General features: G+C 33.1%; 7 protein-coding genes across 7 annotated transcripts; 4 read left to right on the top strand and 3 right to left on the bottom strand.

Moving 5' to 3' along the window:
- The first annotated feature begins 824 nt into the window (after positions 1 to 824).
- On the top strand, positions 825 to 3736 carry LOC133316051 (bifunctional UDP-glucose 4-epimerase and UDP-xylose 4-epimerase 1). Its single transcript, XM_061517748.1, has 9 exons — positions 825 to 1130; positions 1209 to 1258; positions 1356 to 1491; positions 1975 to 2076; positions 2222 to 2449; positions 2670 to 2751; positions 2938 to 3020; positions 3131 to 3222; positions 3491 to 3736. The coding sequence occupies exons 1-9, from the start codon at positions 936 to 938 to the stop codon at positions 3573 to 3575; spliced, it is 1053 nt and encodes a 350-aa protein (XP_061373732.1). The 5' UTR covers positions 825 to 935; the 3' UTR covers positions 3576 to 3736.
- Positions 3737 to 15430: 11694 nt separating this feature from the next.
- On the bottom strand, positions 15431 to 21465 carry LOC133316082 (CBS domain-containing protein CBSCBSPB1-like). The gene is made up of 14 exons (XM_061517781.1): positions 21347 to 21465; positions 20318 to 20477; positions 20032 to 20164; positions 19780 to 19950; positions 19557 to 19638; positions 19332 to 19445; positions 19107 to 19173; positions 18864 to 18969; positions 18730 to 18788; positions 17383 to 17492; positions 17170 to 17303; positions 16326 to 16411; positions 16150 to 16239; positions 15431 to 15618 (listed from the first exon to the last, which is right to left on the bottom strand). Exons 1-14 carry the CDS (start codon positions 21463 to 21465, stop codon positions 15442 to 15444), a joined length of 1608 nt encoding a protein of 535 aa, XP_061373765.1. The 3' UTR covers positions 15431 to 15441.
- Positions 21466 to 28604: 7139 nt separating this feature from the next.
- On the top strand, positions 28605 to 29323 carry LOC133316076 (uncharacterized). Its single transcript, XM_061517775.1, has one exon. It carries the CDS (start codon positions 28802 to 28804, stop codon positions 29009 to 29011), a length of 210 nt encoding a protein of 69 aa, XP_061373759.1. The 5' UTR covers positions 28605 to 28801; the 3' UTR covers positions 29012 to 29323.
- Positions 29324 to 33493: 4170 nt separating this feature from the next.
- LOC133316062 (gamma carbonic anhydrase-like 2, mitochondrial) lies at positions 33494 to 36506 on the top strand. Its single transcript, XM_061517761.1, has 2 exons — positions 33494 to 33952; positions 35906 to 36506. The coding sequence occupies exons 1-2, from the start codon at positions 33568 to 33570 to the stop codon at positions 36283 to 36285; spliced, it is 765 nt and encodes a 254-aa protein (XP_061373745.1). The 5' UTR covers positions 33494 to 33567; the 3' UTR covers positions 36286 to 36506.
- A 5681-nt stretch (positions 36507 to 42187) lies between these two features.
- Positions 42188 to 44700, bottom strand: LOC133316090 (squamosa promoter-binding-like protein 13A). The gene is made up of 3 exons (XM_061517788.1): positions 44282 to 44700; positions 43582 to 43715; positions 42188 to 42798 (listed from the first exon to the last, which is right to left on the bottom strand). The coding sequence occupies exons 1-3, from the start codon at positions 44698 to 44700 to the stop codon at positions 42188 to 42190; spliced, it is 1164 nt and encodes a 387-aa protein (XP_061373772.1).
- Positions 44701 to 61897: 17197 nt separating this feature from the next.
- LOC133316063 (SUMO-activating enzyme subunit 1A-like) lies at positions 61898 to 65653 on the top strand. The gene is made up of 11 exons (XM_061517762.1): positions 61898 to 61973; positions 62067 to 62168; positions 62363 to 62414; positions 62567 to 62762; positions 62876 to 62955; positions 63042 to 63158; positions 63664 to 63714; positions 64389 to 64455; positions 64742 to 64845; positions 64925 to 65029; positions 65109 to 65653. Exons 2-11 carry the CDS (start codon positions 62080 to 62082, stop codon positions 65208 to 65210), a joined length of 963 nt encoding a protein of 320 aa, XP_061373746.1. The 5' UTR covers positions 61898 to 61973; positions 62067 to 62079; the 3' UTR covers positions 65211 to 65653.
- Positions 65654 to 67154: 1501 nt separating this feature from the next.
- On the bottom strand, positions 67155 to 68044 carry LOC133316081 (probable WRKY transcription factor 75). The gene is made up of 2 exons (XM_061517780.1): positions 67773 to 68044; positions 67155 to 67356 (listed from the first exon to the last, which is right to left on the bottom strand). The coding sequence occupies exons 1-2, from the start codon at positions 68042 to 68044 to the stop codon at positions 67155 to 67157; spliced, it is 474 nt and encodes a 157-aa protein (XP_061373764.1).
- Positions 68045 to 71383: the final 3339 nt, after the last annotated feature.

Here is a 71383-nt window from a genome sequence, read left to right as displayed (position 1 = left end):
AACGTTTATTTTAAAAAATAAATATGTATTAATCGAGCTAATAAAGTACTAAATATCAAGATATTTACTGATGTAATGTATCCATTTTTCGGAGAAATTAAATGAAAAAGACTAACCACGTAAGGTTATTATCATGGTGACCGGTGGCCACAACCCATTCCAAATGGAGAGTGCTTGGATACAATAATTGAACATGCTGGTAAATGTAATTTTCCGTAAATTGTTATCATAGTTAGCTCTTTATCATAATTGAACATATTTATTTATTCGTACCGAAAGTGAATGTACTTTTCCTTAATTTGGAATATATTCTTTTCACATTTCATGCTTCTCCGTTAACTATTGTTTAAATGCATTTAGTAAAAAAAAAACCTAGTGTATAACTCATTTATATCTTTCTTCATTCAGGCGACTGTTACAAAACTTCAAAAATTTTGGTAAGTTTATTTTTAAAAGTATTTTCTTCTTTTGAATTAATTATGTAATTACAATAACCATTTTTTTAATGGTTTATTAATTTTGTGCCATTGTAGAGTTGCTGAAAAGAGCACATGCCAAGTTGTGCCTGCCGATGACGCGCACTTTATGTGAGCCCTTACGTGGCAAATCAATCCAGAAACCCATTGTGGGACCCGCACGCAAAACAGAATTAAAAAAAAATAAAAATAAAAAGTAAAAAAATTAACGCAGACGAAAGGGATATGGGCGCGCCAAAGAAACAAACATATCAAACGGATTAGAAAGAGAAAGAAACTAAAACGAGTAAACATTTCCGAATTCCAATACCAATGCTTATCCCAAACAAAATTCCATTTCCCTAAAAATAGAATAAAATTAAATATAAAATCCCACATTCCTCGTTCCCATCCTCTCTCACTCCAACGCTTTCCTCAAACTCTCGTATCTCGTTTTCTTCTCCTCTGCGAGTCTCGAAAATGGTGTCGTCATCCCAAACGATTCTGGTGACTGGTGGTGCTGGCTTCATCGGCACTCACACGGTGGTTCAGCTTCTCAGAGGTGGGTTTCGTGTTTCTATCATTGACAATTTCGACAATTCCGTCATGGAAGCGGTGAACCGGGTTCGGGAGGTGGTAGGTCCTCAGCTTTCTCAGAAACTCGAATTCACCGAGGTATGTTCGTGCTTCATTTTATCTTCTTTGGGGTTGTTTCCATGGAGCCCTCGTTTCAACCTCTTTTGCTTTTTGCAGGGCGATCTAAGGAATAAGGATGACTTGGAGAAACTCTTCTCAAAAACAAAGTACGTTCAATCAATGTTAATTAATTTTGCGGATTTTGTTTTTTCTTTTCTTTTCTTAATTTTGCGGATTTTTTAATTTTTTTTTTTTGTGAAACAGATTTGAAGCTGTGATCCACTTTGCTGGCCTAAAAGCAGTAGGAGAGAGTGTTGCAAATCCCCGCCGCTATTTTGATAATAATTTAGTCGGCACCATCAATCTCTATGAAGTTATGGCAAAATATAATTGTAAAAAGGTTCGCCCCTATGCCCTAATTTTAACTTTTTATTTTTTTACAGTATCTTCAATATTTGAAGAGGGGTAAATAAAATAACGAAAATTACATGTCCAAAGTTTATTTATCTTTCACATTCGTACCAAATTTTTATGAGAATATCTTAATACTTTTAAATTGTGGTCCAAACAAGGAAATATTTAGATTCTTAACTTGTCTTATTATTATATTTCATAGTCGTTTCCACCAAATACATCCTTATCCATGATTTTTGACCTCATATAGGCAACAGGGATCATGTGTGACGCACTGTTTGCCATGTAACTAAGACAAGGAATAATGTCCCACGACATGCGTTATTTTTTATTTATTTATTTTTTTCTTCCCTGTTTCTGCAGATAATACCTTAAAAATTATATACATATATCACTAAAACGATATGCGTTTCTTTACTTATTTCTGTTCTGACACTATAAAATATTACTTAACATATGTGCTCCTCAGATGGTTTTCTCATCATCTGCAACCGTTTATGGTCAACCTGAAAAAATACCCTGTGTGGAGGATTTTAAGTTACAGGCCATGAATCCCTATGGACGGACCAAGGTAACCATCTGTTTGTTCTGTGTTACTTTTTCTCTCTCTCTCTCTCTTTTTCTTTGCATTGTTTGGGGACTTGGAGTTGCAATTCCTGTTTTTGGGATGTAATGGTTTGGCTCTGTTTGCTCTCTGACACTTCAATTCATTGCAGCTTTTCCTAGAAGAAATTGCCCGAGATATTCAGAAAGCTGAGCCAGAATGGAGGATCATTTTACTGAGATACTTCAACCCAGTTGGGGCCCATGAAAGTGGTAAACTCGGTGAAGATCCCAGGGGCATCCCAAATAACCTCATGCCTTACATACAGCAAGTAGCTGTTGGAAGATTACCTGAACTCAATGTATACGGTCATGATTATCCTACAAAGGATGGCTCTGCGGTTCGTAAAATTTACATATATACTGGAGTTTATTTTTGACATCATATGATAATGATAGTAGTTTCTTTTTTAACAAAGTATACTCCCGCCGGACCAGCCATTTGTGAAAAATGTGACAGTAGGACAAATTATTGGGTGATAAAGCAAATAACAGCAGAGATATATTTCTTACCCCTGCAAAAATGCTAACCCTCGTTTCTTTTTTCTTATACAAAATAAGGTCCGGGACTATATCCATGTGATGGATTTAGCAGATGGTCACATTGCTGCCCTGCGAAAGCTTTTCACAACGGAGAACATTGGTAAATTCTTCTTTTTCTCCCCATATATATCTACATGGATAAACTTGTTTTTCTCTAAAAGACTGTTTGGCATTTACTAGAATTGCAACAAGATTGTGGACAAATGTACAGACTGTTTTGGTATTTATAGATTGATTGTCTTGCATTTATGTATGCTAAAGTCAAATGGGACAAATTGGAATTCAGGTTGTACTGCTTATAACCTGGGAACTGGTCGTGGTACATCTGTGCTTGAAATGGTCGCAGCATTTAAAAAAGCTTCTGGCAAGGTAATTATGCATCTTCCTGATATACACATGTATGCATACACACAACAACAAATGAATGAAATAATAACATCTGAAGGGTTATCTTTTTCCATTGGATATTCAATCTTCAGGAAATTCCCGTGAAAATGTGTCCAAGAAGGCCTGGAGATGCTACGGAGGTTTATGCATCTACAGAGAAAGCTGAGAAAGAACTTGGTTGGAAGTAAGTACTTGATTCTAATCTTTTGTACGTAACAAGCATGGTTGAATTGGTAATCAATCAGGAACAAAGCTTTTGTTGACCGAAAGATCAGGACTCTCAAATGTGAAAGACGAACATACCAGGCTTGATTGTACTTGCATATCTGATGAACAAGGGGTCTTTCATTTTACCTTGTATTTTACGTTATTGTTTTGTCATTATATATATATATATATATATATATATATATATATATATATATATATATTAATTTGGGTCTTTTCTTCAGGGCAAAATATGGTGTAGAGGAGATGTGCAGGGACCAATGGAATTGGGCAAAGAACAATCCGTGGGGATACACGGGGAAGCCTTGAATGAGCTTCAGAAATATACTGCTCATATACGAATATTTTCCACACAGAAGGCCTCCCTTTGCAGAAGACATTATGCCGTCTAATTTGTTTTGGTGCTTCCCTGTATGATCTTGAGAATAAAGTTTGGCTGCTTATTTGTAAGTAAAAGCCAGATAATTGATTGTACCAAAAAATAAATAATAAAAAATATTACTTTCAATATATAAATACAACGAAATTTTAGTGTATTTGAACAACATTTTTATAATTAAATGGATAAATTACATAAAACCACCGTTAGTGGGTTTTTAAAAAAAATACCCAGCACTTTTGATTAAGACAATTAACGTCCTTCAACTATCACTTTATAACAATTAAGGTAGTCATTAACGAGAAAAGCTGCCCGATTCAGTGTATTTTAAAATTAAATTGGTTGTTTACCAAAAATAAATAAATAAATTGGTTAGATATGACAGTACCTCGCTTCATCGCATGTGATGGCAGTGATGGCTAAGCTAGTCATCTCCTTGTCAAGTGTCAACACCCACCCATCTCTTATTGACAGAAAATTTTATAGCTTTTGGTTCGGCCAATAGTTGGCTACGAACCAATTTTATTATCTCCTCCCCTTCAAGCCAAAAAATCTCATCGACATCACAATGTGTTTTATAACTCTTCTTGTTTTTTGCTTCTTATGTTGGAAGATCAATTATAGGTGCTTCTTGATTGTATTTCCCTCTTACTAGTGGGATATCCTCAGTATTGCCGTTTTCTATGATCTTCTGAACTACCATTATGTTTTCTATGACTTTATAACTACCATTGTTGATCATGTGGAACTTTCTACCAGGAAGAAGTACATCTTGAATTAAATGCTTAAATTGTTAAATAATTAAAATGATGAGATGAGCTTTTAAAAAAAAAAAAATAGATATAATTTAAAACAACGTCGTTTTGGGCTCAATGTAGATAAGTTATCTATGACTATAATCACCGTAGAAAAAACGAACCCATATGTTTTTTGGATAATATTTTCTTTATTTGAAAGACATGTAATTATTAATATTTTGGTGTTTATGTTGAGTGATACAAGGAACTCAAATAACAAACTGATATCACATGTAACTTAAAATCTTAAAATCTTAAAATTGTAGGTCTACGTATCTTTTATGGATCCCCAACTTCTCCTTTTAAAGAAGAAAAGATTTTTTATAGCAATCAAAAATAATTATCTTTTACTAATAAGATATAATTGTAATATTAAAATTGTTTTTTTTTGCCTTTTGAAGAGAGAGAAAAAAGAATAACTTTTAAATTTATATCATGTATTACCAGTAAGATATAGTTACTAGTGGATGCCGTAAAAAATATTTTCTCCTTTGAAAGGAGAAGTACATTTCCCATCTTTCATACTTAATATATAATTTTCACTTAACTTATTATCATGTGGACTTCGCATTTACAATTGAATTTCTTTTGTAACGGTGTGTTTTTCGAATAGTTTCTTTTCGTTCGAAAAATACACATCTTGGCTTTTTTTTTGGTGTCAGTTGTAACTCGTCCGATGCCAATGGGCCTCTTAATCGTTGTAAATTGGAAAATGATGAATGGCACGAAAGTATTCTTAAAAAAAAAAAAAAAAAAAACTAGGAATTACTTTAGGGGGTGTTTGGTTGGGGAGAATTTTTTTGAATACTAGGGAAATGTAATTGATAGGGAAATGGTTGGAAAATGAGTTTGGTAGAAAAATGTAAAAAAAGTTGTTTGGTTGAAAAAAAAATTACTGGGCAAATTAGGTAAGATTTATAAAGTCTATGTTTGGTATGAAGTAAAATATAGATGGAAAAATAAGTGACAATTACGAAAATATCCCTGTTTTTAAAAATTTTTGAATCAACGTTTACCTTTTGTTTATTTTTTTTACCAACCCCTCTAATATAAAAATTAAGGAAGTTGCTAGAGAAATATAATATAAATATCCTTTACCTAAAAGTTTAATCTTAACAATGTTCCACATTTTCCAAACTTAGAAAGACGCATAATCAGTATCTTGTAAGCATCCATTGACATCAAACTTAGAAAGTTGCAGTGCGAGCGAATGAAGACTTACCATAGGGTATATTTGGGATGATATGTTGTGGGCCCATGTGACATAGATGGGTTTCTTCAAAAAACCACCCCCTCCTTTGCTTTTCAAACAGTACCGATGCATAGCTAAATGGGGGAAATCGGTGGAATGATATGCATTGTGTTTCCCTGGGCATTGAGCAAAATCTCCTTCAACCAAACGCATGCTTCCCATAATCCTTGATTCATTTGCATGGGATAATCCAAAAATCCCCCAACCAAACACTTAAGTTTTTGTTTTTTAATTTATTATTCATAATTTCAGATAAGAAATAGCTTTTCCTCCCACGTGTTTTGGCAGTCGTTTCATGAGGAACTTTTCGTTGTACTTGCCATTACGTACCTTTAAGTGGTAATTATATTTTTGGGTATGATATGGTCAAAAATATAATCAACTCAGTTAATAATAACTTTTACATAATATTTTTTATTATATAACTAGATTAAATATGCTTTACATCAAATTACTTTAAAATATGATCATTTCCTATAGGTATAGTAGAATCTTCTATAATTTAAATTTTAGATTGCATTTTATTTATTTGACTTTTTTGTTTTTTGGTCTTTTCTTTTTAATTTCTCAGGTAAAAATTTTCTTTATGCTCTTAGGAATTTCTGATGTTGACTGTAGAAAACATAACAGCGCTCTGAGATCAATGGGCTTCGACTTTTGAGCCTAGTAACAAAAAAAGAAAAAGAAAAAGAGAGTTATTTCAACGTTAATATCAACTTCCTTCAGTTTGTGTATGATATCATTGGAAAGAAGCACTCTCGATTTTTCATGCATGTGGTCATTTTCGTCTAGGCCCACTTAAATGCAAATTCGCTTGCATGGTAGTACACAAAAGGTCCATTACATAATCTTTTGGGTTGAAGCAGGCCAATAGAATCTGGATAACTATCTAACTCTTGATCCAAAAGTATTTCCTCTCTCAATCAACTTTGTTGGTGTCATGTAGGAATTTCCATGTCGATTTGCAGTTAAGACAAAGAAACTGTCGATTTATGGTACGGACAAAAGTTGTGTGCAACAAAATTTGAATTATTTATCAGTGCAAGGCAGAGATTTTACACATACTAGAAAAATAAGTTACCAGTTATAAAGAGAGAGGAAAACACTTCTGCTGTTGCAGAAGTGTTCTTCTTTTGCCGGTGTCATTTTGTTTTCCCCAACAAAATTTGTTTCATTTTTTATTTTTTTAATTATTGATGGGGCCCACCATTTTTGTGTCACTGGCCGAAGAGAAACTCATGTTGTCACTGCAGAAGTTTAAAGCCCATAAAGAGAACCCCTTATATAGGGTGTTTGACCAAGTTGAGACTTTTTTGGGTAAAATTTACGAAATTGGCATGCAGACGAGAGTAATTACGGTTTGGGGTCTTTAAGTGTAACGTATCTAAATGACGCATGCATGTCCCCACGGCACTCTTGTAATTTGATTTTTTTTTTATCTACTAACCGAGTGCCGCCCCCACCCCCCATCGGCATTCAATGAATGATATTTTGACTTAAATGAGTGCCGCACATAACCCCATCGACACTAATTCTCATTTTGTTTTTTTACTAAAAGTTCCGCTCAGCTCCCCCAACGACATTCATATGTTTAAAATGTTGAAAAGCAGAAATGCTACATTTGTGCGTGGCTGAAAGGGAACCTAAGGAAATTGAATGTCTCGTTGTCCAACAATTGATTTTAAAAAATGTCACATGTGTGCGCTGGAAAACATTGAAGCTATTGTTTATTAAATGACCACCACCGGTCATAAACAAATGGTTACTACGCTAAGCTTCAAAACCATTTAAACCTGAAACCAGCATGCCATTAGTCACGAGGAAAATACGATAGGGGTCATTGCCACTCTTAAAAAAATAATTTGAAATCGACATTATTTTAAATAATTTCTAATTTCAGTTATGATTTTGACCACAAATGAATGTTCAGAATATTATGAAAAACATCAGTATACCCAGTGGTTCCTGGATATTCCAACTTGTGAATTGAATCAGAATTGAATGATATAAGTTTGTAGCTCAGCTATAAAGTATACATTAAAGGAAGCAAAAAAATATATAGATTTTGTATGGAGCATTATCACCAGAAAACAAGTACTTAATTAGTTGTTGTGACTTAAACACAATAGACATAAGAATAAAAAATTATCGGTTTAAACATACCCAACGCATAAAATATTCATTCTACAACTTTCTTGAATGGCTTAATAAAATATTACTTGAAGCCATATTGACTGTCTTCCTTAAGAAAAACTTGATATAAGATTGTAAAACTTGTGTAGTAGTCAACTGCAGAAGGGATTCCATCTGCCAGGAACTGTGGACCATCCCCCTAAAACTTTTCTTCTCTTGCAAGATGATTGATTTAAAAATTCTCCATAAAGAGGAAAGTCCATAAATAACTTCCATGAGTTGCATATCAAATGAATGATCCTACCAACATGCCACATGAAAAAGAGAAAAACGTAAATGCCAACTTTCAATTCTACAGAAGTAAATACTCTACAGTTCTAGATCCCTTAACTTTATCCAAAGTACACAGACCACCAGCATACTATGATATGATATTTGATTCCCTTCCTGAGAATAAACTAATGCTAACACAACAACTTTATATTGGTTGAATTTCATGATAATTAATTGGCATGACATGGTTGGGTGCAGGGTTGAATTTTATAACTGATATGCTAACAGCTTTGTAGCATTTTTTAGCCTCATTGATCACTGTTTTCTTTTATATCTGGTATAGGAGGAACCTCATCCTCCCCCCAGTTGTACACATACACAGACACACATAGTAAAGCTTCTTCCAAGCAATCTATTTTTTGGTGACAGTTCTTGCTGCAAACTTCAGCTCATCATAACGATGATATTTATTTAAAGGAAGAAAAAAGGCTAAATTATTGACAAGTAAATTCGCTCTCTATTCCTTTCCTTGTTTTTTCTCAATGTTCCCTAAACTCAGCTTCGCTTTCCAGTCTCCTTCCACTACTAGATCTTTGCAATCACCCTATCTCCAGCTCGACGACATATGCAAAAGTTCAAAACACGTTCTCTTGGGGGTTAAAAAAAAAACATTTTAATTAGTGCCGTAGGGGGAGCGGTGCGACACTTGTTTGAATAAAAAAAAATTGTTGAGTCTCGTGGGGGATATAGACGGAACTGTGTGTCAGGAAATTTTTTTTACCAAAAGTGCCGCGGGTACTGGTCTGCGTCATTTAGATACGCTTGGATGCATCCCCGGCACTTAACAACCCCACACAGTAATTTCTCCTACTCACATACCAAATTCGTATATTTAAACGCAAAAAATACTAATCTGGTCAAAGAGCCCCCTTATATATCAATCAAGTTAAAGGATGGTAGTTTTTAAAAACGGGAAAAAATATTTGTCTTTTGTAAATGATGATGCCTTTAATTAAAAGTAATACTTTTTATTTGAAATTTAAATTAAAAAAAACCTCTCACTCTCTCATAATTTCATTGTTTATTTTTTTATCTTACTTAAAATTGTTGGATATGGCTCATACTTCGCATGCTGATGAGTGCTGTTGTTGTCGGGGTCAGCAGAAAGACAACTGCACCCCGACAGGGGTCCAGGAGCAGCGCCCCCAAGCCCGTAGAGGCTAGGTACTGTTGTGGGTCTCTGATCTATTGTAATTTTTTTTTCTTTTCTTAGTAGTTTGGACTTGGGTTTTTGAACAGCTGTAGTGACTTGTAACAAGTGACGGTGAGGTGAATATAGTATAGACAAGACAAGCTAGACGTAACCTATATAGGATGATCTAGGATAAATCATCGTATCAATCTCTTTTCTCTTTTCTGTTTTGTCGATTTTGTGTGATTGTCGATTTCTAATAAAAATAACATAACTTTATATTCTTTAAAAGGACAAATACTTTCACACAAAAAAAGGACAAATATTAATTCCTTAAAAAACATAAAAGGAATTAAACGATAGCTTAAATAGTTTATATCTTAACAAATCCTTTTACAAGAAAAAAAAAATTGATCTTCAATTTTTTCTTTGGAAAACTAATTACTTCAGTTATTAGATTGTTTCGCGATCCAAACAAATTTACAGTAATCTTTTACGGGGATTTAAGTGCAAATACCAGTATCCCGATTCTCATGCGTGGCTTTTACTTTTCTTGTTGATTTGGAATTTATTGGGCGTTTGGTACGCGGTATTTTTGGGAAATTAAATTTTTTTAAATTTTTAATTTTCAGATATTATTATAAACTGAATGTAAAAATCATATTTCTGAAAATCGAAATTCTCGTATAAACAAGAATTTCTCCTCTACCAAACGACTGACGAGGATTTTGTATCATATCAGAAGATAACTAGTTTGGTACTTGACGTTAACAATGAAGGAAGCTGGTTATAAGTTAGGAACAGGGACCATTGTGCCACTGTTTCCACACAAATTTACCTAAATGACACGCTCCTGAACTAATTTTCCAAACTGTCACGCAGACAAGGTCGCTTGCAGCATTAGTGAACTATGCATGATGATGTGTCAGGAAGCTGGTGGTGTCAGAGTTCGCTTCTGACACAGGCGACCTCTGTTTTTAAATAAGTTCGCCTATCATGTCGGCGACCTTCATTTTTTTTTTTTTTTTTAAATTTGATACTTGTTATCTACTAAAAATGTGACACGTCAGCAAACCGAGTTCGCCTGTGTCAGAAGCGAACTTGCCCCGTGACAGATTGTGAAATAACACTGTTCGCATGACATTTAGGTAAAAAAATTGGTGACCAGTGACATTTTAGTCAGTTATCCTATAAGTTATAACAATCAACTATCAACAGCACTTTCATTGGAAAATTTTGTGATACTCACCAAGTTGGCGGCTACCGGATATATACGACTCCAGTTATTCCATTTGGCGACAGAGACTGTGAAGCTCTGTTGTTTCTTACATTTTCATTTTTTTATAAACTGATAAATAGTATGTACATTAATATGGACTTTCTAATTCAAATAAAAATTAAAAAATATACATATAATATTTTTTAAAAAAATATATAAGGAATATACATAACATTTTAAAAATATATTTGAAGAAAATAGAAATTAAGAATAACAATAAAGGAAAGTAGACTAAATGATGAAGTTATTCTCAAAATTATGTATAGTAATTTAATATATAAAATTAAAGTAGTTGAGATTTAGAAAGCAAATAATTTGATAATATAAGCAGTTGAGATTTTTAAAAAAATTAACATAAAAAAGTAAAAAACAATTTGAAAGTAACTGTTTTGAGTGTATGTAGTTAAGATTTGAGAAGAAAAAATACATTTTAATATCAAAAAGAAATTTAAAAGGAATAATAATTAAGAGTTTAAAAGCTTAAAAAAATAATATTAAACAATGATGAACTCACGTATTTTAAATAGAAAGATAATATAATAAAACATCAATTCACCATCAAGAGCGAAAATTCGATTTTATTATATAAAGGTATATTTTTAAGTATTGGATTTCTATAACATAAATAAGCACAATAATTGACTTTGTTTATTATATAGCTTAACATAAAATTAGGTTTTTGTGTTAAAATAGTAATATATTCTAGGGATTATTGTTTGTTCTTTTAAAAGAATATATAATTATGTCATTTTAATTAAATTTACTGTATTTTGTGGTAAGAGAAGCAGAAATCATGATAAAATGAAGTATGAAATTTTTATAAAAAATACTTTTAATTAAATTGATTGCATTTTAAAATAATAAATATTTTTTTCGATATTCTAAAAATAAAAAACTTGATTCTTACTATTAATCGATACTATTTTTCTTAACCGAAGACGAGTGAATTAAGAAATTCCTAGGTGTATAGAGACGATTTTTTTTTTCTTAAAACTATTTTGTAGAATAGTTATGGAAATAAATAGTTTTTATGCTTTTTTTGTTTGAAAATTGAAAATCAAAACAAAAAACAAAAATAATCCAGATATATCTTCTAAATTTGATTCAAAAATTAAAAAAATAGGTACAGTTTTTAGTTTTTTTATTATAAAACAGGCCTTACTTTATTTTTTTTCTGAAAATCAAAATTTTATTTTTAAAAACTAATCTCAAACAAGCCCTAAATTTGTGCGAAAGACTTCCACAAGTGCCGTATGGGACTGATTTTGTGTTGAAAAATACACAAGCATTAATAATGGCTACCAACATGAATCACGATCCTAGGGCTGTTTACTTAACCAGCATTCCACCCTTTTGTTATATATTCGTTGATTTTTTTTTTTTTTGGAAAATACTTTTTGTTATATATTCTAAAAGAATAAAAAAAATACTGGGTTGATTTTACGTTTTATACTGACTCTTACTTTTTTTCCTTTTTTCTTTTTTTGGTAAATGACTCTTACTTCTAAGTAAAGAGTACATTTTTTCTATAAAAAAAAAAGAAAGTTGATTTAAAATTTTAATCCAGTTACAAAAGGAAATAATAAAAAGAAGAAAAAGGAAAAAAGAAAAGGAGACTACCCTAATTCATAGATAACGTTGATTTGACCCAAAGTTCGGTTTGTGGCAATAGAGTAACGAGGGGCGATATCCCAAAGTTAAATCATGCGGAACGTAAGTGATTTGACCACAATCAAAAACGTGGTTCGATGAGAAAAAGGCGTATTGTTTTCTAATTTTAAATTTTTTCACATGTAAAAAAAGAATAAATCAATCAATCAAATTTCAGGAAGCTTTATAAAGTGCTTTCTTCCGAGTTAAATTTTCATTTGTCCATATTTCGAGAATCTCGAATCTATAATTAAATTGAACCCGAAATAATAATAAAGAGATATTACGTAAATCTCGTTAGGTTTTAGACTGAGCCAGCGATACAGTACAAAAGTAAGTAGAATTTAGAAATACTTCAAAATATCGCCCGCTTTTCACATAAACCAAGAAGGAGAAAGTAAACAAACATCCTTTAGCATCCATTTAAGAATCTCCATATTATCTAAGTAAACACTGCTGCCCAACAAATTTGTCCAGACTTTTCACTGCTATCAATAATTGAAGGGGGTTGTTTACTTTACAATTAAACTACCGGTAAATTATAATAAGTGAAAAAAAAAAAAAAAACACGATATAAAAGAACAGTGATACTTTAAATTTCATCTTTGTACTAATTAGATGCCGACAGATATTGATCACATTTGTCCAGGGATTAGTTAGAAGCAGGAACATAAGCACGATAAAAAATAAATAAAAAAAACAATCAGGATAAATTGCAAATGCTGTTTATGGGACAGTTACAGTTGACTTTTCAAGCCGAAAATTAAAGTTTCCACAAGCCTTATTTATTATGATTAGGCAAGCACGTTTAAATTCCAGCATCGTCAGGAAAATGCACTGTGACTAGAGAGCAATTAATCCACCCACAACCACTTTCAACTTTCCACCTTTAATTAGGGCATAAGCTAACACAACACAACCCTCTTTTTTCTCTTTACTTTTCTCTCTTATTATTTCTCCATTTCTCTGCCTCTGTTTCTTGATTTCTAACTACCTAAGATAACAAGTACACCACTGACTCTATTATTATGCCCATGGCCATGCCACCACCTTCCTCCACCACCACGGTGGTAGAGATCACCGTGATATCTATAGAAGGCCTCAATAACTACACCTCCTATTTCAACCCCACCATCAGACCCTTCATCACACTCACACCCACATCCATGTCAACGGTGCACGATACCCCAACTGCAACTGCAACTTCAACTGCAACTGCAACTCCAAGGTGGGATCACAAGTTCCGCGTCCCAGTGGATCCTAGCTTCTTTTCGGATAGATATTCGTGTCTACAACTTGAGCTCTTCACCAAGAGAAGAATCGTGGGCCCGGCCCAACTCGGGGGTTGTCTAATCCCGGCCTCAGACATTGGGCTCCTTCCCCCAGGTTCGGTGCGGTACCTGAGTTATCGGCTCCGAGGCAGAGACGGTTCCAGGGGACACGCCATCATCAACATCTCCATCACATTGGAGGATACAATTGTCGATGTTCCATGGATATCAACGAACATGGATACGTGTCACACTGTCATTGGGATACCGGTGACAGCCATTCGGGGAACTGGCAAGCATTTCCAGCAGTACACGACAATGTTGAGATAAGTTATAATAAATAAATTAAAAAAAAAATTCAAGGACCAAGCGAAACCATTGGTTTTGCAAGTTGGCATAGTGGACAGGAAGTGGTTTAGTGGGGGCGGTGTCATTCCGACCCTGATGAGCCCACTTTTTATTTCTGTAGTTTGTGCTCATGTATTCTATTGTTTTCTTTCCCCTTTTTAGCCGGATGAATCTCACGTGATCTATATCTTAAAAGAAAATCTTCATTTGGATTTAATTGATAATAAAAAAATATACGTGTTATATTTATAAATTTTTTATTTACAAACTCAACGATCGAAAAATACACTGCACAGTGAGATGTTTGTATTGCTTAGAATACATGGTTGAGTTTAAACATAATATTTTTTTTAAAAATTACTTTTAAAATATAATTATAAACATTTTTAAAGTTACATAAATCCCACATCTAAAATTAATGCTTTCCAATGATAATCTTAATTTTAAAAAAAATAATTCTACAACTCAAAATTAATTTTCCACGTAAAAATTTTCAAGTAAATACATTATTACTGTATAAATCAACTTCATCCGCAGCAGCAAACGAAATTTTAGGCCTTCCCAAATCTAAAACACAAATACCCTTGACCTTGTGGCAGTTTAATTATTTTTCTACTTTCAAATTAATCAATAACATTATTTTAACATTTTGTGTGGTTTGGTTGAGATCTTGCATGGTGCGATTGGGCATCTTCTATTTGAATTGTGTTTCTCAATCACATACCTGATGAGGGAGAGAGGGAGGGGAAAAGGTGCAAACCAGATGAAGGAGACAGGGGAAGAGAGCAAATTAAATAAGTGAAGTTGAGAATCATATGGAAGTGAGAGCATATGAGAGAAAACTAAGAAATAAATGGAAAAGAGTTGAATAACTGATATCAAGTGCAGAGACATAGCGAGGTCGTAATAAAATTAGTTAGAAGGTTTTTTCTTTATTTTAACGAGGAAAGTTATACTTACAACGTCTTACAACTATATCTTAACACCGTTGATTGGCATATCATTTATTGTGAATTAATAATTAATTAATGAATTTAATTTGTAAAAATCATAACCGTTGATTGTCAGAAATCAACGGTATTAAAATATGGTTGTAAGAGATTGTAAAAAAAAAATGTAATTAATAACAATTACGTAAAAAGCAAAAAAAAAAAAAAAAAAAAGCAAACTAACAAACAATTAACATTTAATTGATAAACTGCAAAAGCGATTATCAGATAAAAATCATTGTTCCTTATCAACTCGATCCCGATCGACTGATTTATTAATAACATGTCATGAACAAAGGATAGATACATGTGGTTACGTCGTTTATTCTTTGTGTTGACGAGGCTGCGAAACCTTGAATTACAAATATACAAGCAGCAAAGGATGATGCATCCCTATTATAGACGATGCAATAAAAATGCTTTTACTTTTTTCCTTCTCGTATGAACACATGTAGTTGTATCCAAAAAAAAATGAAAAAAAAAAAGAACACATTTCGTTATACAAAATTGCCGGAACTTGAAGATTGGCAAGCGCAAAAAGTGTGCCCCTCCAAAGTTCCAACCGACTTCAGCATTGACCTCTACCCCCAACAAAAAATTCGCTTCTTCAACTCATGAACTTCGCCTCAAGAACACTAACAGGCCTAAACCAGCAACAATTGCCGCTCCAGCAGCAACGGCACTAAATGCCGAGGCCCATGCTTCTGAATTAGCATATTCAAAACTTCCCAAACTTGAATCACTTCCATAACCACGTGTTCCTGAGTAGTCTAAGTGCAATCTCAATCCCTACAAAATTCATCAACCCAAAGTCAAACTTCTTTGAGACAGACAGATAATACGTACAAATCCCATTATCCTAGGTGTCAGGTCCAATTCCCAATTAAATGACATCAAGCTTTAGATGATTGATCATTCAGACGATATAAAGCCTTCTTTTTCTACTCGAAGGTGTCAAAGCTTCTTTTATACTAAGTGGCTAAACTTCAATCTTTGACCTTTATTTCTTCTAATAAAATCGAGTTTCAGCACAAGCTGTGACCTGTGAGAGACATGCATTTTATCTTCTATCCACACTTCAAGTTCTTTAACCTTCTAAGACAATTGACCTTTGACACTCTCCACAAACATTTTAGGTTCTGCTATTCCAGTTTGATAATTGTGATCCCATGTCAATTTTATTTTTATTTTTATTTTAAAAGTAAAATCTCATGAACCTATCTTACTATAAATCCAAATTTTCTTCAAAATTACAAATCCATAGCCCCCCGAAAAAAAAATTCCATTCAGGACACAGGACCAGCAAACAGATCCGCGTACCTTCAAACCAGCCGTCTTTGCGTGTTCCACAGCTGCAGCAAGATCACTGTCTGAAGCAAGTACAACTTTATCATGTTCTTCGTCTTCATACTGCAAAAAAATATAGCAGCTTGCATTGGGGAAAGCAGGAAACATTGACTTAACCTTATGAATGAATATAACATCTTGAAACATACCAGAATTTGGGGCAGGTTCTTGGGATCAATATCATTACCAACTCTCTGAATGATGGAAGTTATAACCTCTGTCAAACTCCGAGTATCTGAAGTTGCATGTAAACACAGAGCACTCAACTGATATTGCTTTACTTACAAAGTTACACAGAATTAACTTGAAATAAGGCTACTTCAGGGTATAAAAAAGTTACCCGTATAGATTACAGAAAACCCCATTATTTCCATATTTCTTTCTTTTCTTTTACTTTTCTGGATAAAAAGAATTTAACAGAAGGAAAGAAGAATTGCAGGAAAAAAAAGGAAACCTTCTCACTAAGAAAACCAGCAACCAAAAAGGAATAAAGAAGAAACCACTAACGTGAACCCCAGGCACAAAATACACTATTTCATTGAAACGAAAACCCAAGCAGACGTGTTTGCTTATCTACTACTACTGTCCTGTCCTAGCAATGTAGAAAAGCAGTAAAATATATAACTAAACAATAATGTCACACAAAATAAAAGTTTATCACATAACTCGCCGCACCATAAGTTCTCTTTCTTTCTCCTTCTATTCATCAATATTAACGGAGTACGCGTCCCTATGTAAATTATGAGCTTCACATTATGTGGAGTAAACATTACCCAAAATTATAATAAAGAATGCAGGTTTACGTATCAATTGACTGAAGACATGCAACACAGTTACATTAAAGTGAGACTCGTGATCAAAGGACCGGAATGAACGAACATATATATTGAAACCATCATTAGCATTTTATCGGAGATAGATAGATGGGAGGGAAAGCACACTTCTATGCAAAAATCTGGTTGTTGACATCATGACATGTGATAATATACATACCGCATGTGAATCTATGCAATCTTCCCTTCTTATCTTGTATTTTGAAGGAAAACGTATTCGGCATGGCTGACGCAAGATAAGGAAGGGATCTCCCTGTTTCTCCTCCCTCAGATATCAATTTGAAGGAACTGTCGCTGGCATGTATTAATTATGTGTAAGTACATTAAAAAATTGGAAATAATTTTTCCTAGCAACATTAATCATATTTATAACCTTTGTGTATCGTCATCATCATCATTTGGAGTTAAGGCCATGGCCGAATCCCAAAATTTTTGTATCATGGAGTTGGCAGCTTCAGTGTTCAAATTGGCATTATTTCCAATCTAATTAATGGAGAAAAGTGATACTATCAGTGCACATGTTTTCCAAAAAAAAAAAAAATCATAGGAAGCAGGAAAAAAAAAGGAATTTTGGCATCATAATATGTGCCTATTCAACATTAACATCAGCGATGCTCTAAACCCGGTTAGTGAAAAAAACAATTATCCATTGGGGAAAAACAGTTGAATATTTTCTTTATGTGTTAAGGAGCTGCACATTCCAAGCAGGAAAGGGAAAAATTGAAACTCAGTTACTTCTCGCCATTGATTGGACTCAGGCTACTGTTGAGCCTAAATTACCAAATTATAAGTGTAAAAGAAATCCTAGATGCGTCAATGCGATAAACCAACAAAATCAAAAGTAACAAAGAACAAATTCTTTTTTTCCTGTATCCACTAACATAACAGTCTAAACGTGTAATTAAAAGAATTAACATTTCCATAATGCTTGAGTCTTGATGAATGAAATAAATATGCAGTATGCTCAACAGATTTTTCCAAAGACTCCAAACATTTACGACATGAAGACGAGAAGAACATAACAAATATCTCAATGTCAGTAAGGGATTCATATCACACCAAATTATTCTAATTAAAGGCACCAGTTTCTGTGTTGATGTGTTTAGGTCGTGATTATTAAGGTAGGAATGGAACTAGAAACGGTAAAGCATGTGGATTGTGGAGGCTGAAGCTGAGAAAAATAAAGGAAAGAAGTGCCTTCTGCCTTCGTTTTGCTTTCAGTTCATAGGCCATTATTTCGTTGAAGTTTTTAGTATGATATATTATCTCCGTTTCTCTTCGTAACCCCCAATTGTATACTTTCCGAAAATTTAATAAATGAAAATTTGTTCGCATAGACTAATTGCCAGTGAATAATCAAGCTTTCAGATTCTTATATTCCCAAAAAGCTCAAGAAATGGTGACTATAGTTTTACAGAAGAGAATCCATCAAGATTCCATGTCAGCTAACCATGTATTTCATAATGTAAATAGTTTCACGTGTATTTAGCTCTCACAGCTGCATACCAGAATAACCGCATGCAGTTAGAGCTCAGCTCCTTCTTCTTCGGTATAAATATATGAGTACCACTGTGTAATGTGTTAAGTTGCATTTCATTCAATACATCAGAAAATTCAAGATATAGAGCCACATATCCCATTTCAACAAGGATTCAATAGGTGCTCCATGAAATAAACAGTATCGGGTATTACACAGTCCAAAAAAGCATACCTGACTAGCTGTCGCAACAGCAGCATGAGTGATATGAATCACATCAACAATAGCAACAACAACGCCATCTGTTTTCAACCACCCAAATCAGAAATTTTTTTGATGCAAGAACTTGTTCCCCATCTCATGTACTATTAAATTACCTCTATCAACCACAGGAAGATGCAAAAATTTTCCATCATGCATAAGGTGAAGTGCATCAACAATTGGTGTATCAATTATTGCACGTTCTGGATTTGGAGTCATGACCTGTAGATTGTGTTGAATATACATCAAATGAGACGGAAAAGAAAAAGATAATTGGATAAACACGCAGAAGGACAACTTTTTCTTCTAATTCATGGCAGGAAAATCGTGGTCATAAACATTACTAGATCTGGATGTACCTTCTCAACAGGAGTTGACGATGGAGGAAGATGTTGTGCTATTACCCGCATCAAGATATCCTTTGACCTGAAATGTATATGCAGGCATAGTCCATCATAATAATTTCAAAGATACAAAATGACAATAAAAATTAAAATTTTCAATGTGGGAGAGCGGCAAAAGTAGAAGAAGTGTAGCTTTTCAGAAAAGAGGTCAGGAGACAATGTCCATGGCTACACGCTTACGTAAGGATACCACAAGGTTTGTCATCAACCGTGACAATAGCTGAACTTGCACGAAGTTCAAGCATCTTCTTTGTTGTTGCCAAAACAGAGTCTGTAGGTGAAACTGTTACAACCCTGGAAAGCGACATTATCTGCTGAATTAACTTTGGATGATAACAGCAAACATGCAAAGAAGTTAAAACAGGTAATTTTTCTTCATTTTAAACAAAAGAAGGTATTACCTACTTTGAATTCTCAGGAATGATTGTAGACAATGATGGCTTAAATATCTGCTCGCGAAGAGTCTCAATGAAAGATGAATTGGAGCCTGCACAAAGACCAAATTATTATGACACAAAACATGCCCGGCAGAAACTGGGAACCAAACAACAAATATTGTCCAATGATGTCCAAATTAGAAATAAAAAAAAAAAAAATGAGGCATGCAAAAAGAAAATACTCTACAAACCAGAAGCAGGTGTTCCCCAGTGTTTTTCGATACCTTCAACAGCTGCTGCAATTGCCTTTCCTTTCTCAGCTGCCCTTTCCATACGGGCAATAGCATCATACAAACACTTTGCTATGTCAAGTAAGGCAATAACTTCTCCATTCTCCACCACCGGTAAATGTCTGAATTTCCCTGTATATCAGCCTTGTAGTCAAAGCGCAAGATAGAGAAATAACAATCAAATTCGTGTGCTTCTCTCCATAGAATACCAACCTTGCACCATCTTTTGGAGGGCTTCCACAGCAAGAGTGTCAGAAAGGACAAATACTGGATTCCTCGTCATAACCTTGGAAACAGGTGTGTCTTCAAGATTAATCTCACAGGCAATAACTCTCGTTGCTATATCCTTTAACCACAAAGATAGGATGGCAAGTTATGTATGTTAAAACTGCAGAAATCCAGGAAAAAGTCCCAATATTTTCCTTCTTTTTTTCTTTTTTGTTTTTTCCTTTTCCTTCATTTCTTGTTAAAGGGTCATAAAAAGAAGTCCAAACCATACCTTGTCAGTGAGGATTCCACAGAGCAAAGCATTAGAATCAGTTAGTAATAGAGCATCTACTTTGCGGGCAGCCATCCTACGGCAAGCTTCATAAATAGTTGTTGATTCAGGAACTGTCAAGGCCTTTGAAAGTCGCAATGATTTCACAGTTCGCTCTCCCCTGATCCAATTCCAAGCACAAAACGTATCCATCAATATCACCCCATGATTTTTAATTAACACAACCTTTTTACTGACTCGTCTTCTCTTCTTAGATACTCAAGCATGAAGCTACCACAAATTTGTTTAAAATGAATCTAACTTAGTGCGTTATATCAACTAGTGTGAATGTTTCATGAATCATTAACATCATCGTAATGAATCAATCAGATAAAGCCACATTTGTTTGGCGATGACATTGTTAGACATATATAAAACCATTAAATTAACATTTTAAATTTTTTGTTGAATTGGTTCTTTACATGATATCAGAGTCTAGGTGTTCACCACCCAACGGACTCACTCTCGTGAGAGTGTGAGAGAGAACGTACTAGAAATATATAAAATCATTAAATAGTCCTTAACTTAATAGGTCTTCATTTAACAATTTAAACTTCCTGTTTGAATTGGTTCTTTAGATACATTTTGAAGATAACTAAGTCTAAACCTAAATATGAGAATATCTGTTTCTAAAAATAGAAAATCACAATTCGCAGGAACGCAATGGGCATAGCTATTTGTTATAAAATTTCAATTTCACTTTGTAATGAAACATTTCAACCCAAAACTTTAAGGTCACAGGCCCAATTTTTTGTTTACCTTTTGTGCTTTTATTTTAATTCCACCAGAAAGTGGGGGGCGTGAGGATCGATCTCGTGACCTTATGGTCACTTAAGCTCATGTAAAGAACCATTTCAACCCAAAACTTTAAGGTGATAGGTGAGGGCCTTTTTAATGGTTTATATTATTCTCTAACACACTTTTGTTATTGGAATTAAATTAATTATTCAATTCAACGTGAAACATTTAAAGGTGGAGAAGTGAACGTACGTGGGGCGCGTAAGCGGAATTGATTTACGAGCAGTAGAGTCAGGGCTGTTCTTCTTTTGCCGCGAGGGGCTGTTCGTCAACGACACGCACCTTCGTGAAGAAGCACCATGACTCGCCATCCTCCCTTGTTAAATTTATTTACCTGACCCAATCCCTTCCTTCAAACATAGATTCACAATTAAGATCACATCGTTAACTGAACCAAAATTCAAAATGTAGAAGAAACTCACCAAAAGAAGAAAAGTAATAACGTGAAACACTCGAATCGGGATTGGAGGGGTGGGGGTAGCGGCGGTCTGGAGTGTGATCGGAAAATGGGGATTCCGGCCAATCAGGTGAGAAATAGAGACAAAGAGGGAACCTCTCGTATCGTAGCTGCCTGAAGAAAAAGGGCGGGGTGAAGGGAGAAGAGAAGTCGAAGGCGATTCGAATGGGACCAATACCAGTGCTCCACGTCAGCAACTGTTTTAGTAAATTCATTTTATTATTATTTGTTTATTTATTTTCTTCAAATTCACACAACAGCAAGTGCGCTGAATTCGACACGTGTCACTGTGAAATCTGAGGCCTTCGAATCCCTTACCTTATGATGCTACTTGCGCTACGTTACAACAAGGGGCGTTTGGTTGAGGAGAAATTTGTTGAATACTAGGAAAATAGAATTGATAGGGAAATGGTAAGAAAGTGACATAGATAGGAAAATGTAAAAAAAAGTTGTTTGGTGGGAAAAAATTTTACTAGGAAAATTAAGTAACTTTTATAAAATGTATGTTTAGTTGGAGGTAAGATATAGATGGAAAAATAATATGAAATGACAAAAATAACCATAGAAAACCATTCTTTTTGTGCGCTTAGTTAAAAAGTATGCTGGTCTTTTGATTAGTATCAAGTTAAAGCAAATAGGTTGCTTTCTACGAATACCACACTGGCTGTGGGATAGTTTAGCCGGCTATATGCACAGAGATAGATAGATAACTTGGTTTGATAGGTTTCTGATTTAGATAGATAAGTAAGAAACCAAACACAACCAAACATGGATACCTTATATTCCCACTACCCATTTCCCCATCTATCTCAACAGATGCCAGCAACCAAACACCTTCTAAGGAAAGAAAGAATAGCCCATGTCCATTACCTTCCATGATTCGGTTATTCCGCTTATGGTAATAATTTAAGTTTTGAAGGAGCTGCATGCCTACATTAACCATTCAGTTACGTTCATGATGGATGGTAAATTTATAGCTTTAACAGGTTAAAAATATTTTAATTGTTTTGACAAATAATTTATCCGATTTTAATTTCAGTAAAGTGTTTATTAAAGATTGTAAGATGTGGTAAATAATTTCTAGTAATTCTTGTTGAAATTTATGTTGACAATCTATTGGTTATGAATAAGAAGTGGGTTAAGTATGAAAAGAGAAAAAGTGAAGTTGAAGGGGTAAGTGGGTTTAAGAAGTCTCACATTGGACAACAAGTAGGAAGTGAGAGAGTTTATAAGCTCCCACCTCACTCTTCTAAATTGGCCCTTGGGTCACTACACATTTTGTGGAAGGAGCTAGGTGGGCTTAAGTCTACCACACGCGCGCGCCATCGCCGTCCGGCCGGCTCGATTCATGTGTGTGTAATTAAAATAATTTTTAATTTTTTGTCCAAAAATATATCCGTTGCTTCCCTCCAATTTTCAAACCCAAACGTTTCTACCCACCGGTTTTTTTGAGCAATTTTGAGCCGAACCGGTTCTTTCCTTTCACGAACCGATCACCGGTTGTGTCTACTCACCGAACTGGTCACCGGTTGCACCCGTTTGCGGCCGTCAGACACGGCGATTCCCCGCCGGCGACAGTTCATCGTGATCTGTCCGAGTCTATAAATTGACACTAACACCTTCAAAATATGGCAGGAAGGAAAGATAAAAAAATATTTGTTTGCAACTACACAACTTCACGTTTAGCCACGTAATATTATAAGTATTATAATCAAATTGAAGACGTTTTGATTGAACCTCACACATAGTATGTGTAATAACACGTCATATGCCACCTATTGCACATTTTACTTTAGCTACGCTGACTTTACATTAACAAGTGTTTTTTTTTTTTACATTAACAAGTGTTAATATACCCTAATGCAGTGAATATTGAAAAAGTTGAAGCTGACGTGGCTATAGATGATAGTTGTGGGTAAGAATAAAAAAAATGCTGTTGCAAAATTGGCAAGTTTACCATTCGTTTTAAGTAATAAAATGATAAGTAAAGATCATTCCCACAAGGATTAGTACACCGGGTATTAATTTAACTATTCCCCTTAAGTTGAAAAAGAAAATTTATTTGAATTGTGAAAGTAATTGATTATTGGAAAAATAGAATAATATTTAAAAACATAAAATTAGGAACAATTAAATTCAAACGCATGCAAGAGTATCAAGAACGTTAAGAAAATATGAGATTTATTGAAAATTGTAAAAAGACTATAGCTACAATGCACTTCACCTCCGATCCTCCCTTATATTGTATTTTATAATTAACTAATTGGTTTGCTCAGACAATTCATTATTTCCGTATAAAATAGTTGAACTCTAATGTCTTAGTGATTTCAACCCTTTAACCCAATTAGAATCCTAGTGTCCTAGTAATCCCTCTTGAATTAAGCATTAAGCAAATGAATTAAAAGTCTGCAATCTATGTAAGACTATGTCTAGGTCATGCACAAATTGTTATTCTACACTTGTCCAGACTAAAACTCCAATATGTCTATTGTGAGTCCAAACCCTCAAAGCCCTATAATTAGATTGGTCAATTCTAACCAGGATATAGAAAAATTAACACCGGTGGAATAAAACAAACAAACAAATTAAATTATAAAAACAATGCAGGAAACATAAAGGATTTACATTGGGTCCGTGATCCCAACTACAAAAAAAAACTAGCCAGATATATTCATGTCTGACTTAAACAAATTTAAAAAATAGAAATTGTTCATGAACAAAAAAGAAAAGAAGAAGAAGAAAAAGATGGAAGATCAATGGTCTTCGGTCTTCAACTTTGTCAGAATCCTGCTCTCCAGCGTGAATCTCCACGAACTCTCTTAATTCTCTGGTCTCACAATTCTCTCCAGCCAAAGATTCCTTGTCTCTGAGGTATGAGTCTCTATTTAAAGAGTTTGTGCCTTGCTTAGAAATCTTGATCAAATCTTCATTGTGTATCTTGGATTCAATCTTCCTCTGATACATGGTCCAATTCATTCTAATACAGCCTGACATATTTTTAAGTATTGTCACGCACCTCACGCACTACTAGCGCCAGTTTCGCGCTAATAGCGTGGGAGTTCTGTTTAGCATATCGGAGGTTCACGCTACTAGCGTGGGTGTTATAAATGGTTGGCGCTGCTAGCGCGGCTTCCACGCTAGTAGCGTGGTGACTCTGGATGGAAAGCTGCTTCTGGCACTACTAGCGCGGGTTCTGCGCTAATAGCGTGGGGCTTCAGCCTGGTAGCTTCCAGTTGGACTTCTTTCTAGTCCCTTTTCCTACAAAATTAGTAGAAAATCAGTGACAAGAGATCTGATTGAGATTTATCCATTTAACAACAATTACAGCCCTTTGTATCCAAGATTGAGCAATATTCTTTATCTTTCTGCCTTAAAATCATATATATGCTGGAGGAATATCATATGCACACGTGGATAAAGTGAAAGTGAACGAACACGTAGACAAAGTAGCTTAGCCTCTCTTTCTAACCATTTTCTGCTTTGAGTCAGTTTTGCAGTTTATCAAATAGTTATTCTGTAGCTTCTTTTCACTTTGGTATTGTATCGGTTTTCTAACTTGTCACCTTGATATAAATGGTGGAAGCTTCAATGTACATTTCGAGATTTCATAATGACGAATTCCAAGATTTCTAAGATGGTATCAGAGCTTTGAAAGCTACGGGCCATCTACCATTTTTTCGCAAATGTTCTTTCTTCCTCTTTGATTCAATCAATCTTTTTCTTTGTTTTCTTGATAGTCATGGCATAGCAGAATCAGCTCTCGGATCCTTATTATCTCCACCTTAATGAGCCCAAACTAGTTCTTGTTTCTCCATCGATGAATGGAAAGAATTATCATGCATGGTCACAGGCAATGAAAAGAGCCTTGATCTCGAAGAACAAATTGATGTTTGTCAATGGCACCATCACTGCCCCTCTAGAAGATGAAGCAAGATATGCTACTTGGGAGATATATAACACAATGTTACTCTCTTGGCTTCACAAATACATTATTGAATCCATTACTTGGATCGACAAGGCTTATGATGTATGGAGTGACTTACAAGATCGATTGTCTCAATCTGATACATTTTGTATTTCAGATTTGTAAGAAGATATATATAAGACAAATCAGTATCTGATTACTTTACAAATTTGAAGGCACTTTGGGACGATCTAAACAATCTCAGGCCACTTTCACCTTGCACCTATGGAAGCCTGGTTCGAATGCACGAACACAGAGATACATATCAGGTTATAAGGTTTCTAAGAGGCCTTAATGAGCATTTTGCTCAAGTTCGTTCCCAGATATTGCTCATGTCTCCTCTTCCGAACATAAAGAGAACTTTCTAATTGGTCCTGCAACAAGAAAGACAATTACAAGTAGATGTACATAGTGGAAAGGTGAACAAAACAAATGTTTTTGCAAGTTCCTCAGAGAATTCATGTGGCCATAGTTTTTCATACAAAGGGAGAGGAAGATCCAATGGTGGACGAGGACAAAGTGCAGGTAACAAATACTGCACTCACTGTAAGAAAATGAACCATATTGTTGACACTTGTTATTTTAAGCATGGTTTTTCTCAAGGCTACCGATCCAAAAACTATCAAAATATTAGCAATGCAGTTCAAATTGAATACACTAATGTTGTCTGTGCAGAATGTGATGATACACTAAGCTCATAGGTATCTGTTCCGAAGGAGAAATATAAGGAGTTTATGGCCCATATGCAGTAATCCAAATCTACACATACCACTAATATAGCACATACTATGTTTTGATGAAACTCTCATGAAAACTCTCTTATTACCGGTAAAAATTCAATCCAACTATTCTTAGATACAGGAGCCACAAACAACATCACTCACATTCGATCTACATTTGAATCTATTCACAAGATTACACCAATCTGCTGCATTTCGGGTCCTTCGCTACATCAAAAGTTCTCTGGCACTAGACTATTCTTTTCTTCCAATAATAATATAAAACTATCGAGGTTCTCTGATTCAGATTGGGCTTATTGCCCGGACACACGCCACTCCATCACTGGACATTGTGTCTTCCTTGGATCAGCTCTCATATAATGGAAATCTAAAAAGCAAACAACAGTTTCTCGGTCGTCTTGTGAAGCTAAATATTGAGCTTTGGCCAATCTTTAATGTGAGCTTCAATGGCTCTCTTATCTTCTCAATGATCTCTATTTTCCTTTGCCAAACCATATCCATGTATTGGGATAATGCCTCAATGATATATCTTGCGCATAATCCAACATTCCATGAACGAAGTTGGACTGCCATGTTGTTCGTGAGAAAACGGTTTAGAAGTTGATTAACTTATTGCCAATTCTTTCCCCAGTGCAAATTGCAGACCTGTTTACTAAACCTTTGTTCGCACTGCATTTTAAAATGTTGTCTCCAAGTTGGGACTCTTGAACATACATAGTCCCAATTGTGGGTGTTAATATACCCTAATGCAATGAATATATTGAAGAAGCTGAAGCTGACGTGGCTATAGCCGATAACTATGGTAAGAATAAAGTGTATGCACATGTGGATAAAGTGAAAGTGAACGAACACGTGGATAAATGAGCTTAGACTCTCTTTCTAACCATTTTTTGTTTTGACTCGATTTTGTAGTTGATGAATTAGTTATTCTTTCTATTATTTTATAGCTTCTTTCAATTTGGTATTGTATCAATTTTCCAACTTGTCACCTTGAAAAAATGGTGGAAGCTTCAATGTACATTTTGAGATTTCATAATGATGAATTCCAATATTTATAAGAACTAATCGGTGCCCGAAGTTCAATTAAAATATGCTTTGGTCATTAAGGGACTTGTAGGCTACATATTTAAATTTAAATTTGGAGTAAAATGACATAATTCTATATATTTTTAAAAAAGATAAATATAAATACTAATCTCATATATATATATATATATATATATATATGCTTCTATCAAATTTTATATTATTGAGGGTATTTTTTGTATGGGTTTGTTTTTTCTGATGTTACTTTAGATAACTTTATCTAATGTTCATCAAAACGACGTCGTTTTGGGACGGAAATCATGGTATTTTTGTAATTTTAATTTATTTCAGGGTTATAATAGTCTTTATCACTCCAATTTTTTAATTTTTCAACCTCAAAACGACGTCGATTCGATGAACATTAGATAAAGTTATCTAAAGTAACATCGGAAACTTTTTTCCCTTTTTTTATACATTAAATTAATTTTTTTGACGTGGCTTAATTTTTCAAAAAAAGAAAAAAGGATGGTACCGGCATATTTCTGAAATACATAGTCTATTTACCAAAAAAGAAAGAAATACATATAGTCTAGTAAATGTAAAAGTATCCACTTATAAAAAGAAAAAAAAAAGTATGGAAAGAGAGTAAGAGAATGTAAGATCTGAATCAATAATTTTTGTTTAATTATTTTGGGTTCAAGTTTTTTATTATTCCGGAAATTATGTAAAATATCATAAGAATTGAGAAATTTCTCCGCGTATTCCTATGACTATAATCTCTTTGCCTTTATTTGCAAACCCCGGCCCAAAAAATTTGGTTGTAACTTGGAATGCCAATCGATTGCCCAAAAAACAAAAACGAAGAAACTGCCAAACCGACCTCAGGGACTGTTTTCGATAAGGAAAAAATAAAATAAAAAAGTTGCCAATTTCAAAAAAGGACTTTACTTCTCTTACTTAATACGAGTTATAAGAAAAATTATTTTATATCGTGAGATAATTAAAATAAGATCCATCAATTTTAAAAAAAGAAAAAAGAAAAAAGAAAAAGACACTCTTTGTGAATGTAAGAGAAAAGAAGAGATAAATCTCGTATAACATAAGAGTGTAATTTTACTTCAAAAAAAATCTACGAAAATTTGGTAATCAATTTATAATACCCCATCCCAACGGTGAAAGAGGAGAGCTATCAGAGCCGTTGAAATCACATTAAAAAAATAAGCTGACACGTTTAGCGGATCTCACTAACTCGAAGCGTCCGTTTGCATCCAACCGGGTTGTTTTGTCTATTTGTGTCCCCACCCAACCTCAAAACAAACGTGGAGTCTCTCTCTCTCTTCTACTCCTAAAGTCCTAGATCTTTCTCAAAACCGCTCCATTTCTGATCTTAGGATCTCCTTTACCCTTTGTGTTCCTGTGTCGTGCCTCTAAAAAAAAGAAAAAAAGCTTGGAAAGAAGAGATGGCGGATTGGGGTCCGGTGGTGGTAGCGGTGGTACTGTTTGTGCTGTTGAGTCCAGGGTTGTTGTTTCAGATACCAGGAAGGGGAAGGGTGGCTGAGTTTGGGAATATGCAAACTAGTGGAGCTTCCATTCTTGTTCATGCCATCATCTACTTTGGCCTCATCACTATCTTCCTCGTTGCCATTGGCGTTCACATCTACACTGGGTAACTTTCTACTCTCTTTTTTTCTCAATCTCAAATGGGAGGTGGATCTCAATAGATTTTCTTTTGCTTATGTTTTTATCTCCCTTTTAGTTTTTACATTACCTTGTAAGTGTGTATTGTATTGTATCTATATGTGGGCTGGGCTAGCTAGAGCTCTGGAATATTCCTCATTTTGGTACTGTGCTTGATGCTTCCCCAATCCTCACCCCCCAAAAAAATTTAAAATTAAATTTAAAAAGGATAAGGAAGATATTGTTTTCGTGCTATATGAATCATTGTCTTGTTGCTTTGTGACGGTGGGTTTGTGAACATTATTTGCAATGTTGGCGTTATTAAATTCATCACTTTGCCAATCTTTTTCCAGTATTGGGCACGTGGTTGTTAAAAAGAAAAAGCAAGCAAGTAAACCTCAAGCACCTGTAGTAATGTGGTCCACTAAAAACAAACTTAAATTAGTGCTGTTAGGCTATAGTCTGTTGCAATATTTCACTCTCTTCCGCGGTTTTACATATTTTTTTTGGGTATGTTTTCACTTTTCTACAGACACAAAAAAAAGTTGAGTTTTCCCACTATTTTTTCTTTCTCCTCGGTCCACTTATAATTTTATTTATAATTTTATTTCTACAAAGTAATTTTATTCTTATAACGTAAGAAAAATATATCTCTTTTTTTCTTACATTAACAAAAAGATGGGAGCTCACGAGTTAAAGAAAAAAAAAAAAATTACAGGCGACGTGAGATCATTATCTCCTACGTTGAAGAAAACAATTTCTCGAGAACAAATCTTACACACAAAAAATTAAAATTTAAAAATATTTGTCTTAACCAGGCTAGTTAAAATCGGTATTTTATCTAAAATTGAAAGAGAATAAAAAATTATAAAATATAAAAAAATTGTAAAAATGTAAAAGTGCTTAATATTTTGATGAAATTATTTTGATTAAAAAAAATTATATAATTATAAAAACACAGATTTAAATTGAAATTTTATCTCCCATTTCTTAACGATCTTCAATGGATTAAGTATGGTTTTCGAATGCCTAAGTTTTTTATATTGCTCTAAATATCACGAGAGGCAGCGATGTCACAATTGAACGGATGTTTGCTCAAACTTCAATTAAGGTGCAAGAAGTCCAAATTTACATTGATCACATAAAGTTTACTTATTTTTTCTGCCAATTCAATTACAATTAGTGTCGATTTATAATAGAAAAGGAAAATAAAATCTCTAAAATTAATGTTTTTAAAATGAGTAAATAAGGGTATGTTGGTTAAAATGATGATGTAATTTAAATTAAGGGAAAAAGTATATCGCAGTCGGCTAGAAGCCTAATGCCGTAATGCCTATACGAATTCCTCCCCACATATATATATATATATATATATATATATATATATATATATATATATATATATATATATTCTTACACCGGTGTAAGAGTTAAAAGTCTTATATTCAATCTTGATCATTGATCTACTTGTATCTAATAGCTCATATTACTAAAAAATTAGAGCCCTTAGATATAAGTGGGATCAACGGACAAGATTAAGAGTGTAACTTACACTGGTGTAAAATGATCCTGACCCATATATATATATGAGATAGATTATTCTACCTACTCTTATTTTGTCTACTTTTGTTTACCCATTTTAATATCATTCAATTACAATCTCATATCGATATTTGTGATATAAAAACAATTTTTTTTTCCATACTTTTTCCTCATTTTCTCCGCACTTTTTCTCTCTCCTCCCCTTTTATCTCTCCCTCGCAACCAAGACCAAAAGTTCCAGTGACAAAGATTAGTTCCTTCGAAACGAAAAACATATACTCAATAAAAACAAAAAACACATTATTATATATTAGGTATAAGGGTAGTTTAGGATTTCAATGATACCCTTGTACCTAATATCTAATACATACCATCATAAGTATCAATTAAAAAATCTCATTTTCTCCAAAACCTCAAAATCCTCATTGTCCACAACTCGATTTCCCAAAAATCAAAGCATGTTTGGAACGAAAAAAATTATGGGAATTTCACATGAATATATGGGCTCAAGAATTAATTGCTAATAAAATTGTTAAAGATAAGATATTAACGCCTTATTTACAAGGCTGTTCTTAGCGCATTCTTCATCATCCATGTCAGGTGAACGACACAGAGCTATAAGAAATAAGGTTTGAAATATTATTTCGTGTATCTGAGAGAGACATAAAATTAATTTGTATATGATTTTTTTAATTGTGTGTTTCAGCTAGATTCGAATTTGAAAATTTCGGTAAAAAGAAATTTTCTGTCTTTGTAGTCCTCCTCCAAATTAATTGACGAACATAAAATGATGGATGAGAAGCCACACATCCTTAAACTTTATTGCGTATATGGATTATTAACGCTTTAATTGAATTAGTTGAAAAACTCTAAAATAATTGAATCGATTTTCGTGAGTTTTCTAAGGAGCCAAACAGAAACGAAAATTGCGAGAAAAAAGAAGAGCAAGTGCACCTTAAGACTACAACATCTCAATAAATGGGATCTGTGATTTTTATTTTTAGTTAGGTTTTTTATTTTTATTTTTTGTACAGGGGATTTGTGATTTTCAATGACATAAAATTGTCATTCTAATGAGTGATTGGGCTGAGAAGATTAAGGATACTTGGAAAAGTGAGGTAGAGACATCATCATATGCTGAGCAAAAATCTAAGTTTATGCTGGTCGCAAAGGAAGAGAGAAAGGTGAGGAGAGAGAAAGAGTGCGGAAAAAAATGAGGAGAAAGAATGAGAAAAAAAAAAGTTTTTATGTCACAAATATCGACCGTTGGATGAGATTGTAATCGAACGGTATTAAAAGAAGTAGACAAAGGTAGATAAAATAAGAGTAGGTAGAATAACTTATCATATATATATATATATATATATATATATATATATATATATATATATATATATATATAACGTTTATTATTGTGTTTCAAATATTTAAAAAAGGTTATTCACTGAATAGGACAATTCCCAACTTGTGCAAGTAAGGACCCGTAGTATAATCCTTTAATTAAATTAAAAATAAATATGTTCTCGTTTTTTCCTCCTAAAAAGTTGTTATCATATAAGTTGTTAAATATTTATTGTATTAGTTTTATAATATTTAGAAGTTTATTATATATTTTCAACAGAAAATATTTTATTAACTAAAAGTAATATGTTCCGATGTAATTCTCATGGAATGATATGAATCTGAGCTTAGTTCCAATGTGTTCAGTGCGGTTGCTGTGGTGATGTTAGTACTTGCAAAGGTCAAGTAAATTCGGATTATGGGGGAGAGTGCAATTAGATTATATAGTTACCGGAAAATATTATTCTAATGTCACATGAGATAATAATTTTTTTTACACATTTAAAAAGATATAGGTCCTATTTTAATATATTTTTCTTTTTTTCCGTGCAATGGAACTCACACAAAATCGTGAGTGCAACATGAAATAACATATTACATATCTCCTGTTACGTAAGAAAATATAATCCCATAATTATAATAGAATCAAGGGCTATCTTGAAGTGTACATGGATATGTGTTGAGAAATTAAAGTGAAACCCAGTGTATTTAAAGATTTTTTAACATTAACAGAAAAAAGAAGAAGAGCCATTTTAAAAATAAATCAAATTCACAAATTGTTAAGTAAAGCAAACCAATAAAAATTTGACGTAATGTCCTTTAATATAAGATTTTATCTTATATAAAAATAGTAATCAACTAACCATTTATTAACGGGATGCGAGTTATGGAGTACATATACATCATTACTAGTATGTAGCTTCGTCTTGGTGTACCAAAACAAGTGGTAAGCTTCAATGGCTATTTTAAAATTGGGTTTGCTTTTTCTGCAGTTATTGTAGATAAGTTATCTGCAGCAAGTCAATATGACGTCGTTTTGAAATGAAAATCATGATATTTTTGTAATTTTAATTTATTTTAGAGTTATAATAGTCTTTATATTTATAATTTTTTAAGATTTCAATACCAAAACGACGTCGTTTTTGGAATAAATGCAGATAACTTCTCTACATTAACTGCGGAAATATTTTTCCCTTTAAAATTTTCAAATTTACTATACTTTATTATCCTGATAAAATTAATTTTAAAAACATTATTGTCAAACACAAAATTAAATATCTTAACATTACTTTTTTAAAAATATTTTTAACTATAGTTCTTTTAAAATCAATTTTACTAAAATATAAATTAAACAGATCTAAAATTCAGTTGCTTCATACCTAATTCAAGCAAGAATTGAATAATAATTTAAAATTCGAAAATATTTGTAGTTTGTTTTTTTAAAGTTGCTTAATAAATTGGGCTGGATTAAAATTTCAAAATGCAAGGGGCTTTATCGATCTGGGCCATTAATTAAGCTTTTTCAAAACCCGATTTCTCTTTGTAAGCCCACTAGCGTTTACTTGCTATCTCTCTCTCTCCCTCTCTCAATCTCTCTCTCCCTCAGCCTCACTCATTCATTTTTCAGAGCTCGCTCTCTCTCTCTCTCTCTCTCTCTCTCTCTCTCATGGCGAATCTAGCTCGCTTCTCCAAGAGAGCCCTAAGAAGCGCACACGCAATAGCAAAGCAGCACGTGCAGCCTCAGCTACTGGCGTCGGAACGTGCTTTTGCGACGGAGGCAGCGGAATCGATAACTCCTTCGCCGGATCGGGTGAAGTGGGACTACAGAGGGCAGAGGAAGATAATTCCGTTGGGGCAGTGGCTCCCCAAAGTGGCCGTCGACGCTTACGTGGCACCCAACGTGGTTCTCGCCGGCCAAGTCACCGTCTGGGATACAGCCTCCGTCTGGTCAGGTTCCGTCCTCCGCGGCGATCTCAACAAGATCACCATCGGCTTCTGCTCCAATGTTCAGGAACGCTGTGTTCTTCACGCTGCTTGGTCTTCTCCCACAGGTTAGGTTTTTCGCTCTTTTTATGATTTGCTATTCTGTTGCAATTGTTGGTTACTGAGCATTGTGACTTCAAAAAGAGGGAAATTTGTATCTGAGTTGGAAATTGTGGATTTATTCGTTTTTTTTGTTTTGTCATAGAATCTAGTATTAGTTGGTATGAAATTCCTAAAATTCATATTTCAGAAAAGCCGGTGTCATTTGAGCCTTTTGACTTATAAATATGCTTAATATTGCCTCTTCTGAAACATAAATAAGAGAAGAAAAGCCGGTTTGTTTCTTAGTCTTGCCACTACTATTGTCCGAATGCAACAGGGGAAGATAAAACCAGTTGACATTGGTTCATTTGTTAAATTATCAGTTTTCAAATACCTTAGAGTTGGGTACTTAATTAGTTTCTTAAATCAAATTGTTGACAAAAGAAAAAAAAGGAGATAACTGCATTTTGTGTTTCTGTTCTCTCTCTCAACACAACTTTCCTTTGCTTGGCCTTAAGTCCTTAACTTACTGGTTGACCTCTGCATTGATAAATATGAATTTTCTTAAATGTCATGAGCCTGATTTAATATTTTTAGTATCCTTTAAGAGTGTAATATCTATCATATTCTTAAATTGTTCATCTATTTACTTTTGCTATTTGAAGTACAAAATTTAGGTTTTAATTGTTTAGATTTTTTGAAGTTTTTGTTTTTGTTTTTATTTTTTTGTGTTGCTGATCCTGTAAATAAGTCATATTTACAATCTCATGATTCCCTTTATTAAGCATATCCTCTCTCTCATTGATACATCCTCGTTGAATGGACTAGTTGATGCTATTATAATGGTCTCTGGTAAATTATTTCACTAATTGTAATAGAATCTATGTCACAGAATCATACACCTTATTCTTTCCATTCCCTTGCTTTCAAAGCCGCCATGCTTCCAGTTTTTTTTGGGATCACCTTCAATCGCATATCAATTTCATTTTCATTATTAACTCTGTTTTTAGAGAGAGAGAGAGAGGAGTTGGGTGTGGAGTATGATGGAGATCCTTGATTGAGCTGATTGCTTTATTTTGCAATGGCCATAAATCCATAATCTTTAGATGACATGGGTAGTATTATGCGAATTCATGAACCCAAACCTTTTAGTCACAAGTTAACAAGCTAAACTAACAGACGTGTATTTTTGTGTTGTCTGAGAAATGTAAATTTGCTTTGAGCAATGTTACTATCAGAGAGAGATATTATATAAAAATCATTTATGAACCTTCACTTATAAGCTTAAGCTTTTAGGTGAGATGGTTGCTTTACATGGTTAGTGATCATGGGGTCACAAGTTCAATCCTCATCACCTTCCACTTTCTAGTGGAATTAAATGAGCACAGGGTAGAATAAAAAAAAATAAGACTATGCAATATCCACCCTTTAAGTCCAAAGGGCTCTTGCGTGAGGGGGTGTGTTAGAGGGATATAATATAAAAATCATTGATGGGCCTTCACTTCTAAACTTAAGTTTTTGGGTTGAATTGATTCTTTATAGTTATGTTCTAGTCATTTATGTTATTCTTTTCTGCCTGGAACTTGGAGCACTTTGTAGTGGGTTTTGTGTCCCAAAATATTATTAAGTTATTTTAATTCTGCCACTATTATTGGTCTGTTACACTTGTATGTGATGGTCTCATATGACACTTCTTGTGTCCCTCTTCCAATTTGTCATACTGTTTGGGCTGAGTTTCTTCTGGAAAATTATTTATTTCACTTGCTTTATAAAAAATATCAGTGTACTATTCATTATTGAGCTGTTTAGTGTTAAGTGGAGTTAGTGATCAGCATCTTTGCAGTTGTTTACTGTTAAGGAGAGTTTATTTGCATTGCAGTTTCCAATTTCAATTTGAGATCCTTGAGCAATGCATATGGGCTATGCTTATGATTTATGAATGTATTGCTTATTTATTGTGTATGCTTTCTGTGGAACAGGCCTTCCGGCTGAGACTTTTATAGAGAGGTATGTGACAATTGGGGCATACAGCCTGTTGAGGTCCTGCACTATAGAGCCAGAGTGCATTATTGGGCAGCATTCCATCCTCATGGAAGGTTCATTGGTGGAGACCCACTCAATCCTTGAAGCTGGGTCAGTTGTTCCGCCTGGAAGGCGAATTCCATCTGGTGAACTTTGGGCAGGAAATCCGGCCAAGTATGTGAGGACTTTGACCAATGAAGAAATGACAGAAATCCCAAAACTCGCAGTTGACATACGTAATGTGAGCAGAGCATATTACGATGAGCACTACCTTCCATATTCCACAGTATATCTGGAGGTTGAGAAGTTCAAGAAGTCTTTGGGTATTTCTATTTGATGCTCTTTGTTGTTATGCTTCAATGTATCTGTGAGTTGGAGTTTTTGCTTGTAAGGAAATAAGAATCTAAACACAGAGCAAGCTTTGTGTTTTCTTTGTATTACTTGCTGAAAGTGTTGGCTTAAAACATCATATCCTATGTAATTGACCGGAGTAATATGTTAACAGATAAGATGCATTGGTTTTTTGCTCCCTACTAAAAGATTCTAATATTGACAGGGTCTTACTGAAAGAAAAGTCCCAGAACAAATATATGCATTGTAACAGACGATCTAATTGGCTGTCGTTTCAAATCTCTCTACTCTCAATTTGAATGATCCACATTAATTGAATGGAGGCTGACTATTTGGAGCACTGCCTTAAACTTACATATACAATCAATGTTAATATACACTGTCCCACATAGACTTCCTATACGTGATAATTAAAATCCTAGAAAGGCCAACCCAAGTTATTGAGAAAAAATGAGACAATAAAGAACAATGTGTTGTGAATACAAATTTATGCATGATTTGAATTTTGAATTATGTGACGGTTCGCATTAAGGGGCGTTTGATAGGAGAGTTTTGATTTGTTGCTTGGGAAAGTGTATATGAGATTCAAAGAAAGCTGTGTTTGGTAGGGGTTTTGAAAATATTTGCCCAGGATTTTAATTTGCATGGGAAAGTGACATTGTGTGTACAATTGAGAGCAAATCACCACTTGAGAATACCACCCGTTTGCATGGGAAAGTTGCGTTTGCTTTTTTTTCAATTCTTTTTATACATAATGTTTGTATTGGAAAAGGGTTGATAGAATGAGAATAAGAATTCTGCGCTACTTCTTTGTTTTATCTCTTCCTTCTCTTTGACTTTGTCTTGTAACAAGTTTTTTTCCTCATCTCTCCCTCTTCATTTCATAACACAATGTATATTTCGTAGCCCTTGCATTTATAATTGTACACCATTGTATATTATGGCAACTCAAATAGAGCCCACCTGCACTGTTGTATAGTCCGAACTTAGAAGTTAGAAGGAAGGTTACTAAGATCACACTGTAGACTTCACAATTAAATGGTGGTTCCGCCGGGCCAATGGCAAGACTCAAGAGGACTCCCCCACTTAGATAGTCAAAGATGCCTTGAAAGTTAGCTTAATTCTTAATGCAGGATTTGTTGTCAAACACATCTTAGTGATTTTATCTTTGTGATAGTTGAAGGTATTTAGAGGTCCACTACGATAACTCCACCGTTAAGAAAAGCAACATTATTGGCTCATTTTCGGCAGAAAATCTTCATAGGAGGTACATTTGATGCTACTAGCTGCCAATTATCGCCATTTTTTATTTCTGTTTCCGTTAGTTGTTGGTGTAATTAAATTAAATACTATTTCAATGGTAGCAGTGGATCATTTTGGGATATAAAATGCTATATATGAATCCACTTTCATATATTAAGTGAGCTGGGGAATTCCCAATTAGTGAAGGATTAGGACATGGACCTAAAGTTGTATAAATTATATATCAATGTTAAAAATGGCCACTTGAATTGTAAAATATAGGCAAGATAAGAATAACCTTATCCCTTTAATTTCTCATAAATCAACCTATATAAAAAAAAAAAAACTATGCATGAAAACGTAATTAATCCTCAAATAATTAGACTAATTATTATTCCCTTTTCTAGTAGAAGAAGAGATCGCTATGAATAATAACAATTAGTCGGCAAAATGTTGTAAGCACTATTTAAAACAAATTCGATTGGAAAACCAGCAAGGAAGGAAACTTCACCTTTGTGGGCTTGATATAATCATCAACCACAATGTAGTTATAGGAAGTAATGGGAAATTTATATAATAATTGATTGGTTTTGAGTCTTTTGACGTCTCAACCATTTTAATTTAATTCAAACTTTCCTCTATATATTCCACCTGCTCTCTTCTCTTAGACAGTGAGACACTATAAAGGTTATTCTTCCATAATGCCAGAGGCCTTCAATACAACCCTTATTTTGGTTCGTTGCTGGAGCATAGCATCGCCCAGAAACAAAGCCTAATTTCTTCGTATACAAAGGTAGTGATTGCTATGTTTATAGTAACATTTTTGGAAATGGATCCTCTGATGTGTCAAAAAAATATGATATGGTCATGTGAGAAGATCACAATCATACAAAGCTAAATCAACGGTTATGATTTCATAACTACCTATTTTATCATTTTTTCTCTCTTCTCTTTTTTTACCATTGATCTACCTTTATATGATTATGATTCCTCACATGACATGGTCATGTGAATTTTCACATTAGAGGATCCGGATCCAACATTTTTATTAAGGGAATAAGTGGTGATGTTGGGACGGCTCAATCAAACCAAATCTCCCATTGGTTGGGTCCTTTGATATGATTGAGCCGTGTCAATATCAATTTCCGCTTGACATACACTTTGAGTGTTTGTTATTTTCCGTTACTTCGTATATGTTTAAATTAATTTATTTTAAAATAGTTTTGAATGAAATCATTATTGAGAGACCGTTTAGAAAAAGATTCCTAAATTTTTTTTTGGTAGTTAATCCCTAAAAATTAAGTCTGGGCAAATATGCATCTATTCAGTTTCATGTTGTAGGAATAATGTTATCATTTATCCTGTAAATTGCAAATAATGTCTGCTTAAAAATTCTAGCTAGCTTAATTATGAACAGCACTTATGCATCTGTTCTAGATTTCAGTTATAAAAGGGAGAAATGATACAAATTTTATATTTATTTTTTTTGGTTATAAAGAAATGATAAATCTGTAGGCTGAAAGAATTGGTTTGCGAATAGATCCTCTCTTACTAAACTTTCTCACATGAACTATGCATGTGAAAATTTATCCAAAATTTATATATAACAATGTAAGTTGTGCCAATTTCTTCCATTTAGAGTTTTCCACGAGAGTTAACACAATCTTGTCGTATTAAATGATGATACTTCAGTTAGCACCACATAAATGAGCAGGTGGGAGTGAGAGCATATGTGTTCGATTCTTCCTAGTATTATTTTTGGAAGAAATTTAAAACCTTAATACCAAGATTCGCCCTGAATCGGACTAGTCATGAAGCGATGAACCGATTGGTAAACAAAGAGGAATATCTCAACAACAACAAAAAAACACAATCTTGTCGTATGTAAATGTTAGAACTCACGGCAAGTGCACCGATCGTACAAATAATATAATGATTGAATAAGATATCGTTCCCACGAGGATTATACTCAAGCACTAATTCACTATTGCAACTTAAGTTAGACAAGCGAAATTGTATTTGAAACAAGATTTGAATTGAAATTTAAATATTAAAACTAATTAATCGCAAGAATTAAAAACAAGAATTTAAAGATTTGATTTAACTAATATAAAAGAACGTAGCTAGGGTTTCGATTTCCTTCAATCTCTCTATTACGTTTGAATTCCTTCTTTACGTTAATCGTCCTTAATATCAATCTAATCAATTCTTTCTTATGTAATTAGGGCTCAATCCCTTGTTACCCTAAACCTTTACAATCTTGCAAGAACCTAGTTCCCCGGTTATTCCCCAAGAAGGTAAGCATTAAGTTCAAGAACCATAAAGATTACGCAAACTCTATGTCTATCCTAGAATCATAAAGCGCACGATGAAATTATCAGATAAGGATCAAACCCCAACATTCATATTGTCATGCATTCACCTAAGATCAATATATAAGATTCAAGCTTATATAAAGCATTAAAAATAGATAATTTCATTCATGACAGAAAGGAAAATTAACATAACGAATTGTTCAAAGCATAATAACGAAATTAAATTCCATCTAACCCTAACTACTAAAGAATCTAGCCGGACAGAGAAATATCAAGAATGAAAAAAAATATAAAAGCTCTCCCAAACTCCATAGATGATTGGTGAATCTTCAATATCTCCGGTGCAAGCTTGATTTTGATCCGTCTCCACCGCTCACGAACATGAACTGATGAATTTCTTCGCTCTCCCTCTGCCTCTGAGTACCAAGAACTCTTCTTGAATGTGTAAAACTTTTTAATTCTGACCCCAAAATATATTTTTAAGGGTAAAGAATTCGTGCCCTAGGTGGAGACTTTAAGTGGGCTTAAGTTGGGTCTTTCGGGGCGCTTAAGCTTGCTCATTTGCGCTTAAGCTTCCTCATTTACGAATCAGAATTAACGTTCAAGCTTAAGCTTGCTGAAGCGCGCTTAAGCGCGCTCTTCGAGTCTGAACTTTCTTCTTGGCTCGCGCTTAAGCCTTGAGTTGGGGGCTTAAGCGCCCAGAGGCAGAGGCTATTTGTGTATTTAGGAGGCTTTAGCTTCGAAATGGGGGCTCACGTCTCCTCTTCAATAACTTGATTTTCTTGATAAGATCTTCAAATCTTCTTGTTTTGATCTTCATCTATCATATCTTCACATTGACTCCATTTGACATCAAATCCCTTCAAAATAGCAAATATAATTTATTTAATTCATAATCAGATAATGTTCATGATTTTATGTTAAAACCCTAGTTTTTTACTTGTTCAATTTGATAATTTATATTAATTTAACCTATAAAAACAAGATAAACTAGAGGTTTATCAGTAAACAAAGAGGAATACAAAATTATTTAGTCACAACTAAAATTCATTCCTCTAACTTATAGATGCAAAACAAGAACGATATTAAATTTCACATCATTTAACTTGCATTATATCTAATGCGTAAAATCTTTTAAACCCAATGAATGTAGCTCACTTGGCAATATAGGCTAAATAGAATAGGGAGAAAATTTGGTTTGGCTTCTCACCAAATATATTTTTAGAAGAAGGTGAAGAGCTTTAATTTTGACTAAGACTCTACTTGGAATTAATCTCATATATAAAAAAAAAAAAAAAAAAAAAACCTTTTCAATCTAGTTTATCCCAAAAAAAATCACAATCTAATGTGTTACACCGGAATTGCTACAGTCTAGAGCTAATCAATAAACACGAAAGGTAAAAAAATTAATTTCACTCGATGCAAGACAGTTATCCCTCGCCTTTGTAGGCTGTAGTTTTTGGTTTTGTTTTTTCTCTTCCCTTTGTTTCCAAAAAAAAATATTCATCTTACTTTTTTCTTTAAAGTAAGAACAAACAAGATAAACAAGAGTAACGACGATTTAAGTCTGACTTAACAGTATAACATAAGACTCGCTCTTAATTATTTTTTGATATAATAAACATTTTAAAGTCACGTAATTTTGTTATAAAATAAGTGTAGATTAATTAATTTTAATTGAAAAAAATGTAATGATTAATCATTTCAAATAAAGCAACAGGTCAGATACTTAAAATAAGAAAACAAAACATTAAAAGAAAAAAACCTCTGTATGTCAAATAGGATCAAAGATGTATTTCGTAAAAAAAATAATAATAATTATTTATTTTGATAAATTAAATAGGTTGCCCGTTTGACTATCCGAATGAAATGAAATAGAATCCTCTTTTTCGGTATTTATTTATGGAAAAAATATCTATCATTTTGAACGATATAATCATATGTCATTTTAAATTCTAACGGTTGATTTTTATTCATCAACGGTTATAATTTATTAAGTCAAATTTAATATGCCAAACTGATTATTAATTAATTAATAATTTTGATTCAATAAATTATAACCGTTGATTGACGAAAATCAACGATTAAGATCTAAAATGACATATGATTATATTTTTAAAAAAAAAATAGATATTTTTTCCTTTATTTATTTGGTGCTGGCTGCAAACAGAGGATCTTGGTAACAACCCCATCACTTATGATATACGAAAAAATTCACACTGTTTTTCTTATGGGATAGTCCATGGCCTTCATTAAAGATAAATTGATAATTTAAACAGTACAAGGGAAAGAATTCAACAACTAAAGGGTGAGTCCTTATGATAAAATCCTCTATTCCCATTGAAAGGGAAAGAGTAGAGGGGCTTCATTCCCCTGCGATCCATTAGAACCAATATTATACATTGAGGAACAATGGTGGTCACTCCCATTGGGACCCAAAACTGGGTCCACGGACCCCAAGTTGTTATCATGCAGGCTCAGGCCTAAAGGTTGCATAAGGGATGAGTGTGTGTTCACCATTTGGTTTAATCCATTTCCAGGATTGTGCGTCTGTGGTGATGACAGAAGAGAGAGAGCACAAGAGGAGGAGTCATGGACCGAACTTGTTATGCTATCACAAAACATTTTGCATCTCAGCCCTCCACTTTCTGAAAAAGGGCTTGTCCTGAAAAAAGTTTGGCTCAAGGAAGTAGCTGGTGGAACATGTGTATTTTGGTTATGGTCACCTTGTATGAATGCCACTTGCTTCCCTTCGTTATAGCTGGTTTGAGAAGATCCAAGAAAAAGGTCTTGTTTTTCAACCAAATGCACTTGTTGGTGTTGGTTGTGGCATTGAAGCCTAACATCTGCACACGAAGTGACAACTCCTCCACCCCATGCAGGATTCACCACAGCAGTGGAAGGGTACACATGTGAACTTGAAAAGGGTAGCAATTGGCTACCTGAAAAAAAAAAGTACTTGTAAAGTTAGACATTGACTCTGCTGTGTTATATTTCAAGTGTGTGGGCATGGTCTTGGTTTGTTTAGGTACACTATACCAACCAGTGTTATCAAACCCGGATGGGTAATTCACTTGATCGGAGTACTTGGTTAATAGGTTATTGGTTCAACCAGTGGATTATGACTTGAACCGGTGAAATTAAATATATATACATTAGATTGTAATAAATATTATAATTGGTGCATTATATATTATCACAAAGGTGTTGGCATAGTTGCAGGTCTCATCCGGTTTTAATAACTATGATATCACGTCATCTCTTAGTCACTCAAATTATTATTTAACATGTGCAAAATTACGGTCCAACCATATGTGGCAGTGCCTAACCAAGAATTGCTGTGTGTGTGTTGTCAAGAAATGTCCAAACCATGTGAGACGTCACTCACACAAGATATGATATTTCAGCAATAGATAACTACTTAAAATGACAGTCTAGCTTGCCCTATCTCAAAAGCAAAAGCCTTTTGTTATTGTGTGTTTGTGTGTGTGTGTGTACTGACATGATATTTTAGTGGCCACTGGATTGTCATGAGAGTGGACATCAATGGACCAAATCGGGGACGGTGGCAGCGCACTCAGGTAGCTAAGAGCTTTTATGTAATTGTGTTATTTCTTACTCTTTTAAGATTTATGTACATATGTGGGGATCCTCAGCCATTGTCTGCTCCAAATCTAGGCACATATGGGTCCACTCAGATAATGTAGTTAGAACTTGAAGCTAACCTTGGTAATTGGACAAAAAACTACCAGATCGCGTGAGAGGTTCTGGCTGGGGCTTTCTTCTCCGTCGGTTGTGCCCATCTAAGCGTTTCCTGCAGCTTCTTTTTCCTTCATCAAATTCCTCTAGTGAATGGAACCTGCAGAAAGGAAAGATTCAGTATTTTTCCATATTGCAGAATCTACTGGTAAGAGGGTTCAAAGCTATAGGACTTCAAGGACACAAGAAAGGGTGGTCTCTTAAATTAGAATCATAGACATTGTTAACTAAATTAATCATCAACAAGTGCTTTTCTGCACAAGTTACAGCTCCACATGGAAACTATCCAGATATTCATGTATCTTAGCAGGGGAGGCAGAATTTTCAAGTTAGTATAAGGTTTCGTCTATTAGGATTCATTTCTTGTTAAGGATTGAGCTTCTGCCTCTCAAAATGAAAAATGCTATCAATAGCAGAAAGCAAAAGAAAGTAACTGGCTAAAGTACTTGGGAAGTTAACATGAATATTGGATATTGATGCACATAACTTAGATGTCTATTATGTACAATGTACAATACAAAGAAAAAAGAAGAAGAGAAAAAAAATGCAACAATTAAGAGGAAAAATCATAAGCAATCTAGAACGCAAATAAGAAATTTCATAGCAAAATATAACACAAGCCAACACACACACACATATATGTATATATACATATGATACACGTACCTGCTACACTGTTGGCAGAACCTTTGGTTGTGGCCACCAATTGTGACCTGCGCAGTCTTGGAATGGAGTTCACAGACCTTATGGCGCCTATGATAATCCCTACAATTACTAAGATCTGAATGACATCCATCCACAAGGCATGACACTGTCTGGTTCCCGTTGTTAATGGCTCGAGCTCTCTTAGATGAACCTGAAGATGATGATGTTATTTTGGAGACTCCAGCACCATCTTTGGACTTGGTTAACACTGATTCGGTGCCAGAATTTCCCACCTGGCCAAGCTTCAAATCAAATGAAAATTCTCCTTTCGTTCTATAAACACCAAATCTGCTTGACTCATCCATTGTTTCTATGTTGGGCAAGGTTGCCTGATCCACTGCAGTTAAATCCCAAGAAGGTGCTTTCAAATTCCAGTCCATAACAAAAAACTTCAACTTTTGCAGCTCTGGTTCCTCAAAAAGCTCCTCTTATCTTTGTTTGGTCACCCTTCTGTATATGACACCAAGATGGTTCTCAATTGCATGAAAAACAAGAGAAAATTAAGCAGGGAGAAACATTAGACTAGACACTCATAAAAAAGAAGGTGAACCAAACTTAACTCTATAATAGAAAGTATATCTCTATATGATTAGTGGGCAGCATCCGAACTTCAATTCAACAAGATTTTCAAAGTGACAACTGATAGAGGAGGAAATTATGACAAAAACAAGACAGCCAGAAAATAAGCACTTACTATACAAACACATTAAAGATTTGTTTGTCCGTATTTAGGGGGGAGAGAGAGAAGAAACCAGCACCATAGGGGGTTACATATACATAATAAATGACTAACTACCTTGCAAACAAGCTGTAGTAGTTCCAAGTAAACAGGAAGTTACAATTGAGAAGTTTACCAACTGCACATAGTAAAGCAACTAAATGTTAAAATATATATGTATTTTACAAAAAAATAAATACTCAATGAAAGAAGGAAGGAACTACTTGCTGACAACTGCAGCAGGAGGATGCTTACTTCTTCCCTTCACCACCAACACTGGAGAGTCAAATTAAGGAACAAGATTTTGTATTTTTAAAAAATAAAATTAAAAAGACAGAAAAGAAAAAGAGAGGATTGCATGTTATTAAGAAGGAATCCACACAAACCATACCTTGTTAAACACTAAAGAAGATGAAATTGTGAATTTGTGCAGACAGGAGTATGGATAATGTATTAAAAAGTTGAACTTTGAAACTAGGGGAGGACAGAGAGAGAACAAGAGCAATGAAATTCAAAAAGGGTCTGGATTGATGTGCTCTGTTTAACAAGTTCAACTAAATATTTTAATAATTTAAATATCTTTTATTTCCAAATATAGGGGTTCTTTCCGGAATGTATAGTAAGGAGATAAAATAAGATATAATAAGGAGATATAATAAGGACAGGCTGTTGGTTGCTTTCAACTTTTATTAGTCAGAAAAAAGAAGTACAAAGAATGGATGCTAAGACAAGGCATGTGGCATTGTGTTTCACATTTCATGGTATGTCTTCCCCTTAGGTTTTTTATTTTTATTTTCTTTTTATTGATACATTTATAATTACTTGGAATATGGAAATTGGAACTTGCAAGTGTTAAAGTGTAGCCCACACACACTCCTTGGAGCCAGAGTGGGGAACAAACAAAAAAAACACTTCAAATTTGAAAATGAGCACCTAAGGTGTGAGGCTTATTTTTTTTATTTTTTTTTAATAATTTCAAAGATATCCTTCGTTCGTAATCGAAGATTAATTTTCATCGAGCGTTGTCAGACTTTTTAGGAGCAGCTCTCTCAAAAAAAAAGTTTCCATTCTCAGAGTTAAAACTCAAACTTCTTATTAAGGGTCCAAACACTTTATCACTTGTGTCAAATTAAGGGGTCCAAATACTTTATCACCTGTGTCAAAAGAGTTTGGCACTAGTGAGACTTATTTGAATAGAAACAAAAAAGAGAAGAAAAAAATCTACATAATAGTTATGTTGGACTCTAGTTTCTTGTCAGAAAGCTAATGATGACTCCTAGTGGTGGGCCTTTGCAGTAGACGTTCGCCATTAATATATAGGGCTCCAGGTTTAGATGCCTTGCTGATTTAAGCCACGACAACTATGAGAAGCAATAAAACGTTCATATGCCCAAACACTTCCAGCACGTGATCATTTTTACTCTATATGTCTTCATTTCCCGTCCTGTCTGCGACTGATGCTGCATAATTGGTATTTATGATTCTGAGAAAGATTTATTGTGCACACAGTACACCAGTAGGGACATAATGATTTTTTTTTTATTAAAAACTAATAAGCAAATATACATTAAATTATGCGTTAAATGTTATACTTTTATCAAATTTGCAAATCTTATAATAATTACCTTACTTGACTTTGAATTTAGAAATATTTGATTGATACATAACATATAATTTCAATAGTTTCATGATTCAGCTATTGGAAACGAATCCGACTATAAGATATTAGGATATCTCATGTGACCATATGTTACATTTGTTGACAAGAAAAAAGAAAAAGAAAAGTGTAAATGGGATATGGAAGGCAGTGAGTTGCGACTAGTCAGTGCAGCCTTTTGGACATGAAGGTCCTGCAACCTGCATCAACATGAGGGAGAGGCCTTGGCTATTTAATTATTGCCAATATTGCCTTTACATGGGTCCTGGATGTGTAGCTTGGTTAGCACTGTTTGCTGCTTAGTACCGTGCAATAGGGTTCTCTGATTAGATGTGCACTGCATTTGTCTGCGTAAGTGGTCCACAAAAATTGACTTGGTGGTTGTAAAGAAAGGTTTATCTACTAAAAAAGGAGAGGGAGGGAGACTGGGAGAGGTTGAAATGCAAGGTAACAAAATAGTATGATCGTAATGCCCAAGGACTACAAGAATCTTTAAAAGGAAACACTATTTTCATTTTACATGAGAATAATTTTTTTATATTATAAAAAAATAAAATGAAATCCATCATTAAAGGAAAAAAAAAATGAGATTTTCAAAGTGAATGAATATAAGATAACTAATAGTATTTTCCTTCTTTAAAATATGGTATTATTATGCACGCAAAGATGCAATCATTCCATTCAAGTATTACTAAATTGGCATCATTTACATTTTTCCAAATCAATTCTATAAAGCTTATGATAAAAGTTACCATAAATGAATATAACAATGTATACTTTAAATATATAAACAAAAATATGCTTTCGAGGATATTTCTACTTTGCGTCATTTTACATAAAATAACGTTATTTTGGTACATAATTGGTAATTTTTTACTTTCTCTCTCCTCTATAAAATTAGAAAGAAAGAGAAAGTGGAGCAGAAAGAATATAAAAAATTATCAATTATGCATCAGAATGACATCATTTTATCTAAAATGATGCAAAATTATATCCTTTAAAAGGACAAATATTTTTTTCTATTTCTATGGGACAATGGGAGGAGTCTATGGTAAGGGGAAATTTATCATCGACTGAGCTAAGCTATAAAATCTCTTCAATAAGTGGGCTTGGATACTACATCTTAAACCAGAATCTTCAGACGTTAGATTTATGGGTCTTTCCACTTATATGGTTCTCCCCTTTCAATGAGTTATAAGCCCAGATTTGCTCCCCCTTAAGCGGAAGTTGTTTGAGTATTCGTGAGACTATTTCAAGGCTTGACTATACTCATCAAGTCATTAGTTAAGATGGCCACAGAGTTTTATTAGAGATGTGCAAAAGAACCAAAAAAATTGAATCGAACTGTGAACCAAACTCAATCGCACTTAAAATAACTAATTTTTAAAAATCGGTTCATGAACCGAACGGGTTTTTAAAACCAGTTCAAGAACCCAACCGAACTGAACTGGTTTTTATTACTTTATTTCTTTGATCTTTTTATTTATTTATTATTAGAATTAGGTCGACCTGAACTAATTTCGAACCGAACTGTTTCCAACCGAACTGAACCATTTTTGAAAGAAACCGAACCGGTTTTGAACTGAACTATTTTCGAATCTAACCGTTTTAACCAATTCAGTTCGGTTCTTCAAAAAATTCAGTTAAATTCGACCCATGAACACCCCTAAGTTTTTTTTTTTTTTGATAACAAAACACCCCTAAGTTTTATATCAAGGTTTGGCTACACCCTTCAAGTCTTTGACTCCATACTATGAGTTTGGTTGACCATCAAATTCAAACACTAACTACCATATCCAAATACTCGATTCACATAGGTCAATCAATCGTTGGCTCCAGTGGCTTATTTATGTCTCCACATTTAGTGATTGGGATTTGAGGGCAGCGCCTGTTGCGAACACGACAAGTATACAGGTCGTACAAGTAATAAAGTGAATGAGTAAAAGTATCCTTTCCATTAGAACTAATTACAAGCAAAAGTTTCACCATTTTTATCTAAGTTAGACAATTCAAAAGTATTTTTACAAAGTAAACATTATTTAATTAAAAATTAAATAAAAATGACAGTAAAAGAAATTATATAAAAAGCTAATTTGAAATAAAAATTAAGTTTTTAAAATTGAGAATAAAAACACAGTTAGGGTCTACTTCACCTCTGATTCCCCTTAAGTAAATTAATTCAATAAAATTCTAACTCTCTTGTTATCAAACGATTCATCATCTAATTATTAATTGGTTAAATCTCTAATATCTTGGTTATTTAACCCTTTAACCTAATTAGAATCCTAATTTCTTAGAAATCCTTTTTAGATTAAGCATTAAGTGTAATGAATCTCACACGCTTGCAACTCTCACCATTCTGTGTCTAGAACAAGCAAAAATTGGTATTTTCCTAGTCCAGTTAAAATCCTAAATATTTCTATTTAGAATTTTGTCCTTTTTTTTTTGGTAAACAGAAGGCCTAAGCCAAAAGAACAACAAAGACAACCAAAACCAAAACTAAATCCTACACCTCACTTCCCTGGACCTACTGACACCAGTAAAGTCACCACGGAGAAGATGAAGAATGTCAGGAGGAAGATCCCTCCAAAACTGATAAGTAATGGAATCATCCGAATCCAGAATAAAATTCGCCAACCAATCAGCACAGACGTTTCCTTCTCTATAAGTATGCATCAAAGTAACTGACCAACTCCTATTGATCCATGTCTGTATATTGCTCTGACACTCACGGACTGCTACACCAGACTTGGTGAGCACAGTGATCACACTAGATGAATCACTCCCAATAATTATATTACGAAATCCTTCGTTCCAAGCTAGCTCCAAACCACGAAGAACACCCCAGAGCTCAGCCTTAAAAGAAGAGCAAACCCCCAATTTGTAAGCAAAACCCCCCATCCATCTCCCTTGAGAATTACGAATCAAACCCCCACAAGCAGCTAGGCTAGGGTTACCTCTAGCTGCACCATCTATGTTAATTTTTACTGACCCATCTGTTGGATATTGCCAAGTAATGTCCATCTTCATTGAAAACTTTACTGGAAGCCTCCCCTGAACACTAGCGAAAGCATTGTTAACGTCCCTCACAGAGCTGCAAATAATCCATTTCCTCACATTTAAGCAAGGAAAAGCAGAGCCATGCACCAATTCATTACGCCACTTCCAATTTTATCGAAAAATAATTTAAATCAAATAAGAAATTTAAACAAATAAATCAGGATAAATACATAACAATTAAGATAGAGTTTTATCGAAAAATAATTTAAATCAAATAAGAGTAATCATTAAATCCATGTCCCTAACTACTAAGAAAATTAGCCAGACATATTCATGTCTAACTTTAACAAAATATCAAATGAAAATTCAAAGACAATTAAACTAAATTCCTGGATCAAGAATGAGGTTGAATCTCCATGTTTTCGCTTTAACCCTCTTCCAGTTCTTCACCGTCTCTGATCTCTAAGTTCTCTGTGTTGCGCGCTCCTTGCTCTCTGCCTCTTTTCCAGCCTTTCCCCTCTCTCTTGCCAACATACCTTTTTTCCCAAAATATCATAAAATACCATTTTTTCCCAAAACTTTCTCTTTTTATATTAAAGAGAAACTTTCCTTTTAAATCTCCAATTGAATCTTCAAAACATCACAGCCCATCAAATACGATTCCTCCTCAAAATAAATTCAAAATTATATTTTTCTTATTGATAAACAAAAAGTTTCCTTTTTGTTTTATTTTAGAAATCAAATCTTCATAAACGTCAAATCTTCGTAAATTTGGCTTTGGCGTCACTTTGGTTGTTGCGCGCCCTTCGCGCCCTTCTTTATAGAAAGCATAGAATTTTGGCGCCACTTTATTAGAGAGATTGGCGCCTTTGGCGCCATGAGCTTTTAAATTTGCTGGACTTTGCAATTGATATTCTTTAATAAGAAAATTTCTTACAAAACACATTAAATTCATGAGAATATTTCGGAAGGTAAATCAACAATTATATCATAATTTTTCATGTGTTTTGATTTAATTTAATTTAATTAATTGCTCAATTTACCCAGTGAATTAAGGACTTATCAGGGCCTCCAAAAAAAAATTATTTTATTTTTAAATGCATTAAAAAATAAAAAAAAATAAACAAGAAGAGAAAAGAAAACTATTCACATTATCAAACTTTGCTATTTCAGGCATATCTTATTTATTGTAAATGTTATTTCAAGTTAGAGTAAAGTACTTTTGGGTCCTCAACAAATATCACGGAGCCCAATTTAATCTCTTAGGAAAAAAATTTGACTCGTGGTCCATCTGAAATTCAAAATAGACTCATGTTAGTCATTTTGAGAGACTCTCGCAGGTCTTCTTTGAATTTCAGAGGAACCACGATTTCGACTAACTAGATCTATTTTGAATTTCAGAGGGATCACAATTTTTTTCTAAGGGATTAAAACGAGTCTCGTGATTTTTGTTTAGGACCCCGAAAATACTTTACTCTTCAAGCTATTTCAAATGAATTTTTTTGTGTCTGCACTTGCACACATAAGCAACCATGTAGGTACGTCGGTTATTGGCTCTGATATCAATATTGGATAAATGAGGAAGCCCTTGGTACAGGACACAATCATGCATTAAAAGGGCTAAATGAGGATCATACAATTAGAATGACCCACAAATCTAAAATTTTAAGATTTTGAGTTGAGATATAGTATTTTGTCATCATTTTAAGCCCTCTTAGTTCTTGTTGTTTCTTTGCATTTGCCAATATAGTTTAGCTCATTTGATAATAAATCTTCCCTTATATTGTGTTACCCACCAAATCAGAATAATAAATTTGTTTACGCAATGATACTCACCAGAAAAAGATATGTTCGAATTAGTTGCAGATAACATAATTCAGAAAATTGAGAGTAGATAACCCAACTTCTTCTGTTTTTTTACTTTTATAGTAAATTTGCAAGCACCTAAATAAATAAATAAAGGATAAAGGTAATTTAACTCGATTTTTATATTTCAAGTTTTTGAATTGTTTAATACAAAGAAAATGATTATTACAACATATAAAATAAATTCATAGAACTCGATAGGTGTGAAAGTGATCGTAATACAACCCAGGTCAAAATTGAGAAAATAATATGTATATTAAAGAAAACAAGCTCATAAAATAAAAGTATATATAGATAAAATCGCGAAAATTGTCCAAATTTATTAAATAAAAATATGAATTTTGGGGATTTGTTATTTTTATCTGGCTTTTATGATTGAATTATTGGTGGTTTAATCAATGACTCTCATTTATCTTATCGAATCAAATTCTAGTTCAATTTTACAATTATGATTAATAATATGTAATTATGATTATGCATAGGTGTTCCGCCACTTAGGGGAAGGGTTGAGATTTGTCCCGAGTTAAAATTTGAAAATTAATCACGTTTTTAACGTGAGTAAATAATTGTGGCTAAATTTTTGAATAAAATTTAATATTAGACCCCACCTAAATTTCTGTTGACCATAGCTCAATGAATAAGCTGACTTCGCCACTGCATAGATGTATTAAGTTTGAGAGCGGATTGCAAGAGATGTTTTAAGTTTGTTAAAAAATAATATAAATTATTTAAAAAATACTCATCCAATAATTTAAAAATTTTGATTGAATTGATTCCTTATAAGTTCATAAGTAGTGAGCAGTCAACACGGTGGAAGGAAGCGTTTATATGTATTCGTGTAGAATTTGCATCATTTCAAGCTTTTGGAGTATTTAAAATAATAAAAAAAATATTGATAAAAAAATGAAACAATTTAAATTTTATAAAATATAAATGATGATATAATAAAGGAAAAATATTTTTTCATACAGATAAGTTATCTGCATTTATTCTCAAAATAACGTCATTTTAGTATTGAAATTTTAAAAAATCTAAATATAAAGATTATTATAACTCTGAAATAAATTAAAATTATGAAAATATCATGATTTTCACCCAAAACGACGTCGTATTGAGCTTACTGCATATAACTTATATGCATCTGCAGAAAAAGCGAATCCTATAATAAATTATAAATACATGTGACATTATTAAGTCAAAATAAAATATATTTACATTTCAATTTTTTTTTTCGGTAAACATTTACATTTCAATTTTATTAAGCAAAATACTTGCATTGATATCGAGTTATATATATATATATATATATATATATATTATTTTTTATTTATTTATTTTTTGGTGAAAGAATGTCGAGTTATATTTTAACAGAGAAATAGTTGTGTGGTAATTGGTTCGGGAATGGATGCGTGGGTAATAAGAAAAAGTTGGGAGGGGTAAAATGGTGTTGGCAGAGAAAAGAGTGACAATGCCTTTAAACTCTGCAACTGCAACCAACAAAAAGTGAAGGTGGCAGCTGTGACTGTAATTGCTATTGCCATTGCCATCGGAACTAGTAGTAGGACCAAGCTCGCAACTGTGCCTATTTGTCAGTACCCAAGATCTACTCTCCCTCTTTTTTCTCTCAGAATCTCAATTATTGGCCACGTGTACCTTCCCCTGTTCCCCCATCAGTTCCTTCACTAACTATAAGCTATAACCAATAACTACTTTTTTTTCTTTCCTTAAAAAAATAATATAAATTATTAAAAAAATCATCACTTAACAATTTAAAATTTTGGATTGAATTAATTATTTACATAATATCATAGTCTCGATATCTCGGGTTCGATCCTCATCTCTCCCTATATTTTTTTATGAAATTTTTTAGCACAAATAAGATTGACCTGATGCATCATCTACCTTTCAAACCCAATGCACTCTCTATTGAGAGGCCATGTTAGAGAAATAATATAAACTATTAAAAAGGCTCATACCAAATAGCTTAAGTTTTTGAGTTGAATTGGTTCTTTACATCTTTGATTATAAATCTTTAGTTCTATCAAATGATGGTAGTTCAATTGGAGCCAATAAATTGAGCAAATGAGGGTAAGAGTATATATTCAATTATCCTCATTATCATTTTGGGATGAGTTTAAAGCCTTAATCTTAAAAACCGTCCTGAATTGAATTAGTTATAAAAAAATGAACAGATTGGAATATCTCAAAAAAAAAAAAAACTCAAATTCGAATTCGAATCGAAAAATATAAAAAAAGATTTTGTATGAGTCTTTCTCTATAATAGGTTTAACAGTATTGAAATCGGATTAAAATGATAATAACGGTGGATATATATATATATATATATATATATATATATATATATATAAAATTTAGTTTTTCTAAAATTATTTTAGATAATTTTATCTAATGATCATCAAAATGACATCATTTTCTGGTTAAAAAATTAGAAAAATAAAGACTATTATAACCTTGAAATAAATTAAAATTACAAATAATACAATGATTTCTGCCCCAAAGCGACGTTGTTTCAGTGAACCTTAGACAAAGTATTGTCTAAAGTAATATTAGATACTTTTTTTTTTCCTTTTATATATATAGGGTTTAATGTTTCTTCTGTTATATGAGATTAATTTTATCTTTTACACATACATAAAAGTGCATGAGTCTCATATTTTCTCATTTTCTCTCATTTGTTAGGGTTAGGCCCAAGCCCAACCCAACCAACCCATATAATTAAAAGTTTAAACCTTACCTCATTGCTTTGTCTCTTCTCCTTTTTTTTAAACATAAACCTTATTAGCTCCAAACCTTAATGGACATCAATGATTCCTGATATTCAATCTTCATCAAGTGGAGGAGAATCGCATGAGATTTTTCACATTTTTTTTGAAGCAAAAGTGGTCAACTTTGGATCAAATAGACATCGATAGAGGTTGGTTTTTGATCAATTAACCCCTACAATTAATACATTTAAAATTTTCTTTAAATAAAATCTTCGGCGGCGCTGCCCCCAAACACCCACCTTAAGTGTGCACACATAATTTTTATTTTCTGGGTTCGCCACTGCTATTTATATATTTTTATTTATATAAAAAATAAAATTATCTCTTAAAATATTAATCTCTTATTTATAATAGGAAAAATGTTTATCATCTTAAGTGAACATGTTTTGGTGTAGCTCCTTGAAGTACACTAGGTTACACTATGTACTTTCGGGAGTACATAGTATAATTTGCAAAAAATCGTAATTTTTTTTTGTAAACGGATATTTTCTCTATAAATTTATACTATCAATAATATATATGTATGAGAAGTATCTGTTTACACTTTTTTTTTTACAAATTACACTAAATATAACCGGTCATACACTCTTGATTGAAGTATAACCGATCATACTTAGTATAGTTAGTAAACAAAAAATTTGTAAATATAACATTTCCCATATATATATATATATATATATATTTGGACTTATCATTTCTCAAGCTGCCGGAGATAAAATTATCTTTGGCTGCTAAATCATAACCGTACAAAGATGGATCAATGGTGATAAAGAAAGAGAGAAAAAATAGGAATCATAACCATTCAAAGGTGAATCAATACATATAAGGAAATAAATAATCAAAACGACGTAGTTTTGGGATGTCCGGAGATAAATTTATCTCAAACAGCTTGAGAAATATTTTTTTTTTCTCTCTCTCTCTCTATATATATATATATTTATATATATATATATATATATATATAAGGTAAGATTCTTTGACACCAGTGTCAAATTTGAAGTTTGATACCTCATCTGAGAGCCGTTAGATCAAAAAAGATAAATGGTGTCACTTGCTTACAAATTTAAGTCGTTGATTTTTTTTGATCTAATGGCTCTCAGATGAGGTGTCAAATTTCAAATTTGACACCGATGTCAAACTTCAAATTTGACACCGATGTCAAATTTCAAATTTGACACCGATGTCAAAGGATCCTACCTATATATATATATATATATATGGGAAATGATCCGTTTACAAACTTTTTTTACAAATTACACTATGTATCCAGGGAGAACATAGTGTAACCTAGTGTTCTCTCGGGAGTACATAATATAGTTTGTAAACAAAAAATTTGTAAATATAACCCTCATATATATATATATATATCTCTATATATATATAGAGAGAGAAATACTACTCTCATTTTACATGAGATAGTTATCTCATTTTCTCTCACTTCGAAAATCGCACATTTTCTTTTTCTTTTTTGCTTTTTAATGATGGCCTCCACTTAAACTCTCTTTACAACATGAGAGAACTACCCCATGTAACATAAGACTAATATTTCCTATATATATATATATATATATATAGGAGTTTGTTTTTTCATGTTGCATGAGAAAACAATCATTCTTTTTTTTTTTTTGGTATCCAAAACAAACACTTTCTACACACACCATAAAAAAGTGTGCCACTCATTTTTTTTTGTTTTTTTAAATAGATGGGTCCCACACATGGTGTATCTATGACATGAGATTAGAATCTCCTACAACATAAGATTTATTTTTCCCATATATATATAGGGAAACATATTTCTCCGGCAACTTGAGATAAGCTTATCTCCGGCCACCCCAAAACTACGTCATTTTATTTATTTATTTCCTGTAATTAATTTGATTCACCTTTGAATGGTTATGATTCCATTTTTCTCTTTCTTCCTTTATCACTATTTATCCATCTTTGTACGGTTATGATTTAGTAGCCGGAGATAAAATTATCTCCGACAGCTTCAGATAATTTTATCTCCGGCTTCTAAATCATAACCATACAAAGATTGGTCAATGATGATAAATAAGAGAAAAAAAAAGGAATCATAACCATGCAAAGGTGAATCAATTAATATAAGAAATAAATAAATAAATAAATAAAACGACGTAGTTTTGAAGTGACCGGAGATAAACTTATACTTGAAAAATGTTTTTTTTCTCTATATATATATATATATATATATATATATAAATAAACTTTATGTTCAGATCACTTTATGTTCTGATCACCTTGATTCTTTTGAATCGTGATTCATGTTTGTTTGTTTTTTTGGTACCTGGTCATCTTTTTTCAGGCATTTGGTTCGCATAATAATTTCTATTACCGAGAATCACATTCTTGGAGTTATTTCACGAAATTCTCATGCACGTGTTGATATGATTGGTTCAAAGATAACATGTTTATAAATTTTTTAAAATAGTCGTCAAAATATCTTTAACCAGCTGAGATTACAATTTTACAATTAATCATGAACGTGGGTGATGCATGATAGTTATTATGGGGAATGGATCCTCTCGTGTGAAAAAGTGGTCATATGGTCATGTTATTTCATCAGAACCACTCATTTAAAAATTATACATTTTTCTCTCTCTTATCTCATCATCAATGAGTAGTTGTGATCAAATAATATGACCACATGATCACTTTTTCACATAAGAGGATCCTTCTGATACTGTTTTTGGAAAAATACTTTTTTATTTTTGTATTTAAAAAAAATTGAGAAAAAATATGTGTGATAATATATTTTATTTATGTTTGGAAAAAATATGTATTCAACAAATTATAGATATATGTATTTAATTTTAAGATAAAAAGTAAAAAAATTATCTATTTTTATTTCTATTCATTTGTATTCGTAAACTACCGATTCATTTAAAAAAATGAATTGATTTTATCAAATATTATTTTCAAGTTAAACAAATATTTTTAACGGAAACACAACAGCTTTTCTTATCTGATAAATTTGATTATTTATTATATATGTATATTTTAATTTATTTTATTTAAAGTAATGTGTAATAGATATTTTTCATTTGGATAAGAGCCACTCAACTCAAGTGTTTGGTTATCGTTATTGGAGATCCTGTTATTTCCCACAATAGCATTGGACGCATTCTTGACAGAAGACGCACATCATGACTGAAAGCCCAATCAAGAGTAAGGAGGGTTTAATGCAGCAATTTTTGCACAAGCATGGGAAGGTAACACTTCTTAAATAATCACTCGGTTTCACCCAATTGGAGTCAACCAATTCAGCCACTTCAGCATCTGATCAGTCTCGCAAAGATCGATAAGGTTCAAATTATCCAAATTATAGAGACAGAACAAAATCCAATGGTCCTGCCAAAACGGCAAAACCTAATATTATATCTCCGATATGGGAACCCTCCAACATATTTTCCTTAAACACCTGCCTTACTTGTCACAAAATATGCCAAAGATTATAAGAATTATCGGGGGCTTGAAGTCTTGAACAATAGGAATAATAAGATCATTACAGCATAAAATTCATATGCACGGAAGTCATATCGATTTGACCTCAAGACTGGATTCAATGAGCATGTCATTATGTCCTACGTATAAGCTCTGCACACCCAAGAAGTGGTTAGGATTGCAATATGTATAAAACCATTTTTTTAATTATAAAAATTATTACTAATAATAATTTAATTTTCTTCTCAAATTTTTTTATAATAGTTAATAATTCTTGTTATTGTTAATAATATTTATAACTTTAGGGAGCGTTTGGTAGATGAGAAATTTTATTTTATCTGAAAATCTTAATTTTTAGAAATATGATTTTTACATTCAGTTTATAATAATATCTGAAAATTAAAAATTTAAAAAAATTTAAAAAAATTCAGTTTCTCAAGAATCCCACGTACCAAACGGTCCTTAATGTTTTATTTTAACACTTCGTCATCGTAAAATATCTTGAATCCCACACTGTATATAAGCACGTTCCTAACTTCCTATTAACTAGTTGTTTTTAACGTTTCACTAGACACTTTTTAATAAATTCTTCATTCTTTATATTATCAATATATTAATATTACTAGACGTTTTTTTTATTATAAATAATGAGCGTGAATAATAATAAAATTATTTATGTGTAATTAAAAGATTATGGGTTTAAATTCGAAAATAATTTTTTTAATATGTAGAAGAGTAAAAAATTGTTCTCAACTCATTTTTACTAATCGAGATTTAATGAAAAATGATTTTTTAGTGTTCAATGTTAAAAATTTATAATTAAAAATGAGAGAAGTTATACTTACTATATTTTTTTCTTATTACCTCTTACTATCACATTTTAACCGTCAATTTTTATCAATCTAACGGTTATAATTTATTGGGTCACACATATTAATTAATTATTAATTTTTAATTAACATTACCCTTAGATTGACGAAAATCAACGATTAAAATTTGGTAGTAAGAGATAATAAGAAAAAAAGTAATAAATATAACATCTCCCAGAAAGAATATGAAGTTATAGGAATGTCACTTGGCAACCGGCGTGCTATAGTTATTTTCTACTTTTTCTCTCCTAATATGATATATTGTAAATATTATAAGAGTTTATTATTACAGGAGATAAAATTATCTTTTGCAATCCTAGAATTATGTGATTTTGAATGTTAAGAAAATTAATGAATGATGTTTTAATAATATTCATATAATAAATAAATAAACAAAATTATTGAAATATCCTTTGTTACCTCCCTAATTCTCAAAATGATATAATTTTGAAATTGTATGAAATAATTTTATATTCTGAGAAGAGAAACAATAAATCCATATTATAAAGTTATTCAAATAATAGGAAGGAACCTGTACGCCGAGCTGCTGAGATTTTAACCAAACAAAGTGCCTAGAAAGTTGGAATAACGAAGAAATGTTCATGTGGAATCAGCCTCCAAACGAGACCTCTTTACTGCGTTAAGTGGATTGTGTGGGTGTAGTTTTTCTTTGATTTTAGTTTTTCTTACTTTCTTTGGGTTTTGTTAAAATAAATTAAAATATGAAATTATATAATCTATTATTGATAGGTAGTTAGGTACCACAGTTGTGTATTTCGTCTCACTTGAAGGATGATTTAATTTTAATATCACTCGCTAACACGATATGAATATGATTTCTATTTTATATTAAAGTTGTTCCGTCAAAGCGATACATGGCATTTTTCCAATTTTTTATTTGCTAATTCTTTTAATTTGTTACTTTAATTATTTGTTTGCTACTTTTCATTTTTCTAATTTACCTCTTTTGTTGACTTTTCGTATTTCTAATATTTCAAGTTAACTTCTTATTTTCTACAATTTCTTTGTATTCGGGTAAATCCTAATTGTGGACTCTTCAGCTTCTTCTTTTTTCTTTATACTTTTCATTAACTAAAAAGTTTACCCAGTGGATTTAAATGACAGTGGAGCCAGCTTTTATTGACCTTCCGTTCATTTTCACAATACATCAATCATAATCATCTCCCTAACTGATCAATAATTATGATATTTGAATATGATTAAATTAGTTGGCTGGAGTTAATTACTGAGGCTGGGCTTTTTCTTGCATTGAGGGCACTTTTAATATTTCAAGAAAATGAATGATCATTAGGGTGGGACTGGGGAGCATGGACTCCCCACTCACCCGACCCTCTGTTTCCTCATCAATAGAAAAGCGAAAACCCTTTCAATTCACCCAAAATCCATACTTAAGATTGAATCTAGTTTGCGACTAACCCATGCAGCAAGTATGGGCATATATAATAGAACTGCATGCCCCCACACGAGATAAAAGCAAAAGCGAAAGCAAAAGCAAAATTTTATTGAATAGCCTCGCTGCCAGATCGGGGAAAATCAAGTACACATTGTTTTAACCACAACACACTTAAATGAGCTAGTTGCTGTTCATGACGCTTGATGTGAGACTTGTGGCATTGTGGACCATGCTAGGAGCTTGGAATCGGGATATTCGCCCTGATACAGGTTAGTCACTCCCAACTTGTTCAAACACATTGCCTTACCTTTTCAGCGATATTTTGTCTATCACCAACCTTGGTTTAGGCCAGTAGGCCACACATACATCATCATTCGGTCCTATATATGTATAACCTTTATTCAACTTGCTTTCTATTCAATTTCAAGTTTTCAACTCTCTCTATACTAAAGAGGAAACCTAATAAAATATTGTTTAAATCTTCATTATGGTTAATTTACCGAAGTTTTGGCCGTGGCCGGTGGGCACATTTAAATAAAAGTAAATACTCTTTTGGATTTCTAATAAAAAATACGATCTTCATTTCAGTCCCTTATAAAAATAAATTAGTTAATTAGTCCCTAACAAATTTAAAGTGGATCTATTTTAATCTTTTTGAGGAACTAATATGGGTCTATTTTGAATTTGTGAGGGACTACGATTTCAACTAAATGAGTCCACTTTAAATTTCTTAGGGACTAACTGACTAATTTATTTTTGTAACGGACTAAAGTAGGGATCATATATTTTGTTAAGGACCAAAAATGATATTTACTCTTTTAATATTGATCCTATATTTTCTTTTTATTTTATTTTTTGGATACCCTATATTTACTTTTTGGCAGGATTGAAATCGATATTATGTGCTGCGGAGGAGGCAAAGACGAAGCATATTGTTTCTAGGATGAAGAAAATTATACACAACCCTTCTCTATTTTCTAGGCAAGTTTGGTTAGTCTGCCGTCAACCGATCGTTTTGTCTGTGAATTTTCGTCAAACCACTGGAATCCCTAGGCACATTGACAAAAAAGAAATGCTATTCTAGCACTGCACCTATATTTGTACTACCTTGAAATTTGCACATTTTCAAAAGCAGGGAACTTGTGTACGTAAAAATAAAACAAAAAGGTGCTCTTCCTTTTATTTTTGGGCGAGGAGGAATCATTTTTGTTGGTGAAGCAACGTTCTCGCCAACAAAAGGGATAATATAGAATAAAATTGAATTTGTGCACGAGGCAATATTCTAACTTCTTGTGGACACATCTCAAGGTGGACAAAGATAATTTCTTAATTTATATATGTCAATTTAAATTGACCATTAATTATTTACCAACATTTTTTTTTTTAATTTCGTTTGCTAATATACGCACTCTTTAATTATATAAGTTAACATACATAACGGATTAACTGCTTCAATATTGAAAGAAGCTACATTAGTTAGCTTAGATTATGAAAATAAAACGAAAGTTTAATATTTCTTACGTTATAGAAAATAAATTTATTTTTTATAAATATATAAAAGTGTGTAGGGGCAAGGAGAAAAGAGATAATAATAAAATATGAGTTTCATATATTTTTAGGTATATATCAGAGATAAATTTCTCTCTTAAAATTTAATAAACCATGGGACACAAAAACGGTTCTATTTAAAAAACTGTGGTCTGGGCTGCAACTATTTCATAATGGGCCAATGAATGCCCTATGTAGTTAGATAGATCCAAACCTTAAAAGCCCAATTTATTTATACTCACTGACTCCAAAGACACTCACCGACGACTCATCTCGCCGCGCCCTTGAACTGAGATACGAATTTTTAGTGTTTTTGGGGAATTCTGCGCGCGAGTGGGTGTTACTGTTGGTCAAGTTTGTGATATCTTTGTTATAATTTGTGACTTCGAAATCGAAAGTGAAAATTTCAATGATGTCGTGGAACAGGTTACGGTTGGGAATGAACGGCGACGGCGAGGAGTTGACGGCGCAGGAGACTGCTCTGTATGACCGTCAGATTAGGGTTTGGGGAGCAGATGCTCAAAGAAGGTTCCTTCAATTTTAATTATTATAATTTTTTAATTTTCGGAATTGTGTTATGCTTAATTTGCTTTTGTTACTTTACTGTTCTAACCTAATTTAATTCTGCTAATTTTTGTTCTTTGTTGTATGTAATATAGTCTTCTTGACTTCTATGGTTAGTGTTTTAATTTTAGTTTTTGTTTGTGATTCTGTTGTCTTAGATTAAGCAAAGCTCATGTCTTAGTCTGTGGAATGAAAGGAACTGTAGCTGAGGTAAACCTAAAACTTGTCTCTCTGGCACCTCAAATTTGACTGACACGAAAAAAAGAGAGTAAAAGGAGTTGTATTTGATTATTGGTTGTTGTACTTTTGTTTCTCATGTTGCTGTCATAATGTGTAAGGAGTTTGAGTTTGCTGTTGTATAGTTTTGCAAGAATATCGTTCTGGCTGGAGTAGGTAGTCTAACCTTAATAGATGATCGGGAGGCCACTGAGGAAGCATTGTCCTCAAACTTTCTTATTCCTCCTGATGAGAATTTGTATGGTGGAAAGACCCTTGCGCAGCTTTGTTGTAATTCACTTAAAGACTTCAATCCTATGGTTCATGTTTCTGTGGAAAAAGGTTTTTGTTTTGACCCTGGCACTTATTGATTTGTTTTCTTTTTCTGCATTGCTTGCATTTGGTTTTTTACATAAAGTTTTGTGGTTGTCCTTTTCTGTTCATATTGGCTGCAGGTGATTTGTCAAGTTTTGATGTAGAATTCTTCAACAAATTTGATGTTGTTGTCGTCAGTTGTTGCTCACTTTCAGCCAAAGTACTGTGGAAAATCTTCTTATATATATATATATATATTGTAAATTTTTTTTAACATTCTTGTTTACATTTAGTCTTTTGCTGCAGAAACTTATTAATGAAAAATGCCGGAAGCTATCAAAACGTGTTGCCTTCTATACTGTTGACTGTAGGGATTCTTGCGGTGAAATTTTTGTTGATCTGCAGGACTATAAATATTCGAAGGTATCACTCTTGTGGATCTACTTTCTCAGAGCTAATTATCTGCTTTTATGAGTTGATATTATCTTCTTTGATATGTTGTGGCAATCCCTGTGTTTTGTATATGATGCTTCATAAACAATCTAAATTTTTGTTCTACGTATGATGACAAATTGACAATGAATATAAAATCTATTAAAATCATCATCAGTAGTGGGCATTTTTTCCTGCAATTAGTGATAGAGGCCAAATCTGAAAAACAGAATACATAGTGGAATTGTAAGTTGTGATGCATTAAACTTTTATGCCTATATTCTTAATGCAGTTATGATTGTGGTTTGTTGACTGTTTGGTAGTTGCGTTTCGTTTAAGAATTTTCTTAAACATATGTTGTTTTACCCTAATCTTTGTTAGTAACAATTTATAACTTGCTTGTGTGATTGGACCTTCTAGATGATAAGCATTTAAAGGTACTGTGCTTCTACAACAATCACTGATTTCTTTTTAATGCTTCCTTCTTCTTTGGCAGAAAAAACTGGAGGAAACTATTGAATGCCAGCTACAATATCCAGCTTTTGAGGTATGTCTGTCTTAATTCATTAGTTATATGTTTGCATTTCTTCATCTCGTGTTAAAAAAATCCATTAGTTTTTCTCAAAATAGTATTCACTATTTAGTGCTATGGTCTTGATGAGTCGAAACCCTCAAGGCCTTCACTCTTCAGTGTATTTCAAGTATCATTTGCAAAAGAAAAGAATATAATAGAGAAAAAATAAGGGACCAATTTTGCCCTGACAGATATTTAGTGCACCTGATAACCTTAGTGGTTGACTGAGCTATTTACTTACTTTTAGATTCCCATTGGGCGACTTTCAATGTATAACCATAAATTTAGTGATCCTAAAATAATAATCCTGAAATTGGTAAAAAGTAGTATCATTTCTTGTCATGTAATTGAGGTGTGTCATGTTGCATATGTGATTTTCTTGCTGGATTCAGAATTTCAGAATTGTTTTGGTTCTGAAAACTGAAAATGGGCCTTTATCATATATTGACTTTGCTATACACAGAAAATAAATTGCACTTAAGAAGCTTAAATGACGGGTCTGGGTGAGGGATTTTGTGCATGCCATTCAATATTGTTCCTGTCATTTAAGAGTTTCTCTATGTAGGTTAAGTATTTTACTTCACTGTAAATGACATCTAGTTGAGAGCTTCATTTTCTTGAGTGTGCCTATTTGATTTTTGCTGCAGGATGCATTATCAGTACCTTGGAAGGCACTTCACAGGAGAACGTCAAAGCTGTACTTTGCTATGAGAGGTTTGGTAAACTCTTCAGTTCTGTTTTTGTACGTAAATACATAAAATAAGAATAAATGATTCAAGTCAATTAATAAATGGATCTATTAGTAAAGGGTGTCTGCACAAGTTAACTTATAGATAGAAGAGAGAGAGGTGCTGTGAGAGCTGTATGCTTCTTCTTGTCTTCTGGGTGGAAAATTTATCTTTTTTGGTTCCTCTTGTCTATTTTTATTTTTTTTAATTTTGTGAGACCGACCTGTATGTTGACAAATTTGCATACAATAACACCAAATTGTCTGTTGCAGTAATCGAAAAGTTTGAAGAGGCTGAAGGACGTAATGCAGGAGAAGTTTCAATTGCAGATCTTTCTGAGGTTCTCAAGCTGAAAAAGGAGCTCTGTACTGCACAAGTATGCTTCCTGGAATTTATTGTGTACATTTTTTGTGTTAATTACATTATTCCTCTCATCTTTCTGTTTGTATTGACAGTCTCTCAATCAATCTCATGTACCTGATTCTCTTCTAGAAAGATTGGTGACAAGCACAACAGAATTTCCGCCAGTTTGTGCTATTATCGGGGGAATCCTTGGACAGGTATTCTGTTAGTTTTCATTTTGTTTCGAAGATGTCTTGAGATTCCTAACTTACTAGGTTTTCTACTATGGCATCACAGGAGGTTATCAAAGCAATATCTGGAAAAGGAGACCCCCTCAAAAACTTTTTCTTTTTTGATGCTTTTGATGGGAAGGGCATTATAGAAGACATTTCGGGTTAAATGCTGGAAAGTAAATGACATCTCTGGGAATGTGTTTTATGTTTGTGACACCGGCAATCTGAAGGGGGGAGGGATTCTTCACAAAAAGAGCATAGAAAACTAGTAAATTTCAATAGATCTGTAAGGAAACTGTAAGTAGACAATGCTCTGCCGATTATTAACTCCTCGTTTATAGTTTCTTAGATGCTACTTTATCTAGGCTAATGTCTATTTAGGATTAGAATTATCTCGTTAATGTGGAAACTCAAATGTATGTATGCTTTGGACTATAGATTATCTTCCATCATCAAGCCTGTGTCTTTGAAGTTATGAAGCGTAATGATGGTTCCGAAACAGGCTCGTCATGCTTGTGCAGTATTCTATTGGGAAAATATGGTTCTTTGTCTTCTACAGATACATTTTGTTATAATTAAATTGATGACATTAATAGTAGGACTTGGCACACTGAAAAGAAAAAATGTGTAGTAGTGATATATGCACAGATTTACATTAACACTAACAATGCACTGCCATTCAATAATGCTAGTTCTGTTGTAATTATTTTGAATGGTTCGTTTTGTGAACATTATCTTTTTTCCTTTACACATTAAGAGCCATGTTTTCTCACCATTAAAATAATCCACTGTGGACCCTGGGTGCCTTTTATAATCTCAACATATTCAAACAAATAGAGCCGGCTAGTTTGTGTTCATCGTTAGAGAAACCAATACCACACCGTTATGGGATTCGGCATGAGAGGAAGAACAAAGGAGTGTGAAAAACAAAGCACAAAAGTAAGCGTCCCCACCATGAAAAGGTTCCAAGCAGAGGGAAAAGAAACATAAAGAACTTAATCAGCTTTACAAGAATCCGCAACAAGACTGGAACTCCCTTAAGCAATCTAACACAGCAATAGATTCGTGCAAATAATGATCCCTTTCAAACGCCACAAACAACGCTATAGAAATACGTGGCAATTGTCCAAATATCCAGTGTTATGAGTCCTCACTCCTCAGCATGGAAGGTGAATGACTGACGCCACATAGTCGTATTATCGTAAAACTTTGAAATTCTATAATTTTTGACTTAGGTATTCAAATTAGATGATTTTTTTTATTTCACATAATTTTTCAAGATCTATGCAATGATACTTCATTTGACATATTTTATCTCCCACAAATATGGTTTGAATTTGTTACAATGGTATCACAATCACAAGAGCATTTAAATCCAGAAGATAGCAAGTGCATTAGCTCATGGTGTTGGTTCGGAAAGAACTCAGGATTTTCTGGATTTAAATGATTTTATAATTGTGGAACTATTGTTGCAAATTCAAACTATGTTTCTGGAAAATGAAATATGTTAAATGGGGTGTCATTCCGTAGATCTTGAAAAGTTACGTGAAATAAAAAAAAATCATTTAATTTGATTATCCGAGTCAAAAGTTATGGTCTTCCCAAGTTTTATGGTAACAGAACCGTTTAGGTGGCGTTGTAACTGTATTAATTTGAAAAAACTTACTCAGTGCATTTTAACTAGACAATTTTTTTGCTCAAAAGTTCTAGAATGGTGCTTTAGCCCTTAATCGTGTGTCATTGTCTTTCTAGTTGCACTCACCCCATGTGACAATGTCTCACATATCAAATATTCGGAATATGTCACGTGTGGTATAAATATTTGTAGGTAGCGTTATTGTTTTATCAACTACCCTACTACATATCTCTAATCATCATAGTATTATACCCCATTAACGCCTGAGCAAAACATCCTGTACTTCAGATATATGTTTAACAACAAAATACTTATTAATATCTTCAGAACAGAAGACAAATACTAGCTATTTAGTTTATATATTATATTCCGATCCTCAAACTGAAAATATACTTTGAAATGTTATTTATCAACGGCAATGAACAAGATCATTCAGAAAACGTTAGGTAATTCCACCAATAGTCTCATGCCACCTTATTCTAACGTTGGAGATACGTTATACAGTTGGCTGTATATCTTTAAGTTTCTCAAGATCTGCTCGAAGCTTTCAGCTGTCTTCTCGACAGGGTGGATATGCATCCCTTCATAGGTTGTTACCACGATCTGTTCATCTATGGAATGGCGTTGGATTTGTTTCTTGACATTGCAGCCTCGATAAGAACATCTGTAGTAACTTCTGAAAGCAGAAAAAAATAAAATTGGAACGAAAATCAAGCAAGGTTATGATTCAGGAATAATTGTTGAAATTGAAAGGAAAACATAGTAATGATGATAAGTTGCTATTAATAGTACTACTGGACAATGAAACCCATTTGACTATTTCTCAGAGCTTATATAGTCTAGACATTAACACCGGTTTGGGATTTTCATAAGGCTACATGCGCAAAACAATAGTTGTAGTCAATAATGTGGTGAGTAAGGAATATAAGTGTGAACTAATCTTTTTATTACTGAACATATAGGTTTTGTCACACGAAGAGTTTTCTAATTCCTGAATCTTTTATAAGAGATATCCCCGTTTATCAAGTTTACAAGGTAGCTTATACTTCAAATGTGCAATCAAAACAAAACTATTAATGAAGTGAGACAAACCTACGAAATTTATTGTTTTTCATTGCCTTTTCCCCATACTTTCTCCATCGGTACCCATCGTCTAGAATATCAATCAGACTCCTTGTTTGAAATACATATCTGTGCTGCTTGATCTCTTTGCCACCTTTCTGGCTTGATATCTTTTTCCTTTGAGTTTTTGAAAGATCATCTGCCTTTTTAACATGAATATTAGAGCTATGAGCAACTTTTAAATCAGGTAGAGAAACGGATGATGAAGATGAGACAGGGAATGACAATTGATGGTTCTCCATATTGATTAAGAATTAACAACCTAGGTTGCACTAGAGGGCTATAGCATGTTATATATTTATATAATGGAGAAAAGGAGACGGGCTATCGAATGCATGAATTCTAAGAAGGTGAAACATGAGGGCTGCAAGCAGGTCAACTGGTCTATTGATTTGAAGATCCAATTTAGATAAGGAGAAACTAATTCATTTAATTACGTAAGAGTTTATATGGATGAAAGTTTTGCCATTTAAGATGGTTCGGGATGCCGTGAATAACATGCAATCTAATAAAATTATATTCAGCCATTATAATTCCAGTTTTATACCTCAAAAGTTATATATATATATATATATATATATATATATATATATGGGTTTGTTTTTATGAGAAAAACAAACCCTTCCTACACACACCATAAAAAGGTGTGCCACTCATTTTTTTATTTTTTATTTTTTTTAAATAGGTGGGTCCCACACTTGATGTATCTATGACATGAGATTTAAATTCTCCTACAACATAAGATTTACTTTTCCCTATATATATATATATATGGGGCAGGATATTCTTACACCGGTGTAAGAGTTAGAAGTCTTACACTCAATCTTAACCATTGATCCACTTGTATCTAATGGCTCACATTACTAACAAATTTGAGCCGTTAGATATAAGTGGGATTAACGGACAAGATTAAGAGTGTAACTAATGTTTCTCCTTTTAAAGGAGAAAATGTTTCTAATGTTAATGACCCATAGCATAAGTGGGTCCCACAAAATAGTGGAAAGAGAAAAAAATTCAAGGTAGGACCCACTTATGCTTTGAGTCACTAACATGAAAAAAATTCAAGGTAGGACCCACTTTTCCCATATATATATATATATATATATATATATATAGGGTTTTATAATTCTCATGTTGAAGGAGAATTGAAATCTCATGTTGTAGAGATAAAAAGCATGTGAGACTCATGTGTTAGAAAAAATTATATGTAGGACCCATGTCAGCACGGAAATCGAAGGGTGTGTAGGAAAATTGCAATTCTCATGGTAAATGAGAATTATAAAACCCATATATATATGGGATAGGATCCTTTGACACCGGTGTCAAATTTTGAAATTTGACACCAAATCCCAACCGTTGATTTCTGCCAATCAACGGTTATCATTTATTGGGAATTACACTTATTAATTAATTATTAATTCCAATAAATGATAACCGTTATTGGCGAAAATCAACGGTTGGGATTTGATGTCAAATTTCAAAATTTGACACCGGTGTGAAATGATCCTGCCCCTATATATATATATATATATATATATATATATATATATATATATATGAGGTAGGATCTTTTGACACATGTGTCAAATTTGAAGTTTGACACCTCATCTGAGAGCCGTTAGATAAAAAAAATCAATGGTGTCACATGCTTACAAATCAGAGTCATTCATTTTCTTTTATCTAACGGTTTTTAGATGAGTTGTCAAACTTCAAATTTAAACCGGTGTCAAAGGATTCTGCATATATATATATATATATATATATATATATATATATATATATATATATATAACTGTGTCAATTGCAGGCTGTCCGGGCCATTTGAACCTGATTTTGTCTTCTTCTTTTTTTAATTGTTATTTTGATTTCGTTTTTCGCTTGCAACAAAAGACGTGACAATTTTCGCAACCGGGAAACGTGCTGTATTGTATATTTTATTTTATTGGCTAACACGGGACAGACCAACATGGAATTCGTGAATCATGGCTGAAGAAATTTGAAATAGGTCATAACATTCTTTAATAATGACAACCTATAGCTAGTTTCCATGAAGTTGCTTGTTCCACTCATAAGTCAATACACATCCCATGCCTTGTGCTTTATGCTTCTATTATTGTGCATGCTGATTTACCATCCTTGTGGCGTCTCCTCCATAGACTTGTGCTTTATGCTTCTTTAATCATGGCTATACACAAGAACAGTGTCGCAGTGCTCAATCCAATGCTTTAGCATGCACTCCTCAATTCGGGTAAAGGGAAAATGTTACTTTCAACAAATTTTAACCACAAAAGCCTTATGACATGAAAGGATAATATTACCGGGATCCCATAAGATTTATTCTCAATTCTCAAACACCACTTCCAATTTTAGGATTAGTTCGTTCGGCCTCAATCCCTTGATGATGCTTACTTCTTATCAAATCCAACAAAAGAGCAATTCTGGAATTCGTGTATCCTATGGCCCAAGAAAAAAAGAAGAAGGGATTAATACCACCCTCTTTGCTTTTTGGTAATCGATTGATGATATGTCCAAATTGAATGGGCCCAAAATATCAGATTGCGAGATGTATAATGTAGCATGGAACTTAATGGATGGAAACTGGAGCATGAAACATAGCCAATATTCATCAGCTAGTCCATTGAGATTCTTAATAGAATGATTACAGCCGGACATCAATATAAGGATCTATTTTTTTAAAGTACTGTACCATTTTTTTTATTTTATTTTAAGTAAATGAAAAATTCTTTACATATAGATATAGCAATTCTTCTACACTGTATATAAAAATTAATTTATTATCTTAGCCAATCTCAAGAAGAAAAATTTTGGTACAACAAAATGTAGATACATCCATATTAAAAGGAGAATTTTTTTGAACTTAAAAAGAATATTTAAAAAAAGTATGGATAAAGATAGAAAAATAATTTTCCTTTTTAGTAAAAGGGATGTCCATGATTGAATAGGTGGTGCATACAGTAAACTTTATACATATTTATGTGGACCGCATCATATTTCGTGGAGGGGCTCCACAAGGCATCATCTCTTGCATCTCCATCAAATAAATGAAATAATTTTACCGTGGTATGTTATACTTTTCTCTAACAATAAGCGGGCATTTCATTGTCTTCAACATGTCATATCCTTCGATGCTATTTTGCATGCGGCCCTTGAGCCATGAGAGAATACCGGAAAACCAACATTTCTACATTGCTTTGCTCATATATATATAAGGCTCATCATTCTCAAAAAATTTAATTATATAAAATGTTATTTTTATCGATTATATTGTTAAATTATAATTATTCATTACCTTAATTATTTACATCACCTGACTATAACTCACAAGTAAAAATTAAATATTTATATAGTTAGTATTTTGAATTAATTATTATCACAGTATCTAATAATTCGACCCACTAACTCGCACAATTGGTCCAGACGAAATCTAAGACTCACCATTTCCCTCTTTGACCCCAGATATGCACGGTGGCAATCTCTAAAATATTAAAATCTCAACAGAATCTCCTATATATAAACATGAAAGGGGGAGTAAAGAAATAAAAAAAAAAATTATGATACCA

This window comes from Gastrolobium bilobum, unplaced genomic scaffold (assembly GCF_033153095.1).
Source record: "Gastrolobium bilobum isolate Gb01-03AN ecotype WA unplaced genomic scaffold, APGP_CSIRO_Gbil_v1 utg7104, whole genome shotgun sequence".
In the NCBI taxonomy this organism is placed as follows: domain Eukaryota; kingdom Viridiplantae; phylum Streptophyta; class Magnoliopsida; order Fabales; family Fabaceae; genus Gastrolobium; species Gastrolobium bilobum.
The sequence above is the reverse complement of the archived record's forward strand: the minus strand, read 5'-3'. Positions and strand labels throughout refer to the sequence as shown.

What these genes read in the sequence shown, in the direction of transcription:
- LOC133316076 (XM_061517775.1), top strand. Translation starts at nt 28,802, where the DNA reads ATGGCGGATTGGGGTCCGGTGGTGGTAGCGGTGGTACTGTTTGTGCTG.
- LOC133316081 (XM_061517780.1), bottom strand. Translation starts at nt 68,044, where the DNA reads ATGGAGAACCATCAATTGTCATTCCCTGTCTCATCTTCATCATCCGTT. An exon ending in AAAAACAATAAATTTCGTAG is followed by an intron (nt 67,357 to 67,772) that starts GTTTGTCTCACT and finishes TTCTGCTTTCAG; the next exon opens with AAGTTACTACAGATGTTCTT.
- LOC133316082 (XM_061517781.1), bottom strand. Translation starts at nt 21,465, where the DNA reads ATGGCGAGTCATGGTGCTTCTTCACGAAGGTGCGTGTCGTTGACGAAC. An exon ending in GTGGAATCCTCACTGACAAG is followed by an intron (nt 20,165 to 20,317) that starts GTATGGTTTGGA and finishes TTGTGGTTAAAG; the next exon opens with GATATAGCAACGAGAGTTAT. An exon ending in AGAACCTGCCCCAAATTCTG is followed by an intron (nt 16,240 to 16,325) that starts GTATGTTTCAAG and finishes ATTTTTTTGCAG; the next exon opens with TATGAAGACGAAGAACATGA.
- LOC133316062 (XM_061517761.1), top strand. Translation starts at nt 33,568, where the DNA reads ATGGCGAATCTAGCTCGCTTCTCCAAGAGAGCCCTAAGAAGCGCACAC. An exon ending in TGCTTGGTCTTCTCCCACAG is followed by an intron (nt 33,953 to 35,905) that starts GTTAGGTTTTTC and finishes TCTGTGGAACAG; the next exon opens with GCCTTCCGGCTGAGACTTTT.
- LOC133316051 (XM_061517748.1), top strand. Translation starts at nt 936, where the DNA reads ATGGTGTCGTCATCCCAAACGATTCTGGTGACTGGTGGTGCTGGCTTC. An exon ending in AAACTCTTCTCAAAAACAAA is followed by an intron (nt 1,259 to 1,355) that starts GTACGTTCAATC and finishes TTTGTGAAACAG; the next exon opens with ATTTGAAGCTGTGATCCACT. An exon ending in TTAAAAAAGCTTCTGGCAAG is followed by an intron (nt 3,021 to 3,130) that starts GTAATTATGCAT and finishes TTCAATCTTCAG; the next exon opens with GAAATTCCCGTGAAAATGTG.
- LOC133316090 (XM_061517788.1), bottom strand. Translation starts at nt 44,700, where the DNA reads ATGGACTGGAATTTGAAAGCACCTTCTTGGGATTTAACTGCAGTGGAT. An exon ending in TTCTGCCAACAGTGTAGCAG is followed by an intron (nt 43,716 to 44,281) that starts GTACGTGTATCA and finishes TCCTTTCTGCAG; the next exon opens with GTTCCATTCACTAGAGGAAT. An exon ending in TTTTTTGTCCAATTACCAAG is followed by an intron (nt 42,799 to 43,581) that starts GTTAGCTTCAAG and finishes TTTTTTTTTCAG; the next exon opens with GTAGCCAATTGCTACCCTTT.
- LOC133316063 (XM_061517762.1), top strand. Translation starts at nt 62,080, where the DNA reads ATGAACGGCGACGGCGAGGAGTTGACGGCGCAGGAGACTGCTCTGTAT. An exon ending in GTTGCTCACTTTCAGCCAAA is followed by an intron (nt 62,956 to 63,041) that starts GTACTGTGGAAA and finishes CTTTTGCTGCAG; the next exon opens with AAACTTATTAATGAAAAATG. An exon ending in AGGAGCTCTGTACTGCACAA is followed by an intron (nt 64,846 to 64,924) that starts GTATGCTTCCTG and finishes TTGTATTGACAG; the next exon opens with TCTCTCAATCAATCTCATGT.